This window comes from Lampetra planeri, unplaced genomic scaffold (assembly GCF_965212315.1).
Source record: "Lampetra planeri unplaced genomic scaffold, kcLamPlan1.2.h2 scaffold_345, whole genome shotgun sequence".
In the NCBI taxonomy this organism is placed as follows: Eukaryota; Metazoa; Chordata; class Hyperoartia; order Petromyzontiformes; family Petromyzontidae; genus Lampetra; species Lampetra planeri.
The window spans coordinates 1-71,188 of NW_027615168.1; the positions used below are offsets into that span (position 1 = coordinate 1).

Sequence of the window (71,188 nt, forward strand, 5' to 3'; positions counted from 1 at the left end):
GGTGTGGGGGGGAGTGTGATGGTGGTGTGGGGGGGGAGTATGATGGTTGTGTGGGGGGAGTATGATGGTGGTGTGGGGGAGTATGATGGTGTGGGGGGAGTGTGATGGGGAGGGGGGGTGGGAGTGTGATGGTGTGGGGGGGAGTGTGATGGTGTGGGGGGGGAGTGTGATGGTGGGGAAGGGGAGTGTGATGGTGTGGGGGGGAGTGTGATGGTGTGGAGGGAAGTGTGATGGTGTGGGGGGGGAGTGTGGTGGTGTGGGGGGGGGAGTGTGATGGTGGCGGGGGGGGAAGTGTGATGGTGTGGGGGGGGGAGTGTGATGGTGTGGGGGGGGAGTGTGATGGTGGGGGGGGGGAGTGTGATGGTGTGGGGGGGAGTGTGATGGTGGTGTGGGGGAAGTGTGATGGTGTGGGGGTGGAGTGTGATGGTGTGGGGGGAGTGTGGTGGTGTGGGGGGAGTGTGGTGGTGTGGGGGAAAGTGTGATGGTGTGTGGTGGTGTGGGGGGGAGTGTGATGGTGTGGGGCGAGTGTGATGGTGGTGTGGGGGGAGTGTGGTGGTGTGGGGGGAGTGTGATGGTGGTGTGGGGGGAGTGTGATGGTGTGGGAGGAGTGTGATGGTGTGGGGGAGTGTGATGGTGTGGGGGGAGTGATGGTGTGTGGGGGGAGTGTGATGGTGTGTGGGGGGAGTGTGGTGGTGTGGGGGGGAGTGTGATGGTGGTGTGGGGGGAGTGTGGTGGTGTGGGGGGGGAGTGTGATGTTGGTGTGGGGGGAGTGTGGTGGTGTGGGAGGGAGTGTGATGGTGGTGTGGGGGGGAGTGTGATGGTGTGGGGGGAGTGTGATGGTTTGGGGGGAGTGTCATGGTGGTGTGGGGGGAGTGTGATGGTGTGTGGGGGAGTGTGATGGTGTGGGGGGAGTGTGATGGTGGTATGGGGGGGGGAGTGTGATGGTGTGGGGGGGAGTGTGATGGTGGTGTGGGGGGAGTGTGATGGTGGGGGGGGGAGTGTGATGGTGTGGGGGGGAGTGTGCTGGTGTGAGGGGGAGTCTGATGGTGTGGGGGGGGGGAGTGTGATGGTGTGGGGGGGAGTGTAATGGTGTGGGGGGGAGTGTGATGGTGGTGTGGGGGAGTGTGATGGTGTGGGGGGGGAGTGTGATGGTGGTGTGGGGGGGAGTATGATGGTTGTGTGGGGGGAGTATGATGGTGATGTGGGGGAGTGTGATGGTGTGGGGGGAGTGTGATGGGGAGGGGGGTGGGAGTGTGATGGTGTGGGGGGGAGTGTGATGGTGTGGGGGGAGTGTGATGGTGTGGAGGGGAGTGTGATGGTGTGGGGGGGAGTGTGATGGGGAGGGGGGGGGGTGATGTGTGGGGGGGGGGGAGTGTGATGGTGTGGGGGGGGAGTGTGATGGTGTGGGGGGGGGTGAGTGTGATGGTGGGGGGGGGAGTGTGATGGTGTGGGGGGAAGTGTGATGGTGTGGGGGGGGAGTGTGATGGTGTGGGGGGGAGTGTGATGGTGTGGGGGGAAGTGTGATCGTGTGGGGGGGGGGGAGTGTGGTGGTGTGGGGGAGAGTGTGATGGGGAGGGGGGGAGTGTGATGGTGTGGGGGGGGGGGGTGAGTGTGATGGTGGGGGGGGGAGTGTGATGGTGTGGGGGGAAGTGTGATGGTGTGGGGGGGGAGTGTGATGGTGTGGGGGGAGTGTGATGGTGTGGGGGGATGTGTGATCGTGTGGGGGGGGGGAGTGTGATGGTGGTGTGGGGGGGAGTGTGATGGTGTGGGGGGAGTGTGATGGTGTGGGGGGAGTGTGATGGTGGTGTGGGGGGAGTGTGATGGTGTGTGGGGGAGTGTGATGGTGTGGGGGGAATGTGATGGTGGTATGGGGGGGATTGTGATGGTGTGGGGGGGAGTGTGATGGTGGTGTGGGGGGAGTGTGATGGTGGGGGGGGAGTGTGATGGTGTGGGGGGGAGTGTGCTGGTGTGAGGGGGAGTCTGATGGTGTGGGGGGGGGAGTGTGATGGTGTGGGGGGGAGTGTAATGGTGTGGGGGGGAGTGTGATGGTGGTGTGGGGGAGTGTGATGGTGTGGGGGGGAGTGTGATGGTGGTGTGGGGGGGAGTATGATGGTTGTGTGGGGGGAGTATGATGGTGGTGTGGGGGAGTGTGATGGGGAGGGGGGTGGGAGTGTGATGGTGTGGGGGGGAGTGTGATGGTGTGGGGGGAGTGTGATGGTGTGGAGGGGAGTGTGATGGTGTGGGGGGGAGTGTGATGGGGAGGGGGGGGGTGATGTGTGGGGGGGGGAGTGTGATGGTGTGGGGGGGAGTGTGATGGTGTGGGGGGGGGGTGAGTGTGATGGTGGGGGGGGAGTGTGATGGTGTGGGGGGAAGTGTGATGGTGTGGGGGGGGGAGTGTGATGGTGTGAGGGGGAGTGTGATGGTGTGGGGGGAAGTGTGATCGTGTGGGGGGGGGGAGTGTGGTGGTGTGGGGGAGAGTGTGATGGGGAGGGGGGGAGTGTGATTGTGTGGGGGGGGGGTGAGTGTGATGGTGGGGGGGGGAGTGTGATGGTGGCGGGGGGGGAATTATGATGGTGTGGGGGGGGAGTGTGATGGTGTGGGGGGGAAGTGTGTAAGGATGGGGGGCGGGAGTGTGATGGTGTGGGGGGGGAGTGTGATGGTGGTGTGGGGGAAGTGTGATGGTGTGGGGGTGGAGTGTGATGGTGTGGGGGAGTGTGGTGGTGTGGGGGGAGTGTGGTGGTGTGGGGGAAAGTGTGATGGTGTGGGGGAGTGTGGTGGTGTGGGGGGAGTGTGATGGTGTGTGGGGGGGAGTGTGATGGTGGTGTGGGGGGGAGTGTGGTCGTGTGGGGGGGAGTGTGATGGTGTGGGGAGGAGTGTGATGGTGAGGGGGAGAGTGATGGTGTGTGGGGGGAGTGTGATGGTGGTGTGGGGGGGAGTGTGATGGTTGTGTGGGGCAAGTGTGATGGTGGTGTGGGGGAGTGTGATGGTGTGGGGGGGATTGTGATGGTGGTGTGGGGGGAGGGTGATGGTGTGTGGGGGAGTGTGATGGTGGTGTGGGGGGAGTGTGATGGTGTGGGGGGGAGTGTGATGGTGGTGTAGGGGGGAGTGTGATGGTGTGGGGGGAGTGTGATGGTGTGGGGGGAGTGTGATGGTGGTGTGGGGGGAGTGTGATGGTGTGTGGGGGAGTGTGATGGTGGTGTGGGGGGAGTGTGATGCTGTGGGGGGAGTGTTGATGGTGTGGGAGGGAGTTATGGTGTGTGGGGGGAGTGTGATGGTGTGTGGGGGGAGTGTGATGGTGGTGTGGGGGGGAGTGTGGTGGTGTGGGGGGAGTGTGATGGTGTGGGGGGAGTGTGATGGTGTGGGGGGGAGTGTGATGGTGTGGGGGGGAGTGTGATGGTGTGGGGGGGAGTGTGATGGTGTGGGGGGAGTGTGGTGGTGTGGGGGGGAGTGTGATGGTGTGGGGGGGAGTGTGATGGCGTGGGGGGGAATGTGATGGTGTGGGGGGGAGTGTGATGGTGTGGGTGTGGGGGGAGTGTGATGGTGGGCGGGGAGTGTGATGGTGTGGGGGGAGAGTGATGGTGTGGGGGGGAGTGTGATGGTGGTGTGGGGGGAAGTGTGATGGTGTGGGGGGGGAGTGTGATGGTGGTGTGGGGGGAGTGTGATGGTGGGGGGGGGGAGTGTGATGGTGTGGGGGGAAGTGTGATGGTGTGAGGGGGAGTCTGATGGTGTGGGGGGGGGGGAGTGATGGTGTGGGGGGGAGTGAAATGGTGTGGGGGGGAGTGATGGTGGTGTGGGGGAGTGTGATGGTGTGGGGGGGAGTGTGATGGTGGTGTGGGGGGGGAGTATGATGGTTGTGTGGGGGGAGTATGATGGTGGTGTGGGGGAGTATGATGGTGTGGGGGGAGTGTGATGGGGAGGGGGGGAGTGTGGTGGTGTGGGGGGGAGTGTGATGGGTGGGGGGGAGTGTGATGGCGTGGGGGGGAATGTGATGGTGGTGTGGGGGGGAGTGTGATGGTGTGGGTGTGGGGGGAGTGTGATGGTGGGCGGGGAGTGTGATGGTGTGGGGGGGAGTGTGATGGTGTGGGGGGGAGTGTGATGGTGGTGTGGGGGGGAGTGTGATGGTGTGGGGGGGAGTGTGATGGTGGTGTGGGGGGAGTGTGATGGTGGGGGGGGAGTGTGATGGTGTGGGGGAGTGTGATGGTGTGAGGGGGAGTCTGATGGTGTGGGGGGGGGAGTGTGATGGTGTGGGGGGGAGTGAAATGGTGTGGGGGGGAGTGTGATGGTGGTGTGGGTGAGTGTGATGGTGTGGGGGGGAGTGTGATGGTGGTGTGGGGGGGGAGTATGATGGTTGTGTGGGGGGAGTATGATGGTGGTGTGGGGGAGTATGATGGTGTGGGGGGAGTGTGATGGGGAGGGGGGGTGGGAGTGTGATGGTGTGGGGGGGGAGTGTGATGGTGTGGGGGGGGAGTGTGATGGTGGGGAAGGGGAGTGTGATGGTGTGGGGGGGGAGTGATGGTGTGGAGGGAAGTGTGATGGTGTGGGGGGGGAGTGTGGTGGTGTGGGGGAGAGTGTGATGGGGAGGGGGGGGGGAGTGTGATGGTGGCGGGGGGGGAAGTGTGATGGTGTGGGGGGGGAGTGTGATGGTGTGGGGGGGGAGTGTGATGGTGGGGGGGGGGAGTGTGATGGTGTGGGGGGGAGTGTGATGGTGGTGTGGGGGAAGTGTGATGGTGTGGGGGTGGAGTGTGATGGTGTGGGGGGAGTGTGGTGGTGTGGGGGGAGTGTGGTGGTGTGGGGGAAAGTGTGATGGTGTGTGGTGGTGTGGGGGGGAGTGTGATGGTGTGGGGCGAGTGTGATGGTGGTGTGGGGGGAGTGTGGTGGTGTGGGGGGAGTGTGATGGTGGTGTGGGGGGAGTGTGATGGTGTGGGAGGAGTGTGATGGTGTGGGGGAGTGTGATGGTGTGGGGGGAGTGATGGTGTGTGGGGGGAGTGTGATGGTGTGTGGGGGGAGTGTGGTGGTGTGGGGGGGAGTGTGATGGTGGTGTGGGGGGAGTGTGGTGGTGTGGGGGGGAGTGTGATGTTGGTGTGGGGGGAGTGTGGTGGTGTGGGAGGGAGTGTGATGGTGGTGTGGGGGGGGAGTGTGATGGTGTGGGGGGAGTGTGATGGTTTGGGGGGAGTGTCATGGTGGTGTGGGGGGAGTGTGATGGTGTGTGGGGGAGTGTGATGGTGTGGGGGGAGTGTGATGGTGGTATGGGGGGGGAGTGTGATGGTGTGGGGGGGGAGTGTGATGGTGGTGTGGGGGGAGTGTGATGGTGGGGGGGGAGTGTGATGGTGTGGGGGGGAGTGTGCTGGTGTGAGGGGGAGTCTGATGGTGTGGGGGGGGGGGAGTGTGATGGTGTGGGGGGGAGTGTAATGGTGTGGGGGGGAGTGTGATGGTGGTGTGGGGGAGTGTGATGGTGTGGGGGGGAGTGTGATGGTGGTGTGGGGGGGAGTATGATGGTTGTGTGGGGGGAGTATGATGGTGATGTGGGGGAGTGTGATGGTGTGGGGGGAGTGTGATGGGGAGGGGGGTGGGAGTGTGATGGTGTGGGGGGGAGTGTGATGGTGTGGGGGGAGTGTGATGGTGTGGAGGGGAGTGTGATGGTGTGGGGGGGAGTGTGATGGGGAGGGGGGGGGGTGATGTGTGGGGGGGGGGAGTGTGATGGTGTGGGGGGGAGTGTGATGGGTGTGGGGGGGGGTGAGTGTGATGGTGGGGGGGGGAGTGTGATGGTGTGGGGGGAAGTGTGATGGTGTGGGGGGGGAGTGTGATGGTGTGGGGGGGAGTGTGATGGTGTGGGGGGAAGTGTGATCGTGTGGGGGGGGGGAGTGTGGTGGTGTGGGGGAGAGTGTGATGGGGAGGGGGGGAGTGTGATGGTGTGGGGGGGGGGGGTGAGTGTGATGGTGGGGGGGGGGAGTGTGATGGTGTGGGGGGAAGTGTGATGGTGTGGGGGGGGAGTGTGATGGTGTGGGGGGAGTGTGATGGTGTGGGGGGATGTGTGATCGTGTGGGGGGGGGGAGTGTGATGGTGGTGTGGGGGGGAGTGTGATGGTGTGGGGGGAGTGTGATGGTGTGGGGGGAGTGTGATGGTGGTGTGGGGGGAGTGTGATGGTGTGTGGGGGAGTGTGATGGTGTGGGGGGAATGTGATGGTGGTATGGGGGGGATTGTGATGGTGTGGGGGGGAGTGTGATGGTGGTGTGGGGGGAGTGTGATGGTGGGGGGGGAGTGTGATGGTGTGGGGGGGAGTGTGCTGGTGTGAGGGGGAGTCTGATGGTGTGGGGGGGGGAGTGTGATGGTGTGGGGGGGAGTGTAATGGTGTGGGGGGGAGTGTGATGGTGGTGTGGGGGAGTGTGATGGTGTGGGGGGGAGTGTGATGGTGGTGTGGGGGGGGAGTATGATGGTTGTGTGGGGGGAGTATGATGGTGGTGTGGGGGAGTGTGATGGGGAGGGGGGTGGGAGTGTGATGGTGTGGGGGGGAGTGTGATGGTGTGGGGGGAGTGTGATGGTGTGGAGGGGAGTGTGATGGTGTGGGGGGGAGTGTGATGGGGAGGGGGGGGGGTGATGTGTGGGGGGGGGAGTGTGATGGTGTGGGGGGGAGTGTGATGGTGTGGGGGGGGGGGTGAGTGTGATGGTGGGGGGGGAGTGTGATGGTGTGGGGGGAAGTGTGATGGTGTGGGGGGGGAGTGTGATGGTGTGAGGGGGAGTGTGATGGTGTGGGGGGAAGTGTGATCGTGTGGGGGGGGGGAGTGTGGTGGTGTGGGGGAGAGTGTGATGGGGAGGGGGGGAGTGTGATTGTGTGGGGGGGGGGTGAGTGTGATGGTGGGGGGGGGGAGTGTGATGGTGGCGGGGGGGGAATTATGATGGTGTGGGGGGGGAGTGTGATGGTGTGGGGGGGAAGTGTGTAAGGATGGGGGGCGGGAGTGTGATGGTGTGGGGGGGAGTGTGATGGTGGTGTGGGGGAAGTGTGATGGTGTGGGGGTGGAGTGTGATGGTGTGGGGGAGTGTGGTGGTGTGGGGGGAGTGTGGTGGTGTGGGGGAAAGTGTGATGGTGTGGGGGAGTGTGGTGGTGTGGGGGGAGTGTGATGGTGTGGGGCGAGTGTGATGGTGGTGTGGGGGGAGTGTGGTGGTGTGGGGGGAGTGTGATGGTGGTGTGGGGGGAGTGTGATGGTGTGGGGGGAGTGTGATGGTGTGGGGGGGAGTGATGGTGTGTGGGGGGAGTGTGATGGTGTGTGGGGGGAGTGTGGTGGTGTGGGGGGGAGTGTGATGGTGGTGTGGGGGGAGTGTGGTGGTGTGGGGGGGAGTGTGATGTTGGTGTGGGGGGAGTGTGGTGGTGTGGGAGGGAGTGTGATGGTGGTGTGGGGGGGAGTGTGATGGTGTGGGGGGAGTGTGATGGTGGGGGGGAGTGTGATGGTGGTGTGGGGGAGTGTGATGGTGTGTGGGGGAGTGTGATGGTGTGGGGGGGAGTGTGATGGTGGTATGGGGGGGAGTGTGATGGTGTGGGGGGGAGTGTGATGGTGGTGTGGGGGGAGTGTGATGGTGGGGGGGGAGTGTGATGGTGTGGGGGGGGAGTGTGCTGGTGTGAGGGGGAGTCTGATGGTGTGGGGGGGGGAGTGTGATGGTGTGGGGGGGAGTGTAATGGTGTGGGGGGGAGTGTGATGGTGGTGTGGGGGAGTGTGATGGTGTGGGGGGGAGTGTGATGGTGGTGTGGGGGGGAGTATGATGGTTGTGTGGGGGGAGTATGATGGTGGTGTGGGGGAGTGTGATGGTGTGGGGGGAGTGTGATGGGGAGGGGGGTGGGAGTGTGATGGTGTGGGGCGGAGTGTGATGGTGTGGGGGGAGTGTGATGGTGTGGAGGGGAGTGTGATGGTGTGGGGGGGGAGTGTGATGGGGAGGGGGGGGTGATGTGTGGGGGGGGGAGTGTGATGGTGTGGGGGGGAGTGTGATGGTGTGGGGGGGGGGTGAGTGTGATGGTGGGGGGGGAGTGTGATGGTGTGGGGGGAAGTGTGATGGTGTGGGGGGGGAGTGTGATGGTGTGGGGGGGAGTGTGATGGTGTGGGGGGAAGTGTGATCGTGTGGGGGGGGGGGGGAGTGTGGTGGTGTGGGGGAGAGTGTGATGGGGAGGGGGGGGAGTGTGATGGTGTGGGGCGGAGTGTGATGGTGTGGGGGGGGGAGTGTGATGGTGGGGGGGGGAGTGTGATGGTGTGGGGGGGGGAGTGTGATGGTGTGGGGGGGGGAGTGTGATGGTGTGGGGGGAAGTGTGATGGTGTGGGGGGGGAGTGTGATGGTGTGGGGGGAGTGTGGTTGTGTGGGGGGAGTGTGGTGGTGTGGGGGGGGAGTGTGATGGTGGTGGGGGAGTGTGGTGGTGTGGGGGGAGTGTGATGGTGTGGGGGGAGTGTGATGGTGGTGTGGGGGGAATGTGGTGGTGTGGGGGAGTGTGATGGTGGTGTGGGGGGAGTGTGATGGTGTGGGGGGAGTGTGATGGTGTGGGGGGGGGGAGTGATGGTGTGTGGGGGGAGTGTGATGGTGTGTGGGGGGAGTGTGGTGGTGTGGGGGGGGAGTGTGATGGTGTGGGGGGGGGAGTGTGATGGTGTGGGGGGGAGTGTGATGGTGTGGGGGGAAGTGTGATCATGTGGGGGGGGGGGAGTGTGGTGGTGTGGGGGAGAGTGTGATGGGGAGGGGGGGAGTGTGATGGTGGCGGGGGGGGGGGGGGAGAGTGATGGGGAGGGGGGGCAGTGTGATGGTGTGGGGCGGAGTGTGATGGTGTGGGGGGGGAGTGTGATGGTGGGGGGGGGGAGTGTGATGGTGTGGGGGGGGGGAGTGTGATGGTGTGGGGGGAAGTGTGATGGTGTGGGGGGGGGAGTGTGATGGTGTGGTGGAGTGTGGTTGTGTGGGGGGAGTGTGGTGGTGTGGGGGGGAGTGTGATGGTGTGGGGGAGTGTGGTGGTGTGGGGGGAGTGTGATGGTGTGGGGGGGAGTGTGATGGTGGTGTGGGGGGAATGTGGTGGTGTGGGGGGGGGGAGTGTGATGGTGTGGGGGGGAGTGTAATGGTGTGGGGGGGAGTGTGATGATGGTGTCGGGGAGTGTGATGGTGTTGGCGGGAGTGTTATGGTGGTTTGGGGGGGGAGTTTGATGGTTGTGTGGTTGGAGTGTGATGGTGGTGTGGGGGAGTGTGATGGTGTGGGGGGAGTGTGATGGGGAGGTGGGAGTGTGATGGTGTGGGGGGAAGTCTGATGGTGTGGGGGGAGTGTGATGGTGTGGAGGGGAGTGTGATGGTGTGGGGGGGAGTGTGATGGGGAAGGGGGGGGGTGATGGTGTGGGGGGGGGAGTGTGATGGTGTGGGGGGGAGTGTGATGGTGTGGGGGGGGGAGAGTGTGATGGTGGGGGGGGGAGTGTGATGGTGTGGGGGGAAGTGTGATGGTGTGGGGGGGAGTGTGATGGTGTGGGGGGGAGTGTGATGGTGTGGGGGGAAGTGTGATGGTGTGGGGGGGGGAGTGTGATGGTGTGGAGGAAAGTGTGATGGGGAGGGGGGGGAGTGTGATGGTGGCGGGGGGGGGGGGAGTGTGATGGGGAGGAATGTGATGGTGTGGGGGGGGAGTGTGATGGTGTGGGGGGGAGTGTGATGGTGTGGGGGGGGAGTGTGATGGTGGGGGGGAGTGTGATGGTGTGGGGGGGAGTGTGATGGTGTGGGGGGAAGTGTGATGGTGTGGGGGGGGAGTGTGATGGTGTGGGGGAGAGTGTGATGGGGAGGGGGGGGAGTGTGATGGTGTGGGGGGGAGTGTGATGGTGTGGGGGGGAGTGTGATGGTGTGGGGGGGAGTTGTGATGGTGGTGTGGGGCGAGTGTGATGGTGTGGGGGGGGGGGAGTGTGATGGTGGTGTGGGGGGGGGGGAGTGTGATGGTGTGGGGGGGGAGTTTGATGGTGTGGGGGGGGGGGGAGTGTGATGGGGTGGGGGGGGAGTGTGATGGTGTACGGGGAGTGTGATGGTGTGGGTGGGGGGGAGTGTGATGGTGTAGGGGGGAGTGTGATGGTGTAGGGGGGAGTGTGATGGTGGGGGGGGGGAGTGTGATGGTGGGGGGGGAGTGTGATGGGGGGGGGGAGTGTAATGGTGGGGGGGGAGTGTGATGGTTGTAGGGGGGAGTGTGATGGTGTGGGAGGGAGTGTGATGGTGTAGGTGGGAGTGTGATGGTGTGGGGGGGAGTGTGATGGTGGGGGGGGGGGGGAGTGTGATGGTGGGGGGGGTGTAATGGTGGGGGGGGGAGTGTGATGGTGTAGGGGGGAGTGTGATGGTGGGGGGGGGAGTGTGATGGTGTGGGGGGGGGGGAGTGTAATGGTGGGGGGGGAGTGTAATGGTGGGGGGGGAGTGTGATGGTGTGGGAGGGAGTGTGATGGTGTGGGGGGGGGGGAGTGTAATGGTGGGGGGGGAGTGTGATGGTGTGGGGGGGAGTGTGATGGTGTGGGCGGGGGAGGGTGATGGTGTGGGGGGGAGGGTGATGATGTGGGGGGAGTGTGATGGTGGAGGGGGGGGTGATGGGGAGGGGGGAGTGTGAAGGGGAGGGGGAGGGGGGAGTGTGAAGGGGCAGGGGGATTGTGAAGGGGATGGGAGAGTGTGAAGGGGAGGGGGGAGTGTGATGGGGAGGGGGGAGTGTGAAGGGGAGTGGGGAGTGTGAAGAGGAGGGGGGGAGTGTGAAGGGGGAGCGTGAAGGGGCGGGGGGAGTGTGATGGGGAGGGGGGGAGTGTGAAGGGGAGGGGGGAGTGTGAAGGGGATGGGGGAGTGTGAAGGGGAGGGGGGAGTGTGAAGGGGCGGGGGAGTGTGAAGGCGCGGGGGGAGTGTGAAGGGGGTGGGAGAGGGGGGAGTGTGAAGGGGGAGGGAGGAATGTGAAGGGGCGAGGGGGGGGGGTGTGAAGGGGGAGGGGGGAGAATGAAGGGGGAGGGGGGAGTGTGAAGGGGGAGTGTGAAGGGGGAGGGGGAGAGTGTGAAGGGGGAGGGGGGAGTGTGAAGGGGGAGGGGGGAGTGTGAGGGGGAGGGGGGAGAATGAGGGGGGAGGGGGAGTGTGAGGGGGAGGGGGGAGTGTGAAGGGGGAGGGGGAGTGTGAAGGGGGAGTGTGAAGGGGGAGGGGGGAGTGTGAAGTGGGAGGGGGGAGAATGAAGGGGGAGGGGGGAGTGTGAGGGGGAGGGGGGAGAATGAGGGGGGAGGGGGAGTGTGAGGGGGGGAGTGTGAAGGGGGAGGGGGGAGTGTGAGGGGAAGGGGGGAGAATGAGGGGGGAGGGGGAGTGTGAGGGGGAGGGGGGAGTGTGAAGGGGGAGGGGGAGTGTGAAGGGGGAGGGGGGAGTGTGAAGGGGGAGGGGGGAGTGTGAAGGGGGAGGGGGGAGAATGAAGGGGGAGGGGGGAGTGTGAGGGGGAGAATGCAGTGTGAGGGGGGGCGTGTGAAGGGGGAGAATGAAGGGGAAGGGGGAGTGTGAGGGGGAGGGGGGAGAATGAAGGGGGAGGGGGGGAGTGTGAGGGGGAGGGGGGAGAATGCAGTGTGAGGGGGGAGTGTGAAGGGGGAGGGGGGGAGTGTGAAGGGGGAGGGGGGGGGTGTGAAGGGGGAGGGGGGAGAATGAAGGGGGAGTGTGAGGGGGAGGGGGGGAGAATGAAGGGGGAGGGGGGGAGTGTGAGGGGGAGGGGGGAGAATGAAGGGGGAGGGGGGGAGTGTGAAGGGTGAGGGAGAGGGGGGAGTGTGAAGGGGGAAGGGGGGAGTGTGAAGGGGCGGGGGGGGGGTGTGAAGGGGGAGGGGGGAGAATGAAGGGGGAGGGGGGGAGTGTGAGGGGGATGGGGCAGAATGAAGGGGGAGGGGGGAGTGTGAAGGGGAGGGGGGAGTGACTGGCACTGATTTTGCATTCCCTCACCCTTAATGACGTCACTGCGGGGAAAGTTGTTTTGGGTCGTGACATCACGTGACGGCAAGTTGACGTGCGTGACGTCACACCAACAATCTGGCGCCGTGCCAGGTAACATGACATCATTGAGTCGTTACTCCCCAACCGCGCGAGTGACGTCACTTGGCCGCTCACGCGTACGGCGTCATCAGGAGAGGCGGAGTTTGGGTGAGGTGCGAGTGTGAGGGCTGGGGGAGCGTGAAGCACGCAGAGCGTGGTGAGTGCTGGTTGGGGAGACAGTGGTGAGCGAGTGGTGAGTGAGTGGTGGTGAGTGGTGGGTGGGGAGACAGTGGTGAGCGAGTGGTGAGTGAGTGGTGGTGAGTGGTGGGTGGGGAGACAGTGGTGAGCGAGTGGTGAGTGAGTGGTGGTGAGTGGTGGGTGGGGAGACAGTGGTGAGCGAGTGGTGAGTGAGTGGTGGTGAGTGGTGGGTGGGGAGACAGTGGTGAGCGAGTGGTGAGTGAGTGGTGGTGAGTGGTGGGTGGGGAGACAGTGGTGAGCGAGTGGTGAGTGAGTGGTGGTGAGTGCTGGTTGGGGAGACAGTGGTGAGCGAGTGGTGAGTGAGTGGTGGTGAGTGCTGGTTGGGGAGACAGTGGTGAGCGAGTGGTGAGTGAGTGGTGGTGAGTGGTGGGTGGGGAGACAGTGGTGAGCGAGTGGTGAGTGAGTGGTGGTGAGTGCTGGTTGGGGAGACAGTGGTGAGCGAGTGGTGAGTGAGTGGTGGTGAGTGCTGGGTGGGGAGACAGTGGTGAGCGAGTGGTGAGTGAGTGGTGGTGAGTGCTGGTTGGGGAGACAGTGGTGAGCGAGTGGTGAGTGAGTGGTGGTGAGTGCTGGTTGGGGAGACAGTGGTGAGCGAGTGGTGAGTGAGTGGTGGTGAGTGGTGGGTGGGGAGACAGTGGTGAGCGAGTGGTGAGTGAGTGGTGGTGAGTGCTGGTTGGGGAGACAGTGGTGAGCGAGTGGTGAGTGAGTGGTGGTGAGTGGTGGGTGGGGAGACAGTGGTGAGCGAGTGGTGAGTGAGTGGTGGTGAGTGCTGGTTGGGGAGACAGTGGTGAGCGAGTGGTGAGTGAGTGGTGGTGAGTGGTGGGTGGGGAGACAGTGGTGAGCGAGTGGTGAGTGAGTGGTGGTGAGTGCTGGTTGGGGAGACAGTGGTGAGCGAGTGGTGAGTGAGTGGTGGTGAGTGGTGGGTGGGGAGACAGTGGTGAGCGAGTGGTGAGTGAGTGGTGGTGAGTGCTGGTTGGGGAGACAGTGGTGAGCGAGTGGTGAGTGAGTGGTGGTGAGTGCTGGTTGGGGAGACAGTGGTGAGCGAGTGGTGAGTGAGTGGTGGTGAGTGGTGGGTGGGGAGACAGTGGTGAGCGAGTGGTGAGTGAGTGGTGGTGAGTGCTGGTTGGGGAGACAGTGGTGAGCGAGTGGTGAGTGAGTGGTGGTGAGTGGTGGGTGGGGAGACAGTGGTGAGCGAGTGGTGAGTGAGTGGTGGTGAGTGCTGGTTGGGGAGACAGTGGTGAGCGAGTGGTGAGTGAGTGGTGGTGAGTGGTGGGTGGGGAGACAGTGGTGAGCGAGTGGTGAGTGAGTGGTGGTGAGTGCTGGTTGGGGAGACAGTGGTGAGCGAGTGGTGAGTGAGTGGTGGTGAGTGGTGGGTGGGGAGACAGTGGTGAGCGAGTGGTGAGTGAGTGGTGGTGAGTGCTGGTTGGGGAGACAGTGGTGAGCGAGTGGTGAGTGAGTGGTGGTGAGTGCTGGTTGGGGAGACAGTGGTGAGCGAGTGGTGAGTGAGTGGTGGTGAGTGCTGGTTGGGGAGACAGTGGTGAGCGAGTGGTGAGTGAGTGGTGGTGAGTGGTGGGTGGGGAGACAGTGGTGAGCGAGTGGTGAGTGAGTGGTGGTGAGTGGTGGGTGGGGAGACAGTGGTGAGCGAGTGGTGAGTGAGTGGTGGTGAGTGCTGGTTGGGGAGACAGTGGTGAGCGAGTGGTGAGTGAGTGGTGGTGAGTGGTGGGTGGGGAGACAGTGGTGAGCGAGTGGTGAGTGAGTGGTGGTGAGTTGTGGGTGGGGAGACTGGTGAGCGACTGGTGAGTGAGTGGTGAGTGAGTGGTGGTGGTGGTGAGTGGTGGGTGGGGAGACAGTGGTGAGTGAGTGGTGAGTGGGCGAGTGTTTGTTGAGTGGTAGTGAATGAGTGTTGGTTGACTGGTAGTGGTGGTTGAGTGAGAGGAGGGTGAGTGAGTGGTGGTGGGGAGCGAGTGGTGAGCGAGTGGGTGGTGAGTAGTGAGTGAGTGGTGAGCGAGTGGTGGTGAGTGGTGAGTGAGTGGTGAGTGGTGTTTGGGTCCCACCACTCAGCGCCCATGTCCGTGGTGCTGTTAAGCGGCGCTCGGCCTCTGCGGAGGAAGTTCTTGGTGAGAGGAGGAGACCGAGGTGAGTAGCATCGCACACACAGCACACACACTGCTACACACAGCACACACTACTACACAGCACACACACTGCTACACACAGCACACACACTGCTACACACAGCACACACTACTACACACAGCACACAAACTGCTACACACAGCACACACACTACTACACACAGCACACACTACTACACACAGCACACACACTACTACCCACAGCACACACACTACTACACACAGCACACACACACTACACAGAGCACACACACTGCTACACACTGCTACACACAGCACACAAACTGCTACACACAGCACACAAACTGCTACACACAGCACACACACTACTACACACAGCACACACACTGCTACACACAGCACACATACACTACACACAGCACACACACTACTACACACAGCACACACACTGCTACACACAGCACAGACACTGCTACACACAGCACACACACTGCTACACACAGCACACACACTGCTACACACAGCACATATACTACTACACACAGCACATACACTGCTACACACAGCACACACACTGCTACACACAGCACACACTACTACACACAGCACACACACTTCTACACACAGCACATACACTCCTACACACAGCACATACACTCCTACACACAGCACATACACTACTACACACAGCACACACACTGCTACACACAGCACACACACTACTACACACAGCACACACATTACTACACACAGCACATACACTGCTACACACAGCACACACACTGCTACACACAGCACACACACTGCTACACACATCACACACACTGATACACACAGCACACACACTGCTACATACAGCACACACACTACTACACACAACACACACTGCTACACACAGCACACACACTACTAAACACAGCACACACACTACTACACACAGCACACACACTAGCACACACAGCACACACAGCACACACACACTACCACACACAGCACACTACTACACACAGCACAGACACTACTACACACAGCACACACACTACCACACACAGCACACTACTACACAGCACACACAGCACACACACTACTACACACAGCACACACAGCACACACACTACTACACACAGCACACACACTACTACACACAGCACACACACTACTACACACAGCACACACTACTACACACAGCACACATTACTACACACAGCACACTCTACTACGCACAGCACACACACAGCACACACATTACAACACACAGCAAACACAGCACACACATTACTACACACAGCACACACAGCACACACATTACTACACACAGCACACACAGTACACACACTACTACACAGCACACACACTACTACACACAGCACACACACTACTACACACATTACTACACACAGCACACACAGCACACACTACTACACACAGCACACACACTACTACACACAGCACACACACTACTACACACAGCACACACTACTACACACATTACTACACACAGCACACACAGCACACACTACTACACACAGCACACACACTACTACACACAGCACACACACACTACACACAGCACACACACTAATATACACAGCACACACACTAATATACACAGCACACACTACTACACACAGCACACACACTACTACACACAGGACACACACTACTACACATAGCACACACACTACACACACTACCACACACACTGCTACACCGCTAACACACTACTACACACGGCACACTACTACACACAGCACACACATTACTACACACAGCACACACAGCACACACACTACTACACACAGCACACACACTACTACACACAGCACACACACTACTAAACACAGCACACACACTACACACAGCACACACTACACACAGCACACACACTACACACAGCACACACTACTACACACAGCACACACAGTACACATAGCACACACACTGCTTAGCACACACACTGCTACACACAGCACACTACTTCACACAGCACACACACACTACACACAGCACACACACTGCTACACACAGCACACACACTGCTACACACAACACACACACTACTACACACAGCACACACTACTACACACATTACTACACACAGCACACACACACTACTACACACAGCACACACACACTACACACAGCACACACACTACTATACACAGCACACACTACTACACACATTACTACACACAGCACACACACACTACTACACACAGCACACACACACTACACACAGCACACACACTACTACACACAGCACACACTACTACACACATTACTACACACAGCACACACAGCACACACACTACTACACACAGCACACACACACTACACACAGCACACACACTACTATACACAGCACACACTACTACACACAGCACACACACTACTACACACAGGACACACACTACTACACACAGCACACACACTACACACACTACCACACACACTGCTACACAGCTAACACACTACTACACACGGCACACTACTACACACAGCACACACATTACTACACACAGCACACACAGCACACACACTACTACACACAGCACACACACTACTACACACAGCACACACACTACTACACACAGCACACACACTACTACACACAGCACACACTACTACGCACAGCACACACACTACACACAGCACACACACTACACACAGCACACACACTACACACAGCACACACTACTACACACAGCACACACAGTACACATAGCACACACACTGCTACACAGAAGAACACTACTACACACAGCACACACACACTACACACAGCACACACACTGCTACACACAGCACACACACAGCACACACACTGCTACACACAACACACACACTACTACACACAGCACACACACTACTACACACAGCACACACACTACTACACACAGCACACACACTACTACACAGCACAACAACAACATCCATTCGCCACTAAGTGGCAGTGACGTCATCACGACGCTTGTGCCAGGCTATGTGCACATTGAGGCCACGTGAAGTGTCGAACGCCCACTGGCAGGAGGTCACGGGGCAGATCCAGGTGCCACGGGTCGACTGACTGAGATGACCGAGATGAGTGGCTGATGCACCACCTGTGCCCCCTACTGTGCCAACTTGCTGTGCTTTAGCCACCCGGCGCTCCGCTCGTTGTTGTGAGCGTCGCTCCTCCGCCCTCCGTTGGTGTTGGAGGGCGACTGCCTCCAACTGCCCAGTAGCGTCCTTAATGAGCCTCCTCCACAGAGGCCGATCTTGACACCGCTGGTACCAGTCATCGGCAAGTCCACTCAGCTCCACATCCTCCTGTGCCACATCACTCCATCTCTTTTCTAGCCCGTGCCGCCCCAGGTTAACCCCCTCGATCCGGCCGAACAAAAGCTGTTTAGGCATGCGGTGACTGGGCATGAGGGCTACATGACCCAGCCAACGCAGCCTTGCCTGCCGGAGGAGCTCACCGATGGGACTTTGTCCAGATCTTTGAAAGATTTGTGAGCTCCTCACAGAATCCAGCTTGGTTAAACCCAGGATGGATCGTAGGCAGGCCAGCCTAAATGTTTCCAACCGGCAAAGATGCTCCATTAGGGGGGTCCACGTTTCGCAAGCGTAGAGAAGGGAGGGAATGACCGTGGCCGAGAAGACCTGAACCTTCGTGCGGAGCGACAGACCAGGTAGCTTCCACACAGCGTTACGCAACCGATGAAAATATATTGCCGCTCGACTGATTCGGAGTGAGACCTCTGCTGTTAAACTGGAGCCGGTCATAAGCACACTTCCCAGGTATGGGAAACTCTCCACTCTCTCCACAACTGCCCTATCACCAATTGGGAGTTGTGGGGGTGGAGTGTCCGATGGTACAAAATACCCAGGCAGGTGCTTAGTTTTGGTGGGGCTGATGGTAAGGCCCCACCTCTTAGTGGCAAGCTCCAGGTTCAACAGCAGCGCCTCCAACTCCTCCTCTGAGTGAGCAGCTATTACCAGATCATTGGCATACATAACACGGTTGAGCAATAGGGAGCCATCCCTTGACCGCACCCGGGCATCAATCAGCCTGCCATTGTATCTTTACCAGATGTAAATTCCTCCGGTACAGCTATTGAAGGCTTCACGAACCACGTGGTCAAAATAGATGTTAAATAATGTTGGAGCCAGAGGACATCCTTATCGCACCCCAAGGTGAGCAGGGAATGGCTCCGACTCCCGGCTACGTAGTTTTACCCGGGCCCGCTCACCAAAATGAAGGTCCTTAATGATCGTGAGCAGAGGATCAGGGACTCCGAAAGCACGAAGAACAACCCAGAGCCCAGGCCTGCTTATGGTATCATAGGCCTTGACCAGGTCAATAAAGCAGAGATGTAGGTCTTGTTGGAATTCCCTACACCTCTGCTGTAGCAGACGGACAGAAAATATGGCATCTGTACAGGACCCCCTTTCCTGAAACCGCATTGGGGCTCCGCAAGCCTCTCCTCAGTGTGCCTAGCAAGGCGATGTTGAATAATCCTTGCTAGGACCTTTCCCGGCACGCTGAGGAGTTAGATGCCCCTGTCATTGTTACAGTCTGTGCAGTCCCCCTTAAAGAGGGGACCACCAGGGCATCCTACCAATCCTGTGGAACCTGTCCAGTGGTCCAGACTGTTGTTATGATGTCATGTAGGGCAGTCTGTGAACAAACGCCATCCTCCCTCAGCATTTCGCTTGGGAGATCATCTCTACCTGGTGCCTTTCCTGATCTCAGGTTCTGGATTGCCTTCAGTACTTCCTCAACAGATGGCACCTCAGCCAGCCACTCACAGGAGGCGACTTCTTCCAATATTTGAGGCACCGCAGCCTCGGCAGGGTCATCTCCACTTTGTCCCACGTTTTCCAGGCTGAGGGATTTCCCCTCCCCCAGGACCTCACAGAAATGCTCAGCAAATCTGCAAAGCTGATTTTGGGGGTCAGAAATTGGATCACCGTTCTTTCCCCTAATGTTGGTAAAAGGTGTGGCATTGCAGGTTACTTTTTTGATGGAATTAAAGAGCAATTTGTGATCGCGGGCCATTGAGGCAGACTCCATCTCCTCAGCAACCCGCGACCACCACCCATCCTTGCAGCGCCTCACGACTCTCCGTACCTCCGAGCGAAGGCTGCGGTAAGCCTCCTCATTCTCCGACGTGGGATGCTGTAGCCGATGAGAGTGGGCCTGTCACATTTTCTCATCCAGCCTGAACACCTCCTCTGTCAGTGAGGGTCTCTCTGTCAGCCAGTCCTAAACCTCGTCCATTTCCCCTCGACATCAGGAGGAGTGTGGGATCATGCCAACCCCAGCCGCAAGCGATGATTAAATTCTTGCTTGTAACTTTCATCAGCTAGCTGAGACCAGGCCACCTTATGTTGGAATGGGGTCCTGGGTGTCCACCCACCACCGGAGTGGAAGAATGGCAGACGCATCTTAAAGATGACAAGTCGATGGTCAGTGGGCAGATCAGCTCCACAGTAGGTTCTGGTGTCACACACAGCACACACTACTCCATACACTACACACTCTACACACACAGCACACATTACACACACACTACACACAGCCCACACTACACATGCAATACACACTACACATGCAATACACACTACAAACATACACTAACACAGCACACACTGCAACACACAGCACACACTGCAACACACAGCACACCATGCAAACAAACATCATACATATAGAACACACACTGCACACAGCACACACCACACTATAGACACAGTACACATAACACCATGCATGGAGCATTAATGTCCTTTTCACACACGCAATGCACACTTCAGATACACTACACGCGTGGCACACATACATCACGTACACGCACATCACTGACAACACATACACGCACATCACATAATCACTTAACACATACGTTCATGCACATCAGACATTACTGACACACAAATTACATACAGACACACATCACGTGCATACGGCGGCATGGGCGCACATCGCCTAGAGACGAGACTAGACCGGGCTGTGTTGTGTAGCGAGAGAGATTGTATCAGCCCTGTCATGTGTACTCTTACTAGCATTGAGGGCCCCTTCTTCAGACAGACGCATCGCGTGCCATCCGCTCAGCTGCACTGTCACCGCAGAGTTCAATCAGGAGCCTGTGCTTTACCATCATCCACTGATGGGCGGCTCATTGCCATTGTGAAGTGTTGATCTGTGTGGAGTTAGTTATTGAGTCACAGCACGCTGGGTTGTTGTGATTGGGTACTGTTTAGGATCTGCGCAGATCTCAGGCTGTCTGCCAAGCTGGCCATCTCTCTACATCGTTTATGTGTTAAGGTCTCTGTCCGTTCATCTTTACACGTCATGTCTGTATATTACAAGCTTTGTAGTTCAGTCTGTGTTTCAGTTTGTCTATCTGTCTTCCAATCACTGACTTTTTTGTCATGTCATCTGTCTCTCAATTAGCCTCTATCTATTGTGGCTTTTGCTGGAGGGCGGCTGATGCCAGATACCAATGACATCATTCCTGTCTCTTCTATAGAGGCTTATATTGAAACCGCTGGTATCGGCCACTAGTAACTCCACTCAGCTCTTCATCTTCCTGCACCACATCAGCCCATACCTGTTTGGTCCCCTCTTCCAAACCAGAGTTGGCTGGGTATGCAGAGAAACCTACGAATGCAACTGTGTCCCTATCTTGCAAGTATGTGTGAGCTGCTCACAGAATTCAGAGTATATGAATGCAGGAAGGACTGTAGGCTGGCCAAACTTAATGTTTGCTACAGGCGCTCTTTTAAAATGGCCTACATTTCACGAGTGAAGACAAGAGGGAGGGCATGTTCGTGGCTGAGAAAACCCAGACGTTTATGTGGAGTGACAGGCTAGGAAGATTCTATAGAGTTTAATCGATTGAGGCTTCTGCCACCCAACCAAAGATGACCGTGAGCACATCGCCCGCCCAGGTACAGAAACTCCACCTACTCCACACCTACCCTATTACGTATGGAGAGGGGGAAGGTGGCGTATTTGGTAACACAGAGTACCTGGGTAAATGTGTTGTTTTGGAGTAGTTGCTCGAAAGGCCCTGACTCTACGTGACAAATTACACGTTCAGCAGTAAGGTCTCAGAATGTGAAGCAATTACTCGATGATCAGCATTCACGTCATGGTTGACCAGTGGGGCGCTATCCAAGACTAGAGAATCGGCCCTACTCTGCAGTTGACAGGAGTCGCGGATGACGGGAGTTTCAGTGTAATGGTAGAAACATCGATTGAAAACATTGATACCATATTCTTTGGGTCTTTCGGTAAAGTCACGGAGATGGTTCGAAGAAAATACCCTTTTCAGTGGATGCAACATTAAAAATAATTGAAAGATTTTAACGAATATAATAAAATCGTCAAATCACTTCTCTTGACTTCTCACACAGAGGCAGTTATTTTATTGATTTCTCATGGATGATGAGCTTATTTTACCTTAGACTGTCATTTTAAATCTGATTGAGTCAATCTCTAAACCAGAGTGCTGCTTTGGCCGTGTGATGGTATAATTACCGCTGACTGAATGACACTGAACGTAACGGCGATACTCCCTTGTAGCTCTTGATATTCCGAGTCTTAAACGTTTATCGCTCATCCTTCAATGATCTGTCACCACGTCAAACAGACTTGGGTAGCCGATATGTCCACCGCTTCACATGGATACTCGTGTACACAGAACACCCACGCAGAGGATTGTGGCCCAGTCTGAACCACAGTGGAGAAGAACGCTTATGTAAGGGACTGACGTGTGTGAGATTAAAGGTGAGCGGTGAGCATTATTAACAGTACATTTCTTTCTGTAAGAGCCTAGGAACCTCATTATTTGGTGTTAAATAATGCCCTCAGCAGTAGTTCAGAGGCAGACATTCCTTCAATATGAATTCCTTCAATAGGAATGTCTGTGGCACAGTGTTCCACATTCACGGTTTTACAATTAGCCATTGCACAATAACCAGGTCACAGAGTTCCAGTAATCTAAAGGATTTGAATGTCATTTCTCCCCTGTGGGTTTTTTTGTCGTGTGGCCGTGGTAGCAGTTGCATGCCGACGTTTTGTCATTTATTCAGGGCTGTCCTTGCTGATGGTGAGATGCTGCCCTGCATGTGATCATGTACCCATTTATCTGCAACCATTGTCGTGTAGAGGGCAGCGCGTTTATTGAGACACCGTCGTCATTGCGCACAATGTCCCAGTGATATTTGTCGCCGTGTGCAAGCCACTTGGAATTCACAGCTGTCAAGCAACGGGGCGGCAGTCATATCCGTTGGCGGCCCTGAGCCAGTGGTAGAAATTCTGCATTTTCATGGCAGGGGCCAGTTTCTTCAAAGGAATTGCCCTTTGACAGCCCACAAAGTAGTACCTATTTTATTGACCCTGGAAGCATGATTCGCAAGCTACTACTCATACCGAAATGAGTGAAAATTGATGAATCTAGATTCCCTGGAACCATAATGTGCGCGTTGACAAGGTTGGTTGGTTGAGCTAAGCCCAGTGATGAAGAACCATGTGTGGGAATGCATGGAGTTAAACATCTTCACAGATTACAGCAAAGCTCTTTGCATCTCATTGGATTCCATGTCCAATGAGATTATATGCATGAGTCGATTAGTTCGAAGACAAATGTTTCTTGTTCAGTCTCCGAGCGAGTGAAAATGCGATCAGATCGCTCCATTCGAATTTCAAATGTCACGGGTTCCAATTCGTGGTTGGGTCTGTGGAAGCTACTTAGACTGTCACTTCACACAAAGCTCCAGGTCATCTCGGACACAATGGGCACTTTTCTACGCTGACAATTTGTAGACCCATTTACAAAACACCTGCGTCAGTTTGAAACATTCCGACTGGCCTGCATATAATCCATCCTTGGTCTAGCTAGAGAGGATTGTGTGAGGAGCTTACAGATCCTTAAAATATCTGCATACAGTCCCGTCAGTGATCTTCTCCGGCATGTCTGGCTGCCCAAGGAGCTTCTGTCTTTTTTCTAAACTATTTTATTTACAAGGTGAAGCAGTGGATTATATCATCATTGTGGGCATTTACAGTAGCCAGATAATCTAAACGCATGTTTCTAAATATGGAGGGCAAGATTGGAAGACCCAGAGAAAATTTTACGCAATCACGGGGAGAGGGAACACGTAAACTCCAAATATATAGGCATCGCCAGGGTCGAACCCACAACCCCTTGCATACCAGGCGAGGGAGATAACATCTCGCCACCACGATGCCTCGGACAGATGTGGTCTAACAGCCATGGCTCGGGCTCGAGAAGAGATAGAGTGATGTGGTACAGGAGGATGCGGAACTGAGTGGACTTGCCGATGACTGGTACCAGTGGTGTCAAGATCGGCCTCTGTGAATTAGGCTCGTGAAGGACGATGCTGTTGGGCAGTTGGAGGCAACCATGCAGAATTCCAGGGATCTAAAGTACAGCAAGTAGGGAGAGTGGGGAGCACAGGTGGTTCATCTGCCAGTCATCTCGGTTAATCCAAAACACCTGCGCTTGCTCCGTGACCTGTCAGCGAGCTAACACTTCACGTGGACTCAGTGCACCTAGCCTGGCACAAATTATGATGACTCCACTGCCACTTTGCAAATGGATTTTGGTGTCATATACAGTACTCATGCATGTGGAATTATATGTTTGCATGTTCACCCCAGGGTCGTGTTGATTTTTCTCCGGGCCCTCCGGTTTTTCTCTCCACATTTAGAAACATGCATTTCGAGTATTTGGCTGCTGTAAATTTCCACATGATAAGCCACTTCGTCGAGCTATCATTTGTGGTGAGGTTGCTTCTGAAAAAGAGCTGTATTGCTCAGTGGTGTCTACGTGTGCGTGTGGCAGTGAGTGGCGTGCATCTGTTCACACGTGCATGCGTGGACACGAGAGGCGGCGGCTGAGTGCGTGCTGGGCGGCCGTGTGCCCCCCCCCCCCAGGGCTCCTGCCGTGGGATGGCTGTGCCGGCTGCGCCTCCTTGAGGATGTCATCCAGGTTGGTTGTTTTGCTCGCTCTGTCGATCAAATGAAAACATGGCTCAGTCAAGTGCACAGCAGTGCCGATTGCCTAAAGACTGTCCACTGCTGACCAGCAGCATGCTGCTCATGCAGATTGTGTGTGTGACCGACATGTGTATTGGCGACGTCAACGTGTGAGTGATGTGAATGTGTGCATGTGTTTATATGGGAGTGTGAATGATGTGCGTGTGTACGCGTGTGAATGTGTGCACGCATGTGAGTGTGATGTAAGTGTGTGTGTGCATGCATGTGAGTTTGAGAGATGAACGGGTACTGGACCTCCCCTAGGTTGACTCAGCCTCAATTGAGTACCTAGTGCAGTGTGTAAACATTGCCACAGACAAAGGCGGCCAGGCGTGGTGCTGGCCACCCACCTGGTCTTGTGCCAGACCGGTCTTTATAGGTGCTCGCTAACAGCACTTGGCCCGACATTTTGTTAAGGCTACATGGGGGTCTTTGTCTGTTGATGAGTGCGTGTGTGCACGCATGTGAGAGTGTGAGCGATGAGTGTGTGCGCACGCGTGTCGGCGAAGTAAACGTGCGGATGCTGCATGTGACGTGCAGGAGCTCGAGCCGCGTGAGCAGTGCCGCACTGCGCAAGGCCTCGCCGCTGCCGGCCATGGCTGTCTTCTGCGTGTCGGACGTGCGGTGGAGCGGCCCTGGGGGAGGCGGCCCTGCGATATGCGGCCTCGCTTCGGCGTGGGGCAGCCCCGGGACGATGCTCACCCTGGCACTGCCAAGCCAGGCTGGGGTCTATCAGGTGAGCGGCTTTTGTGGGTAGATGCCCCTGTGAGTGGCCAGTGGTGATGGCTTGCGGTTGAACAGGCTATAAACTCCGCCTTGGGTTTTCCAGTATCAGGTGATGTGTGCCATGTAGATGGATAGGTTAGTGACTGGAATGTGATGGCGGTGGCTTCATGAGCACTTGCTTCATCCACCAAACGAGAGCATATTCAGCCTGTGCAGCTTCCCAGGAGACTGGCTTGGTGGAAGCCCAGCACTGGTGCATTTTGATCGCATGTTGCTCACACTTTCCAGTTGCTACCGCAACTGAGACTGGAAACCCAAGACGAACTCTATTCCCTTCTCAGCATGAAGCCCTGAGCCGCGATTGGTTTTGATGGGTATATCGAAACCAATAGAATTTGAAACGCAAATACATTTCCATTAACCCTTCATCTGTCAGGACAGAAACAGGACAATGTAGACCAGGCCTCGTAGCATGCACATGATGTCTGTATTAGCCGCAAAACCTGTAGAATCTGTAATGTTTGAAAAACATGTAATACTTTTAGGATCTGTAATGTTCAGAACATCTGCATTGACATAATCTGTAATGAATGTGTAATATGAGGATGCACCCGGGGGTAACTGGGCGATGGTGATAGGCTCTACCGGCCTCAGCCCACAGCCAATGGGACGTTGAGCCAAGGGTGTAGCCCCGGGGCTGTATAGCAACATCTAGAAGGTTTCAGGGGAGAGGCTTATGATTGGCTGCGTGGCATCACGTGAGCCAGGTGATATAAGGGGCGGAGAGAGACAGTTTGTGGTCAGTGTGAAGAGCTTGGAGGAGAGACCACGTCTGGTGCCTCTGGCACACCAGCGGCCACGTGGCAGGCCGGAGGCTGTCTCCCGAACGCCGTTAGCCAGCGGTGTGAGGGAGCGAGGAAAGCGAGCGACGCCACGCACGAGAGGGAGTCACGGGAGTAACGGGAAAAAGGAACCCAGCGGTGTGAGAGAGAGAGAGAGAGCTGTGAACAAGGAAGAACGAATGAAGACAAGACAAGAAAATATGATATCGTCTGGAGTGGGTTTATTACAAATGTAATGTATGTAACTCCTGGAACGACTGATGTCTCTAACAGCTGTAATGCCCGGCAACATCAATGGCAATTGTCTTTGATGCCTGTCATGGCTTTAACAACCGAAATGCGTGTCACTTTAATGACTGTTACACTAACATCTGCAATGCACGTTACGCTTCAGACGTTCATGATGCCTGTAATGCCAGTTCTGTTTTTTTTTTAGCTCTGATTTTTATTTGGTTTATTTTGGTCTGATTTGTATTCATGTAATTGTTGTACAAGTTTTCATGTTATTGCTTGCAAATGAGAATCATCCTGGTCTGTTAATCTCTCACCGGTTAAACAAAATAAACTTGAAACTCAGCAAACTAAACTAACATACTATTGTTTATTTACCAGCTAAAGCCCACTGAGCTCTACAGTTCTTTTTAAATCCTTTATATTAAGTTCACTTGCTTGCTTGCTTGCGCGCTTACGACCGTGCAAATCTTTCAGTCGTTTTTTAACCCACTTCCCGTGATCCAATCGAGCTGACATTTTGCACACAGACTCGTTGTGAGTGACAATTTATTTTCGTGAAAAAAAATTCGAAAATTTTACACTTTTTAGGAAAAAATAAATGATATTTAATTACCAATTGCTTAATGGTGGCAGGCAATCATCTGACCCATAGGTGGCAGTCATCTCAAGCCAGAGGACGAGAGGACTCTAGCCGCCACGCATATAAAGGATTTATAGTGAAAAACTTTGTTTTTACGGGTTAATTTTTTCAGAGGTGACCAAGCTCGACAACATTTCTAGCAGCCAAATACTCTCAATAAATGTAGATTATAAATGTGGGGGGAAAAACCGGAGGACCTGGAGAAAAATCCACGCAACCATGGGGAGAACATGCAAACTCCAAATATACAGGTATCGTCAAGGTTGGGGTCGAACCCGCAACCTCCTGTATACCAGGCAAGGTAGTTAACGTCTCACCACCTTGGCGTTCCAACAGGCGTTGGTGCGAGGCGTGCACACCGCTCCGCCACGCCTGCTGCCGGAGCCGCCGGGCACCAAGGCCGGCCCAGGCGAGCAGAAGGCCGAAGCGCCGGCCGCGCCCGTGGCGCCTCCGCGGCAGCCGGGCCCGGCCGCGCTGACGAAGCTGCGCCACCTTGGGGCCCTCGTGGTTGCCGAGCTGCGGCACTACTACCACGGCTTCCGCCTGCTCGGCATCGACACGCGCGTCGCCGCACGCATGGTCTGGCAGATCCTGCACGGCAGCCAGCTCAACCGCAGGGAGCGCCGGCAGGTGGGACCTCCGCCAGCGCCTCCCTCCCTCGCACGCACGCTGCCGCGTGATGGGTGCAAGCGCCCAGCCGAGTGCCGCGGCGTTCCTGAATTTCCAATAGCGTCTTGGGTGTGCGCACAATTGGATGCATGTACCAATCTATTTTAGTTCATGGCTGGTCAAGACAAGCCCCGTGTTCTCACTATGTTCTGCCTGGCAGCTGCTGCGGACGTGTGCAGACCTCTTCCGCTTGCTGCCCTTCCTCGTGTTCATCATCGTGCCCTTCATGGAGTTCCTGCTACCCGTCTTCCTCAAGCTCTTCCCCAACATGCTGCCCTCCACGTTCGAGACCTTCTCCAAGAAGGTGGCACCCACACCCAGCTCCCCCCACTCACAGCTTTGACCCCCTCTCCCCCTGCTGCTGCTGTGGCCGCTGATCTGATAGCGTCCGCGCAGTAGGCCCTGTTAGGCCCCCTGAGATGACATTTAGCAAAACCACTTTATTTGGAGAGCCTGCTCACTAGACAGACATCGATGCCAGAACCTTCACCACTCACTTGTTTTTCTCAGATTTGTCGAACTTTCATGCTGTGGGAATCATGCTCGCATGAGATTAAGACATTTCTATTCGCAGATCTTATAACCAACAGCGTGATGTGGGCCTATGTCCTGCCCAAGATGCCACTAAACTCTTCTGTCCCTTCAGTAGCCTCAGTATGCCAAATAACTTTTTAAAACCAAATGCATCTTAGTGATTTTTCTGTTCAGTGATTCGTCAGGCAGGTGAACGTGGATGTTTACCCCGCTGTCTTTGCCGTGCCGGCTTGGCGAGCTTTCTACGTGGCAGCCATCTGGCCTCTGCCAGCCACTTTTACTTTTATCAGTTGAGAAATGATTAACATGTATTTTCATTGCGTCACATTCTTACACATCACAACATTGTTGTCTCTGTTTTTGTTGATTATGGTGGCATTGACCCTGACACTACTGGGTTAATGTTGGAGATGCTATCTGTTTTCTGAATCTCTTTTAATGATAACCATAATTGCAAACACTTCGGCAGGTTCCAATGAAAGTGAGAGGAGATTATCAGCGGCCCGATACCTCAGAGGCTCAGAACGCTGGGCTGGCACTACTAAGAATCTGGATATAAATCTGATCAACCGTGTGGGCTCTCAGGTGTCGGGAGTTGATTGACTCAGCTTTGTCACCAGTGACTTGGTACATTTGTGTGTTTTGTGTGTGCTTTGTGTGGCTTGGCGTGTAATGTGTGTCGTTGTTCCGTGCAGGAGGAGCGTCTGCAGCAGCAGCTGCGGGTGAAGCTGGAGATGGCGCGGTTCCTGCAGGACACAGTCGGGGAGATCGCCCTGCGCAACAAGGCCACCTCCTCCACCCAAGAGTTCTCCTCGTTCTTCCAGCGGGTAGGGAGTGAGAGAGTGAGCGTGTCCGTGAGAGTGCGAGGTTTTGACGCTATGGGCTCACGTGACACACGAGAACCCGTGGTAGAACGCTCCCTGTTGAAGTGAAACCCTTCAAGTGCCGAATCTTATTTTGTTAAGCCAGATGAGAACTCCAGAGACAAAAATATTCTCACTTGCAAGAGTGACTTGGAAGTTTACTCGCCAATTTGAACCCAGGTCGCCAGCTCCAAGGGCACCCATGTTATCCATTACACCACAAAGACTAATACATTCGTTAATTAATTAGCCCCCTCCTCTCACCTCATCTCACATCACCTCTGACCGCTCTGCTTCAGTAACCACTGCCTTCCAATCCCCCACACGTCCTGCTCATTGGGAGGGTCCATTTTTTTTAGTTGCTCGTGTTGTCTGAAACTAACATCTGGTTGTCCACACGGCTTCCTTCTCTCCCTGTTTCAGCCTCAACTCAAGGTCCAGTAAAAATTTTACTTAACTTTCGTGACTGAAGGAATTCATATTCTTGGTTCTTTCGGTAAAGTTACGTAGATAGAAAATAAAATAAAAATTACAATTAAAAAAATAAAAGCAAAAAAACCCACAACGTTTCGATCGCAACACAAGTGGTCTTCATCAGGCGGAGAGAAAAGAGGGGGCAAGCCTCCAAATGCAACTGCTTAAAAGGGCATCCAAGCGAGTGGGTGGGGGACGAGAGTTGCGAGGCAGCAGCAAGGAAAGCTGTGCTGCGTAACCAGCATGGGCGGGGCAACCAGTGCTGATGTCGGAGTAAAGCGCGAGAAGAAGGAGTAAAGCACGAGAAGTAGGAGTAAAGCGTGAGATAGAGGTGGAGCTGGAGGCGAGGACGACGATATCTTACCTCTTTTTTAATTGAGATAACTCAAAACGCACCTCCTTACTGATGTTGCCGACGGTACCTTCGCGCTTTTGAGGGTTGCAGCGATTTCAGATCTTGTCACGTCTGCAGCGATGTGTCCCAAACCCTTAAGAGCTACATCGACCTGGGCAATAATGTCATCCACTGGTATGTGTTTGGGAGTGACTGCGAAGTTCAAGCCTTTAGCCAAAACCGACTTTAGACCGTCGGAAATTGGGATATTACTCCGATTCATAACAACCTTGTCAACTTTTGATTGAAAGCTTTCGTGATTGCAGGGATTCATATTCTTGCTTCTTTCAGTAAAGTCACGTAGAAGGGAAACAATACAATAATTAAAATATAAAACCTTGTCAACGCCTAACTTTTAACGTGTGTATCTGATTTCTTCTTGGAAAGGAGGTTGAACTTAACGATTGCGCTTGGTGTCTGGATCGATCGTTCGGGGCTAGAGTATGGTTGACATTGTGTGTATGTGTATGTATGTGTCTGTGGCAGCTGTTGTATGTGTGCTGGCACTGCATGTATGCATGTTTGTGCCTGTGGAGTGGTAGTCTAGCGGTTTGCTCACTGCACTATGTACTCGGCCACTCGAGTTTGATTCCCCCTGGCAGTCAACACCACTATTATCTGAACCATTTCTGGGCTTCCCCTAGATCGACTCAGCCTCAAATTAATGCTTGGTGTGATGTGTAAACATCAGCACCAGGAAGACAAAGGGGCCGGGGGGGTGTGGTGCTGGCCACCCGCCCGTTCGTGCACCGTACCGGCCTTCATGTATTCTCGCTAACAGCCTGTTTGAGGCTATACGGACGGAATCGTTTGTCTTTATGGCAGATGCATGTGTGTTAATGGGTTTGTGTGTGTGCGTACTGGCCTGTTCTCGTGCTGCCAGGTGCGCAGCTCGGGTGCGCGCCCCAGCAACGCGGAGTTGGTTCACTTCTCACAGCTCTTTGAGGACGAGCTGACGCTGGACAGCCTGACGCGGCCCCAGCTCTCTGCGCTCTGCCGCCTCCTCGAGCTCAGGCCGATGGGCACCAACAACTTCCTGCGCTTCGAGCTGCGAATGAAGCTGCGCGCGGTCAAGGCTGACGACAGGGTACAGCAGCTACAGCAGCAGCAGCTCCGTTGGTGGTGGTGGTTGTTGTTTTTCCTACGGTACTGGCCACTACCATGCAGAAAGGCTGAGGCTGTTTTGAACAGGATCCTGCTAGGAGAGTTCCTGGATGTATGTTGAACTTCTTTCTCACCGTACGTAGCCAACTGATAATCGGAGGTGCGGGGGAAGGACAACTAACCAAACACAAAAAGCAGCTCGAAAGAAATGAGTTTTCAATCTAGATGATTTAAAAGTGCATAGCTCCAGTGGCTTCATAATATCGGAAGGAAAAGCGTTCCAGACGGCCGCAGAAGTGCATCTGAAAGCGTGCAATGCAGTGACCGTCTTGCAACAACGTGTTGATACATATGTTGGCCCCCTCCGTGTGACGTTGCTCGTGTTCTCTGCAGCGTAGTTGCGTGGAGGGTGTCATAGAGCTCCTTTTTCCGAAGCCCTAGATGTCGCATGTGAGGTGGTGCGATTTATTGGGTGCGATCCCATCCTATCAAGGACTCGCGATTGTATCGCTACCAATTGCACCATGCAGTTCCTCACGATGCGGATGCACACTTTGCACCTTGTTGAGCCCGGGCTTAAGTTTTGCAATGAGGTGTATTCCTCGTAAAACATTCATCTAATCAGTGAGCGAGTTAGACTCACGACCACATACTATGTATATGTGTGTGTAGGTGTCTGAGAGTGTAGGTGACCCTTCACGTGGCCTTAAAGTGTACATAGCCTGGCACAATCACCATGGTCACGTTACCGCCACTTACGGGCGAATAGTGGTTGTTGCGTGTGGGTGGGCGTGGTACTGGCCACCCACCCCCTCGTGTGCTGTGCCGGCCTTCATAGGTGCTCACTAACAGCCCTTGTCCAAGCAGTCTGTTAAGGCTATATAGGGGATATTTGTCTCTTGTCTTTGTATATGTCAACATCACCACCACAATCACCACCATCACTACCACCACCATCACTACCACCACCATCACTGCGATGGTAGTGTTGGTGGTTGTTGGTGTGTGTAGATGGGATGGTAGTATTGGTGTTTTTTGTTATAGTTGTTGGTGTGTGGGGATGTGGTGGTGGTATTATTGTTGGTTGTTGGTGTGTGTAGATGTTTTGGCGGTTGTTGGTAGTTGTTGGTACGTGTAGATGTGGTTGTACTGTTGGCGGTTGTTGGTGGCGATTGCTGAGTGTAGATGATCGCGCAGGAGGGAGTGGAGACCATGACTGTGGCCGAGCTCCAGGCCGCGTGCCGCACGCGCGGCATGAGGGCCCTGGGCGTCACCGAGCAGAGACTACGGGAACAGCTCAAGCAGGTGCCTCCGTCAACGCCTCCTTCACCATCAACAGTAGTGTCGATATAATCATTGTTATCATCGCTATCATCAATACCCTGTGATCAACGTTTTCTGTAAGTGGCTGGCACTAGGACTTTCAACGTGGACATCTGTGAGAAAGAGCTTTATAGCTCATGGGATTTCTCTCTCAGTTAGTAAACTCCAGGATATTGTATGTCAGGAATGACATCCTTCCCTTGGCTCGCTCCGCTGCTGGCCTACCACTACACTCTCTGATAGCTTCCCACCATACACTCTGCTAGCCTCTCCACTGCTAGCCTATTACTATACATTCTCGTAGCTTCCCACCGTACACTCTGCTAGCCTCTCCACTGCTAGCCTACCTATTACTATACACTCGGGTAGCTTCTCCACTGCTAGCTTCTCACGATATCTTCTGCTAGCTTCTCCACTGCTAGCCTTCCGCTATATAGTCTGCTAGCTTCTCTACTGCTAGCCTTCCGCCAGAACCGGCCCTAGACCTTTGGGGGCCCTAAGCAAAATTTGGTTGGAGGCCCCTTTGATGTATGATTTTTTTTCACCCACTAGCTAGCAGTGACTCTAGGGGGCCCTCTGCTGGCCACGGGGCCCTTTGCAATTGCAAGGGTCGCTTAGTGGCTGGGCCGGCTCTGCCTTCCGCTATATACTCTGCTAGCTTCTCTACTGCTAGCCTTCCGCTATATACTATGCTAGCTTCTCCACTGCTAGCCTTCCGCTATATACTCTGCTAGCTTCTCTACTGCTAGCCTTCCGCTATATACTCTGCTAGCTTCTCTACTGCTAGCCTTCCGCTATACTCTTTGCTAGCTTCTCTACTGCTAGCCTTCCGCTATACTCTCTGGTAGCTTCTCTACTGCTAGCCTTCTCACACTTAGGATCCCGCTAGCTTCTCTACTGCTAGCCTTTCTACCCTCGCCTTTCCAACCTCGCCCTTGCCTCCAGTCGAGGGTATTAGCCATCACCGCTGGAGAGGGCGAGGTGTGGAGAGCGGGGCCTTGGACTTCTCTTGTCTTTCCTCTTGTCTTCACTCCGACCAACTCCCCTACCTCTTTCCCATGCTCCCGTTTATATCCCCCTCCTTATTAACTCCTCATTAATTAAGCCGACGACCTCCCATCGCCTCAAGCCCGTGGCTTCCACCGCTATCGCCTCAACTCCCGTCAACCTGGCGCCTGTTCCGTGCCTGCATTTGCAGCCAGCCAATCACTGCTATGCATCTTAATTGGCCGTCTCCTTTCCGTTGCTCTCTCTCGCCACACATGTTCGCCCCATGCGACCTCACTGTTTGTACCTCGCACATGCGTGCACACCGGTTGCAAACCCCCGTGCGCGTTACTGCACTACATAAATATTCTGATTCGGATAGAGTGTGAGGTGCCCACACCCAAAAATCTGGAAAAAAAACCCGCAACGAGTGGTTACGCGGCCCAGTGGCACCGCGCGGGGTCGCCGCTTGTTGCAGAGGTTCATGGTTCCAATCTAGCGGCCTCCCTGATTAATACTGCTGCTGCGGGTGTATTCACTATGATATATTTACATGCCATCTGCTTCACAGTGGACGTTAAAGATCCCGTGATATCATTCGCAAGAGTAGGCTGTTGTGGGCCGGCGTCGGGGTGCAAATTTACCATCTTCGAAAATTACACCGCAAATTACTCAATTGGGATTATACACACAGCAATCATCACCCCCTACTGAAGACGAATGCCCCAGGGTCACTCCTGCAAATTAGACTCCTATCCTGGTCTCTTGAGTTCTTAGAGTTGGTTAAACAAAATAAACTTGAAACTCCTCCAGGGCTGCATTACATCACACAACAGCCCTGTCACATGACCCAATGCTACCATCTTCAATATCCCGAGATATCTGGACCTTTGCCCAGTAATGTGCGTGGGGCTCCTGTGGTGATGGTGGTGGTATTTCCCACGAGCGTACAGGTGGCTGCTGTCCGCAGCTTTGCATGGCCTGGCTGGCTGAATAAATGTTCCCTCTCACTATCTCGAAGGGTCGAAAACATGTAAGGATAACTTTGTGGGAAGTCAAAAGTGGCCATTATGTCCGAATATTGATTGTGAAGTTAATAAAAATTAATGACAGTGATGCTACTGATGAGAATGATGGTGACGACGCTGTAATGATGGGGATGATAGAGTGGTGTTAATTATGGTGATGGTGCTGCGGGTTGATATTTATAATGATAAAATGTTAAATAAGTTCGTTATAATGTTGTTGGCAGCATGCTGATGTTATTGTCAATGATGCTGGTGGTGCTGTGATGCTATTGATAGCGATGATGGCGATGATGGAGTTGTTTGTGATGCCATGTTACCATAACTGGATGGTCCTAATGACGATGTCGTTGGTGATGGTTTCGCTGCTGTGATGCATCCTGTGTGTAGTGGCTGGAGCTGCACCTCAACGATCAGATCCCATCTTCTCTGCTGCTCTTGTCACGCGCCATGTACCTGCCAGACACGCCAAGTGAGCTGCCCTGGAGCATCGCGCCTGCCCCCACCCCCATCCCTGGCATTGCGGTGAGCGCTGGAATCTTAATGCGATTTGACTCTTTGCCAGGCCTCAGCCTAGCTCTGTTGGTCACCGATATTATTTTTCTAACAGGCTGCATTCAAAAAGTCTGCGGAGAGAGACTGGGAACGGTGTCGGTATGAACGGCTTAGTGACTCAGATAATCACCAAACTGGACTGATTTAGAGTTGGCCGTGCATGGATTAAAGTCCTGAGATTGGTAAACAGGAGGGGGCACAAGAAAAGACAATGGATCAATGCAAGGGATTAGTATCGGATTGAAATGAGGGCTGGGCCATTTTTCATGGTAACTCGAGACAGGAGAGGTATTTGGAGGGATTAATTTTTAGTGAAAAGAGAGGTATGGCCAAAGAGAAAGCTGGGGAATGTGAGGAGATTGGAATTTGAGTTGCAGGGAAGTGTGAGGTTACATCATTAGCAACACTACTATGACTGCTACTACATTGTCGGATTTGATGAGAGATTGGGAGCAGTATGGAGCTGGTCATACCTGGAAAGGGATGACGGTGGTAGAGAGTGAGGGGAAGGGTCGACGTGCTGCATGCCCCGTTGTCGGCTGTGCCACGAGGTAAAGTAAACGAACCGCACCTCCGTTAAGTCTCTCCTCATAAACACAGCACTCGTTAATCCATCATGAGGTGGAATTAGAGTCAGGATTGCTAAGCACATAGCTGGCTTGCCAGATGTTGGCAAGAGCACTCCCATCTATAGAGTGGCGTTATGTTCAATGCATAAATATTGCATCTGAACTCAATGTGAATTGTCGTTTACTTTAACAATTTTATTGATATAGTTCTTTTTCAGAAACGACCTGGCTATCACAAATGATAGCTCAACAAAGTTGCTTATCATGTGGACATTTATTGCAGCAGCAAATACTCTCAACGCATGTTTCTAAATGTGGTGGGAACAACCAGAGGATTCGGAGAAAAATCCATGCTACTGCGGGGAGAACATGCAAACTCCAAATATACAGCAGGTGTCAGGGTTGCGGTTGAACCCTCGACCTCCTGTCTACCAGGCAAAGTTATTAACATATTACCACCCCGGTGCCCCTTAACTAGCATCCCTTCGCAGGGTGATGTCTCGATGATGGTTTGCAACTCCAAAATGTTAAATGTAGATGGCACTTTTGATTGAGTACAAGAATCATGGCACCATGTAATCTCGGGTGAGTGACAGTGGAGATACTCGTCACACTCAGAAGCGCAGCGGGACAGGTGGATGGCGGGCGAGAGACCAATACCAGCTCACTCAGTGGGTGCCTCCAGTCGTAGAGGCACAAAGCGCCAGCAGCCACAATGACGATGAACATCAGCAGGTGGTAACCAGTACTAGCAAGCAGCAAGCAGAGCTGCTGGCGACGCGGCTGTCTCAGCTCTGCAGAGGTCGTGTTCATTCCGACTCATCTCATGTGCAGCGAGCGGCAGGAGCAGTCCTAGCGGTACTGCGGAATCTGTGTTCACCAAGGCGTAACTCTTCCACCCTCCATCCTTACAGGGTTGCAAGTAAATGACTTGACTCGAGGGTTAATCCCTTGGAATTAAAAGCTTTTGTATTGCTTTTTCTGTTTTCCAAGTAAAGTGCCGTTCTGGTCATTTAATCTTACAAGAGGTGATTTAACACGTAGGCTTTCGCGACCAATATTCATAATATAGGTTTTTGGGTCAATCCATTGAAATTTAGAGAAACAGAAATAACTTCAATCGCTCTGACAGCTACAGGCTTAGTGCGGCCTGGAAGCGTATTATCAAATAAATACAATTACAATTCCTTATAAGGGAAACAAATACCAATGAATAACAATTGAATGATTACCAATCTATATAATGACAATACCCCCCCCCTCCTTGCCTCGAATCACTGCACCAGATTGAATTGAAGTAAATGATGACGTCACCCTGAGGCTGCTCTATTTAAGACCGGAAGCAACAGGAGAGCTTCACCATTCTTGCCCGATGAAGCTGATTGTAATTATCAGCGAAACGTCGTTCCCAAATTTAAATTGCTGTTGATACTCTCTTCAGCACACCGGTGGGCTAAAGAAGTGAATTATTTTGTCCTTTGAAAACGTGACACATTTTTTACTGTTTGGCCGTGTCGGGGGGTGGAGGGTTACGACACATTTATAAATAACGCGATCTGACCCAAAAACCTTTATTATGAAGAGGTGATTTCACCGTAGCTGCTTCCGGAGGCACTGCGTCTCTTGGCTCTTACCTCGCCTGAAGTGCAAGTGTGCCGCTTCTTCTATCTATCTCTCTCTTCCTCGTCTGTAAATTACCAGACTCTTGAGCTGGCTCGCTCGAGCCATTATCCCACGGACTCTAGCGAGATGACATATGCGGGTGACATGCACGGGTGACTTGTACGGGTGACTTGCGTGGGTGACTTGCGGGGGTGACTTGCTTGGGGGAAATGCGCGGGGGAAATGCAGGGGTAGCAGGTGTGCGGGTGATATGCTGCTCTCCCCAATACCGTGTTGGAGTTGATCGCTCACAACCGTGTGTGCGTCCTTAATAAACACAATTTCCCCATTGGACACTATTGGGATGCCATAATTGGCAATCCACGTTCTGTTTTCTCAGCTGTGTCGCTCGCTGAGTGGCGCGAGGAAATATTTAAATAATAAGTTGCACAAATACTTATTTAACTACTTTAAAGTTGACGGATGGGAAAACGGAATAGCGCTGGCTCACCGTGGGGCTTACGGCGTGGTACCTGGCTACTTTTTTAAAATCTTAAACCCCACAGTTTGCAAGCCAAATCCTTCACCAGTGTGCGTCCACACAGAGACAGACAAACAGACGGACAGACAGACAAAAAATGACGTTTATAGGTAAGATGATCTCCTCACAGCCAATATGAATACGCTAACTCTTCATTGTTACTGTTGCCTTGTTGGAAATGCATACAGTGGCAAAGCCACATTCAAGACATGATGCTCAGATTTGGATTATTTCCCCTAAATTGACCTTGAGATTTCTTCTGTTTGGGTTGGTAATAGGCTGCATATTGATTGAGGCTCATGCCTCTGCCCAATTCCAATCAGGTCACATATTCGTGTGTCCTGGTCACGGAAAGTCTTCACCAGTTTTGACTCATCGCCTTAAAGATACCCACTTGACATTAGCCTGTGAATGTTGAAATCATATGTACTGTTGTCACCTTTCGTGACGATGCGTGTTCCCGTGTGTTGCCGTGTGTGTGTGCAGTGAAGCTCCTCTGATCCCAGAATCTGCTGCTCATAATCAGCCCCAATCGATACTCAGAAAGCCCTGTTTCATACAGATGGCTTCTTTTTATTCGTGGATAATGGGAGCCATCTGCATGTGGTGATAAATTTAGCCCATTATTTACGGAGATGAGTCACTCAGATGGAGTCTCCTGGAAGAGCTAAATTCACCCTATAATCTGGAAGTAGCAACTAATCGACTCAATTTGCATTGATCTGCATGGTGTTGCTGTGTGTGTGTCCGTCACTGTTACTGCTTGTGTCTCACTGCATCACTGCTTGTCTGTCACTGTCTGTGACAGACACTCAGTCGTGAGCGGGAGTGTAGCGGTTAGCGCGCTGCGCTATGAACCCGGTGGCCCGAGTGACGATTATCTGAACCGATCCTGGGCCTCCCCTAGGTCGACTCAGCTTACAATCAATACCTGGTGCAATGTCTAAACATCGCCACTAGGGAGACAAAGGCGACCGGGCATGGTGTTGGCCACCCACCCATTCGTGTGTTGTTCCGGCCTTCATAGGTGCCCGCTAACAGTACTTGCCCTAAATTGACCAACAGTCTGTTAAGGCTGTAAGGGGCATCTTTGCCTTTGTGTTCTTCTCCCTGTCGCTATGTGCGATACTACTACTGTATGCCTTTGTGTGACACTGTGCATCACAGTATGTCACTTTGTTTATGTATTTGCGTGCGTCACTTAGATTTAACAACACACAAAGGCGTACATTACAAAAGCTCTCAGCCTTATTCGGACCATCAGCTCAAGATAACTGAATGAGTGTGTCACTGTTGTTGATTTCTCTCCCCTTGTCTCTCTGTCCATGCTACTCATCGCGCTCCATATTCAGGGAGGCCAGGGGGCCATACTGTCAGCCTCCCAGCCCGGGAAGGCCCCGCCGGACCGTCAGGCCGGGCCGGAGGGGTCGCCGAGCCCATGCGCCACACCACCCGACCCGGCCGACCCGGCTGACCCGGTCACCCTACACACAGTGAGGGAACCCCCCCCCCCACCACCACCCGCTCACCTCATCACAGTGAGCAGTGTGCATCAGCAGCGTGTCTGCTCCATGCCTCTCCACTGTACATTTCTGCTTGCATGCCTTTCTGCATTAAGTTACTGCCACAAAAGTGTGTACCACATTTTTCTCTGCTATGCATTTATTGTGCATGGCTCTGCCGCATGTCTCTCTGTTGCACATCTGCTGTGTGGCAGCTGCATTACCCTTACATTTATTGGCACCCACATGCCTATTGTCACTGGATCTGATCCCTGGCACTGGCCACTGCAGAGAAATCTTAATGGGTCTCAAATGGGCATCTCCACTCTGGCTGTAGTGTGTGTGACTCCTCCAGGAGATTATCCTTTTTTTCATCTTCGTGCCACAAACAGAGAAATCTGAACGATCCTCCACAAAATGTTTTTATTTACAGATGTTTCAACATAGTGGGTTCGGCTGAATTTCTAACAGCATGCGTTGCATCTTTTGACAGTTTATTTGGCCGCAAGTTCTGTATACTTTGGCGCATGCCAATAAATTATCGCATGTGCTCACGCTGACCACATATACGCCGCATCGAGGGTCTAATTGTTGGGAGAAAATCTCCCCCCTGAGGACGTTTCTCTTCTGGAGAGCACTTCGCAGGAGCCAGCTCAAGCACCCAGTCAGTGCTCCTGCTTCGACACTACTCTAGGAAGCGCCCTCCGAGCAGCCCCCAACATCAGCTTCAGTGGGATAACATGCAGCACACAAGCATGTGGTTCCCTGTGCGGGGAACCTGCTGTGCGAGGGGGGGAGGGGCGCAGCCGCAAAACGATTCCTCCCCGAGCAGAATCGGAATCAAAATCTTTATTAAGACTGGAGGAATCCGATAAGCTATGAAGCTCTTTTTCACAGATGTCCAGTGGGGGCAGAGAGCTAAGAGCACGCGATCTCCTTTGCGCACCACGGTGTCGGCAGCGTTGACAGGCGAGTCGATGGCGAGCGGTGAGAACGGCTCGGGCAGCTGATGTGCATGACATCCAACGCTCCGTGGAGAAGGAGAGATGACAGTACGGGGGATGTGTGTGTGTATGCTTGCTTGTCTTGTCAGGAGGAGCTACATGATGCCAATCCGCAGGGTAAGGGCAGCCCGTGCTCTGCGCTCCAGACGATGCAACCGGACGCAGAAAAGGGGGATGTGGAGGTGCCACAGCAGGTGGGCCAGACGGAGGGCATCGACACGCCCTGCACAGCACCTCAGCAGGTTTCCATGGTCGTGTGGAGCCGAGGGCCTATCTTGTTGTGGGAGCAAGGAGGGCATCTTCACCCTGCTTTTGGGGGCCGGGTCACAATGGGAGCAGCTGGGGGCAGTGCGAGCTGCGTAGCATCTGCGGGGTTGACCTCTCCAGCCTGCTTGCGCCATCTCCTGGGCGACCTGCAGAACAAAAATGTCTTTGCTTCCTGATGCGATACCGTTGATGTCGGTGAAATGCGAATGGGAGAAATGAACATTGCGAAACACGGGGCTGGGACGAGCTGGCCCAGAGAGGCCCACGCGGTGAAGACGTGCCCTCATGACCCCTGTGACCCCTCCCCGTGTTGAGCCACCCTGTCCCTTTCCTCTCATTATTCAGGCCAAACCCACACACAAGGTGGAGCAGAACGGATCGTAGTCACCTGGCCCGAGTTCAACCCCAGCTTTACTCGGACTCATCACATCAACTGCGACTTCTCTCCATGCAGCGCCCCACACTCACTCCACCCCCAGGTCTACCCCCAGGCCCACTTCCAGCTCCACTCCCAGCTCCACTCCACCCTCTCCATGAACTCAAACATTTCCATTCTGTTTCACTTGCTCAGCCGCACAATCTCCTCCCCTCCCGCTGCCCACCCTCGTTATTGCTATTTATGCTGCCGTGAAGGCACTTGTAGCATCTGAATGTCGACTGTAGAGTACTTAAGAAATTTCCTCAAGCTATGGACTTTTTCCTAAGTCACCCTACTCCAATCAGCATGTGTGTAGATTCATCAGCTGCTGCTGCAGCGTTTCTCTCGTCATTTGTGGAGTTCTAACACGGTCAAGCCGACACCAAGGCTGGGGCCGCTTGTGATTGGGTCCAGAGTTGGAGCAAGTGCAGCTCGGACAGCAGCTAGTGTGGAGTCACAGCAGCTGCTGCTGCTGCTGCAGAGTCACTGCAGCTGCGCTCATGCACGGTTGGGGTGCAGGGACAAAGACGCGAGCGTCTCGTGCCCTGGGCGTGTGCTGGGTCAGCCTGGGTGGGGCAGGTGCTGGTGCCCTCCTTGGGAGCTTGGCTTCCTCCTGTCGACCGAGGCATCGCGCTGATGAGCAGAGCCAGCTCAGCACACGTCACCCGCGTCGAGCGGTCAGTGGAAGGGTGGTCTGGACAATCCTTGCTTGACAACTGGTCAAATTGCCGCTATTTGCTGCAGATTTGCAAATTTTTATTGTGGAAATTGCATTTTTGCTAACAAGAATTCGAGGCTGACCTCCTGCAGAGTTCTTAGAAGGTATAAAAAAAATCTGGGATCTTTCTTTAAATAATACAAAAAAACTCAAGCAAGTCGGGGTGGAAATAGATATGGCAGCTATTTGGAAAATATTTAACAGTTTTATTTAAATGAGAATTTCTTTAAATACTAAAAAAACTTTCTTTTATCAGGTAAGGTGCACTGAGCTGTCTATCTTCAGATGCGACCTGGCCACAAATGATAAGTCAACGAAGTGGTTTATGTGGAAATTTATAGCAGCCAAATACTGTAAATGCGTGTTTCTCAATGTGGAGGGAAAAACCAGAGGACCTGGAGAAAAACACACGCAAACTTCAAATATACAGGCGTCAGGGTCGGTATCAAACCCACAACCTCCTGCATACCAGGCGAGAGAGTTAACATCTCGCCACCATGGCGCCCCATAAAATACATTAGGTAAACGTAGAGAGCACGGCGCTGTACGTAGCCAACCGTGCGAATTGGAGGTGCGGGAAAGGGCGATGGCACGGACGAGAGGAGTCTGGGAGTGCATCCAGGCCAGACTAGGCCTGTGCCACAGGTCTTTCTCCCTCCCACGCGCCGTGCGCTCCGGAACTCCAGTTTGGCCGGTAACCCACCGCCCCGGCTATCGCGTGAACGCGCTTTACTTGCACAGGTCGTCATCAGGACTGGCTCTCCTGGGAATTTCAATTCAAAGTTACCGTCTGGTGGTGGGCACAGCTCTGACGAAGCCACTGCCATCATATCCCACGTGTTAAATAGAAATAACCTGCGTGTTGACACCTGAACCTGCGAAAGCCGAGGGGGAGTGTGCCGGAGGCTTGAGGCACCCCGGGCTGCACCGGTGGCATTTATGATGCTGCTCGCGTTCACACGCGCGCTCTCTATGTATGAATGTTGTGTAGGCTTAATGTAAGAGTGTTTACATGTACATATGTATACTAATATTTACTGCAAAATGTGACGACTAATCAAAGCTTTGAGTATAGATTCGACTATATTTGGGTTTGGATTATGAATATTGGAGCCCATTCAGATTCATGTTGGATTACACTAGTCAATTCCTGGTCAATCCCAATAGTACAACTTGTATCCAGGAGTTTAATTTGACGTTTGCATCGTATTGCTCGATACGCACGACCAAGGCCATGTGAGGTGTGGAAGAACACATCCTAGACAGCGCATGGCAGCATCCACCCCTGGCACGGTGCCCCAAGCTCCCTTGCCCCCACCTTCGACTGTGAGAAGCCGGTGAATACGCACTTGGCCTCCTCCACCCAGCAGAGAATCTGACGGACAGGACTGACCAAAGGGAAATTGTGACTTTCTCAAAATGCAGCACTTTATTGCACCCTCTATGGTACAGGTATCTGAGCCCAGTGTCCTGGAGTAGTCGCTGATTAGACAGAGACGTCTTGTTTTATTGGTCCAGCCTGCAGGTGATCATCCCAGGGTACTATATTATAAGCCAGAGGCGATCGCTGGAGTGAAATGTATTTTTTTTTTTAGCATCGCACCAGGGAGAGTTGAGACTCCTCATTGCGTAACACAGGGTTACCCTGCCCTGCGCTTAGACACTTCACTGCCACCATAACCATATCATAAAGAATATTTTATTCTCGGCAAATCATTGTGTTCCACGAAGAACACATTTGCGATTTTCCTTGCTGCTACAGACAGGAGGACTTGCAGATGAGGTCAGTTTCTATTTTATGCAGTACATGTGTAGTGAGAACACATGTGTAGTGAGTCCAACTGAGTCGCAGACATTGTCTTGGGAGCAACACTTTATTTCACCAACTCAACACAACACAACTTACACTCGGGTGTTGAATCCCCATCTAGCCACGCTTCGGCAGAACTAGACACGGTTCGCTATCTCGGCCCGGACCACAAGTTGGTCCCGGACCGCGTGGCTAGAGGCTTCTTTAGCACGACGTGGATCTTCATCACCAGCAACACGAAGAAACTCGAGCTCCTCACGGGGCCCCGTGATATCGGCCTGGGCTGGGGCTGGCTCCGCCCCTCGCCCCGCCCACCTTCTAGATCTCTCGAACTCTTTCCCGAAGGCTCCTGAGAGCTCTTTTAGACCACGTGACCGCCCAGCGGCCCCCGTCCACCGGTGACCCCCCTCCAATATCATCCGGTCGCGTGTCGGCAGGTCAACCAGCGTATCATGCCCCAACGTAACCCTGGCTGGCTGACACTCCCTCACCGGGAGCCCGCACCGCACACTGTACGTGGTGCTTCCGCGCTGACCAGCGCTCACCCAAGTCCCGCTAGGGCTGGTGGTACTACGCCCAGTAAGCGGGCTACACATAATGCCAACACATTATCCGCCGTGACTTCGTAAGCCCGGCACCACACAGTGACAATCACAGTCACTACACATGTGTTAATAAATATACGTTTCTATTAAAATGTCAGCTTACAGGGATCTCTTAATGGTATAAACTAGTTTTGCATGTGTAACAAAGTGTGTTATTAACATTGATTGGGACATGGGAATGCGGCAAAGTCCCATGGAGGCTCTCCAGGCTGTTGTAAGGTTTTCCGCACAATGTGGCACTGAAATTGGTGCCATGAGCTGTCGATGTTATTTTCTACATCTTAAATCCTTTTTATTATGCTCACCTCTGTTCACTTGTAGTACTGTATTTAATTTCATACTTGTGCACCCAGTAAAACTAAATATCCATTTATTCAAGTACATTGTCTGTTCCCTTGAGTAAAATTGTTTCCTAAGGCTGCATTTTATACGTTTGTATTTTTCACTAATCAATCCTGCTTGTGCTGCTGCTGCTGCATAGGTTTTCATGGTTGCGCTGCAGAGCTTCCCGATGGGTTTTGCTATTGGGATGAAGACTCAGTGAAGAGGTCCTCTGAGGAACTCCTTCCCACAGTAGGGCCAACCACAGGGAATGATCTGGAATTGGCATGAGCTGGCTTCCTGACTGGGGTGCCACGGTGGCGAGATGTTAACTACCTCGCCTGGTATGCAGGAGGTCGCGCGTTCGATCCCGACCATGACGCCTGTGTATTTGGAGTTTGCATGTTCTCCCCGTGGCCGTGTGGATTTTTCTTCGGGTCCTCCGGTGATTCCCTCCACACTTAGAAACATGCGTTTAGAGTATTTGGCTGCTATAAATGTCCACATGATAAGCCACTTGGTTGAGCCATAATTTGTGGCCAGCTTGCTTCTGAAAAAGAGCTAAATAGCTCAGTGGGCATTACCTGGTAAAGTAAAAAATAGGTTTGGAGAGGTCTATCCTTGACACTGAGAACAAATCCATTCCTACTAAAACAAACCCGCTCAAAGATCTTCACTTGTTGCAGTTAATGTGAGAGCCGGCTTAGGATTTTACGTGGACCTTACAGATCAGATGGTGACATTTGAGACTGGATGTTTTCCCCTGCCGTACCAGCCTGTATAAAGTGCTGAAAGCAGGGGGAAGGGGAAATATTGAGAGACAAATCATATTCTTTGGGTCTTTTGGTAAAGTCACATAGATAGGTTCAAATAAAATAAACAAAAAGGTTTAAAATAGGCGAAGCCCAACTTGGGCAACGCCCATTTTAAATCTTTATAAACAGTTGCAGTTAGAGGCTTTACCCCCTTTTCTCTCCGCCTGATGACGACTGCTTGTTTTGCAATCGAAATGTCGTTTTTTGTTTATTTTATTTTTATTAATTTGAGCCTATCTACGTGACTTTACTGAAAGACCCAAGGAATGTGACTTCCTGCAGTCACGAAAGCTTTAAGTAAAGAAGAGACATCGATTGCAATCCATAGTCCAGATAGTGCAGATTCATCACATGGATGTAATAATCACCAATGAAGACGTGAAGGGAGGATTGGTTGATAATGTAGGTGCACCATTGGAACCTCATTTGCCAGTAGCAAAATATGATCATTGGTTTTTTACCCTTTTATCTGGCAACAAAACTGACACCTTTTTTTTTACGAGGAGTCATGTTTGCATAGACCACAATACCTACAGTCATAATGCAAACAAAAAACATAACTCTGATAATGTATGCGCTGTCCTTGAAATGTATTGGTCCACACCCGAGACAGCTTTCCTAGAGCCTAGTCTCACATGGTGTTGGACCAGATGACGCCAAAAGGCGCACAACTCAAAGACAATGCACCATCAGAGTATGAGAGCTCGGGGTAAGCATTTACACCATTGGAACCTCATTTGCCAGTAGCAAAATATGATAATTGTTTTTTTACCCTTTTATCTGGCAACAAAAAAAGGTGTCAGTTTTGTTGCCAGATAAAAGGGTAAAAAACCAATTATCAATGGAGGTGCAGTTTGTTAAATTAGACAGGGAGTTTGGATTCTTGAGAGGGTGGTCGTGGATGATGCAAGGAGAGACGACTGGGGGTGGTGGTGCCATCACATCCCAACACTCCGCCAGCGCAGCGAAAACCTAACTTTGTATATTTCTTTATCATTTATTATTGGGTGATGGGACCAGTATTCATGGGTGGGTGAAACTCGGAATCGGACCCGTAACTTTCATTTAGCTTTTATCGATTTAGCAGGATTATGATTTTAATGTCATGCAATTACTGTCTAGCAGGGCCTGTGAAGAGGTACAGGCCACCACTCGTTGTTAACAAAGGGAGTTAAGGGCTTTTATAACAACCTGGCGCTGCATTTCACAAACAGCGGAGTCGTATTACCAAGGGATGCATCCTCACTGTGATGCCAATCCACGGTGACGTCACACGACGCGTGACGTCAGGCGCCTGATGACGTCACGCCGCGGGAGCCGTCTGTCGCAGGCCGGTCACGCCGCGGTCGCATTTTAATGACGTCATGGCGGCTGTGTGGACTCGCACGTCACGTCCGCTTCCCGTCACGTGGTTTGTGTGCGGCGGCGGCGAGCGGAGAGAGCGGAGGGAGCGAGGCTGTCCAGGTGACCCGCGACTCCGCGGCCCCTTGACCTGGTGACCCCGTGTGACCCCGTGACCTGGTGACCCAGCGCTCTGGTGAGGTCGCCATGGGGAAGCGCAAGGAGATGAGCGCGGAGCTGGGAGGACTCGAGAGCGGCGGTGGGAGACCACACCGAGCCCAAAACACTCCACACTCACCCCACACTCACCCCGCACTCACCCCACACTCACCACTCACTCACCCCTCGCTCACCTCACACTCACCCCACACTCACACTCACCTCACACTCACTCCACGCTCACCCCCCACTCACCCACACTGAGCTCACACTCACCACGCACTCACCCCGCACTCACCCCACACTCACCCCCACGCTCACCCCCACGCTCACCCCACGCTCACCCCACGCTCACCCCTCACTCACCTCACACTCACCCTCCACTCACCCCACACTCACCCCACACTCATCCCACGCTCACCCTCCACTCACCCCACACTCAACCCACACTCACCTCACACTCACCTCACTCACTCCACACTCACCCCACTCACCCCGCACACTCACCTCACACTCACCCCGCACTCACCCCACACTCACCCCACACACTCACCCCGCACTCACCCCCCACTCACCCTCTACTCACCCCGCACTCACCCTCCACTCATCCTCCACTCATCACACACTCACCCTCCACTCACCCCACACTCACCCCACGCTCACCCCACGCTCACCCCTCACTCACCTCACACTCACCCTCCACTCACCACACACTCACCCTCCACTCACCCCACGCTCACCCCACGCTCACCCCACACTCACCCCACACTCACCCCACTAACCCCACACTCACCCCCCACTCACCCCCACTCACCTCACCCCACACTCACCCCCCACTCACCCCTCACTCACCCCTCACTCACCCCACACCCACCCACACACCCACCCACACACTCACCCACACACTCACCCACACATTCACCCATACACTCACCCATACACTCACCCACACACTCGCCACGCACTCACCCCACACTCACCCCGCACTCACCCCTCACTCACCTCACACTCACCCTCCACTCACCTCACACTCACCCCCCACTCACCCCCCACTCACCCCACACTCACCCCACACTCACCCCACACACTCACCCCGCACTCACCCCGCACTCACCCTCTACTCACCCCGCACTCACCCTCCACTCACCACACACTCACCCTCCACTCACCCCACGCTCACCCCACGCTCACCCCACGCTCACCCCTCACTCACCTCACACTCACCCTCCACTCACCACACACTCACCCTCCACTCACCCCACGCTCACCCCACGCTCACCCCACGCTCACCTCACACTCACCACTCGCTCACCCCTCGCTCACCTCACACTCACCCCACACTCACACTCACCTCACACTCACTCCACGCTCACCCCACGCTCACCCCACGCTCACCCCTCACTCACCTCACACTCACCCTCCACTCACCACACACTCACCCTCCACTCACCCCACGCTCACCCCACGCTCACCCCACGCTCACCTCACACTCACCCCACACTCACCCCACACTCACCCCCCACTCACCTCACCCCACACTCACCCCCCACTCACCCCTCACTCACCCCACACCCACCCACACACCCACCCACACACTCACCCACACACTCACCCACACATTCACCCACACATTCACCCATACACTCACCCATACACTCACCCACACACTCACCCCGCACTCACCCTACACTCACCCTCACACTCACCCTCACACTCACCTCACACTCACTCCCCACTCACCCCCCACTCACCCCCCACTCACCCACACTGAGCCCACACTCACCACGCACTCACCCCACACTCACCCCGCACTCACCCTCCACTCACCCCGCATTCACCCCCCCCTCACCCCGCACTCACCCCGAACTCACCCCACATTCACCCCACACTCACCCCCACGCTCACCCCACGCTCACCCCTCACTCACCTCACACTCACCCTCCACTCACCACACACTCACCCTCCACTCACCCCACACTCACCCCACACTCACCTCACACTCACCCTCACACTCACCTCACACTCACTCCACACTCACCCCACTCACCCCGCACACTCACCCACACTCACCTCACACTCACCCCCCACTCACCCCCCACTCACCTCACGCTCACCTCACACTCACTCCACACTCACCCACACACTCACCCACACACTCACCTCGCACTCACCTCGCACTCACACTCACCCCCCACTCACCCCTCACTCACCCACACACTCACCCACACTCACCCCACACTGAGCTCACACTCACCCCACACTCACCCCACACTCACCCCACACTCACCCACACTCACCCCACACTGAGCTCACTTTCACCCCACACTCCACACTCACTCCACACTGAGCTCACACGCACCCAAAACTGAGTTCCCACTCACCCACACTCACCCTAAACTGAGTTCCCACTCACCCACACTCACCCACACTCACCCTAAACTGAGCTCACACTCACTTCCTACTCACCCCACGCTGAGCTTACACTCCCCCACTGTGTTTCACTCACTGTGTCCTGTAAGTGCGTGTTCTTTACGAATCGTGCACTGTGCCGTGCATTGTAATGTTCATAACAGGACTAGGTGGCTTCGTGTCACGATGGATACAAGCACCACATTTATTTTTTGGTCTTTTACATCCTTAGAATAGAAACATAGGTTAGGGACCCTTTTGAATGTTTGATCATATCTAAGATGACCACAATTGGAGTGCAAACAATCCCACGCTGTGTTTAAAGGAGGATGGATATGCCCTAGATGGTTTAACACGTCGGCTTTCGCGACCAATATGGGTTAGATCGCGTAAATATAAGCCACAACATTTACAATCTGAGTACGACGTTTCGCCAGTAATTACAACCAGCTTCATCAGGCGACAGCCAGATTTGTGGAGAAGTCCACCTGTTTCGTCACTTATATAGAGGCGTAGATCATTGGTGGCAAGGCGAGGTTTAAAAAATGAGGTTTGATAAGGTTTAAAGAAAAAAACCTCAATATCCCGAAGGGCCCGTTCGGGTGAGGTTTTGAGGTTTATTATGAAAAGACGCCATTTGGGAGCAGCAGGAGAAGGATGCCGGCGGGTTGACATTCATTAAGCTGATCAAGGGACGTGAGACACCTTTGCAGTATTGGCAGTCTGACGGCCTGGCCCAATCTTCAGAAGATCGGCGTCAAGCTGTTCACGATGGCGACATCCTTTGCAGCCTCGGAGCGCAACTTCTCAACTATGGGCTTCATACACAGCAAGCTCAGGAACAGCCTGGCGCCCAGTTCGGTGGAGGAGTTGGTCTACCTCAAGAGCAACTCTGCGGCGTTCGCCGAATGCAGTTCTATGTCCGAGGGCGACGACATGGACTCGTCGGAGGACTAGTACTGATCTGGGAGTATTGCGAATAAAACCACGAGGTGTTTTAGGTTTATTAAGGTTTGAACCTTTTAACCTCAAATTCGGATCTGAAAAAATTAGGGTTTTTCCACCCCTGGCGTAGATGTGGTGACCACACTTCTGCGCTCTTGCGCAATGTAGGGGGGGGATTGATTAACAAATGTACATTATGCATGTGCATTATGCGAGCCCTTTGATCCTGTCCTTCCTGTCTATTGTGTGTATAAAATAGCCGTACCAACGGTAATCCCCATTGAAGCATGGTGGCCTGTATAAGCATGCATTTAAACAATGTGTTATTTGATGATTCGCTTCCACGCAGCACTAAGTCGGTAGTTATCCGAACAATTCCAAGTATTTTATTTATTGCAATTTTCAATGATTCTCTAATTAGTCTTGGCCAGTAGTAGCTAGTTTTGCACAGAACTTCAACATTATCAAAACCAATTGAGTATCCTTGTTGGCACGCGTTTTCTGCTACTGCTGACAGTTGTTTTGGGGGGAGTATTTTATATTTCTCTTAGTCTCGTGCTGATGATTTATCCTGTTTGCCCAACATAGCATTTGCCACAAGTGCAGTTAATCTTGTGCACACCTTCTGTTGATGGCTTCGTGAATAATCTTTTGTACCAGATATTAATTTCTGTATTTTATGTACCGTGCCAAATCTGACAGGTGGACTTCTCCACAAATCTGGCTGTCGCTAATTGTAATTACCGTATTTTCCCCGCATATAGCCCCCATACGCATATAACCCGCAGACGCATATACCCCGCAAAAATAGCGTTTTGTGTAAAACAAATTTCAGATAGTCCGCATCGTCATATGCCCCGCATGCATTCATATATTTAACGTCATTACCGCAGCTTAATTCCATCATATTAATACAAAGTTTACATTTGTAATACATTCCACTATCAATTGTTAACATTAAAATAATAACCTGCACAAAGAAAACAAACTTACCGGAAACGAGTGAACTTAAAACAGTAAATAAGAAACAAAAGTAAATATCCAATTAATAAGTAACACATAACTGGTAGATAAGTAAGTAAGCGTACTGTTATAATTACCAGCATTCGACCTCATCTTATTACAGCTACTGGACCGGTAGTTACCCCTGTACAGTTTTAGCACTGGTAGATTGCGCACTGCGCAGACAATAGCGGCACTACGGTAACACCATTGCCTCCTGGCAACAAAGCCATTGGAAGTTTGAAACACAGCTCATGGTGGCGACTGTATAGTGCTCAGCCAATGGCAGCGGCCTAAGGGACTCAGCAATTATGATTCCGCGTATGGTAGACGCTTGTCCATTGCGCAATGTAAAAATTGTACTAACAATGCGAATCATTTAAAACGTGATAACATGTGCAATTTTAGTGTTAGTGGTTTATTCAGCAGTGCTTTAGTCAAAGGTAAGTGTTGCATAGTGGATAGTCCTGCCATGAAAAATTAAACGAGTTAAATATTTGTGGGATAGCCCGCACCTCCATATACCCCGCAGGGTCTTGTTTTGTTTGTAAAAAGTGAAGTGGTAAACCCCGCGGGTTATATGCGGGAAAATACGATACTGTCGTACTCAGATTGTAAATGTTGTGGCTTGGCTTTCCAACACACTGGTGTGCTGCACTAGTGACGAATTGGCATATTCTGTTTACGTGACAACCCTTACTAGTTGGCTGTGTCGGGTGGTGGCGGGTTTTAACTACACATTTATATATTTACGTGTTCTAACCCAAAAAACCTATGGATGCTCTAAATGGTTACAGAAAATTGATTCTGACATCCAGAAATTTGTAAACTATCACAAACTTTAACATTTGCATTCATAGTTTACATCCTCGTGAAATTTGCACGTGAAAAGTTTTCTAAAGCTCTCTTTTTCTCAGTGTTTTTTCATAGATTCCATACATTTGCATCTAGAAAGTAGTGAGCAATCCATCTTGCCTTTCCCACACAGTTGAAACTATTTCCTTAGCAAGAATACTTGGTCAGATCATTGCACGCCCAGGACACCTCTGCAATTTGACCCAACCAAAGCCCTCTGGAGAAGGAGCCAGCCGCTGGGACTCGGTGCTTGTGACCCAGATTCCATCCTGGTAGACAGCCCCGTCAAGCGTGTATGGGTCGAGCATCCTGAGTAGGTGGTAACTTGTCCACAGCTCGATTCTTCTGACAGAATAAATTCATTCCTCATTCCTCAATGAGAGTCTCATTCACAGGGGTGAGAGGACTTGCTTCGTCATACGTGACAACAGGAAGGCTTGCGAACTTTTTGACGTGATGAGAGTGTAAGTGTCGCTGTTCAAAGGGGTGACAAGGCCATGTGCACAAATGTCTCTGTAATCTATACATACGACTGCCAGGCTGGCCTTTTGCCCTTCAAAGAGGATGTTGTGTATCAACCAGAACATGTGTGGTACATAAGCAAGTCTCTGATCTTTGTTCTGTAACCCTGGAAGATATTCTCTTGGTGTTGTAAAAGCAGAAATTCCTAGCCATTCCAGAGGGGCCACGCGGATGGCTTCCAGTGGTTGGATTACAGTCAGGTCATGACATTTTCTTTCTAATGAGAATGGTTGGCGCATCTATGTCCACGATGCGTATTTGGACAGTTTCAGCTCCGTGCTCAAAAGCATGATATATGTGAACCACAATCCTCGTATGAGCTGCATGATTGACATCTCACATGGGGTTTGTTGTATATATTAGGTCTTGAAAAATACTAAAAATAAGAAAATTCAATGAAAATTAAAAATGTGTAATTTTACGAAATCATGCTAATTTACGTAATTATACAAATTATGCATTATGCTAATTAGGCTCTGCTTTGTCTAGGGTTGTATTATCAATCGGGATAATACAATGATTCTCGCTTTAACTTTTACTGATTATGCTTTAGTGTGTTTATTTCAGGTCGCAAAATTCAGATCTCACCGCAGGAAACAATTCTTATAATTAAGATTATTATGCATGAACTTAGGAAGGCACCACTCAGACTTCCGTGTTAAGCAACTTTAATATCTACAAACACTCTAACATGCGAACACTTATGCTCGGAATTGTCAACACGGTCCCCTTCGAGATGTCCTACTCATTGATCCGTACATTTAACCCTCAATTGTTACATTTGTTAAACTGGGTAACAGATCAATTGGCTAATTCCTCAGAGTCGAGTGAGCATACACGGTGATAGGAAAAAGTCCTTAATATTAATGTGACAATATTCATACGAACAGTAATAAAGAAACATGTGCCTAAAGCAAAAATAGTTTTGAATTAATGCATTGGTAAGATTATGCAATTAATGAAAACGAATGACTAAAATACTTCTAAACAATCGTATTCATGTAACTCGAAGGGCAGCAATGCTTTCCACGATCAGCTAATATTTAACGCACCACCTTGGAATGGCAACCCTTCTTGAAACACAATGATAACTCTTTGGAACAATCTTATTAGTCCCGATATGCGTGTTATGTGTGTGTGTCTTCTTTGCCACTGAATTAGCGGCTTACGCGGTACAGCATTCCTTGTACTGAAAATACCTTGGGTTCCCAGCAGGGCCGCTGGGACGGCGTGTGCGTGTGTGTGTATTGTACACACGGCGCTCTTGCCTGTGCCAACACTCTTCATCTTGGCGTTGCAGCTCTCTCCACTGCTGGTTGGTTGAGTTGGCGCGATGCTCGCCGTCGACGGTGTGCGATGATTCCGTCGTCAGATAGCGCTCGCAGCTCGTCCGCTGATCACCGTTCCTCACTCTTGTCTTGGTTCCCAGCTGGTGCTTGTCGGTGTGTGTGTGGGTCGAACCCACGGCGCTCTCGCCGGCACTCTTCTCTTCCTCACGAGCGGCTGGTCAGGCTCTTTCCACTGCTCCGTGCTCTCTCCGTGCTCTCTCCCTTTGCATGCAGCTGCCAGCTTCGCGCAGACACCCGGTGGTGCCTCTCCCACCCTTACTTCAGGGCTGCGCCTTGTCGTTGCTCAACTTTCGTGCTCTCTGCCCTTCTTCCAAGAGGGCTCCTGCTGTGAGCTGCTCATCGCTGGCTGGATCACTCACTCTCAAAACTTGTAAATTGTATTAGCACACCTCTTAAACAATTCTGATAGCTTCGTACAATACAACTTATCGCAATCCTTGATTCTGCAAGCAACTCAAAACATCAGGATAAATGTAGAATAAAACTTTCAGCGATACTCTGTCGGTCCATGCCGAACTCAGCTCTTAACAACACATTGTCCCTTCTCTCTGCGAGACACGACACCCATTGTTGATCTCGAGGCCATGCCCCGGAGCCTGCCCCCTGCAGACTGAGTTGCATTATCTGTGTCCTTGCTTATATGTGAAATTCTCCCACCTCGGCTCGCCTTCTCACAACGGACCGGAATTGCTTTGATTTCGCTCTCAGCCTGTGAGAACAGCTGTTTGTCCGGTGTATGTGTGTGTTCTAATTGTATTGAAGTAATCTAAGTCTCATCAAGGCCTGGTTCCTGTCCAGAGGCGTAGCTAGGATATTTTGCGCCCGGGGACGAACTATAAAATTGAAGCCCCCCCCCGTTTAATCACATTTTTCTATTACATCGAATAAGGAATAACAATTTAAATTTTAATGAAACATTGTATTTAAAGAAGCAAATTTATAGAAATTATATTACATGGCTCACTCAGTCACTGTCGTAGACTGGTTGACATAGTCTACAAAAGATGAATTTTTCTTGATTTCACTGTCGCAAACTGGTCAATCACGTAATCAAAATCAGTTTTTTCCAATGTTTCTCTTTCAACGCTAAGAAGAGCAAGATCGCTGAGACGATCTTGTCCCATTGAAGCACGCAAATACGACAAAATAAGTTTCAATTTGCTGAACGACCGCTCAGCTTGCAATTGAAACTGCTATTGTTAATACAATTTGCAGTGAAATTCGCAAATTCGGAAATGTCGTCTCCATAAAACACAATAAAACTAAGAAGATCTAAAAAAGTTTCTGGTAGGACTTCATTCCGGTTACTGAGCAGCATTTTGCAATCTCCAATTTCTGTGAAAAGTTCGTGGCCATTGATGTCGGTGTCATAGAAATTTCCAAAATCTGCAATTTCGGCGAATTGCATCGACATCTGTGTCGGATAGAAGAGTTTTGACGTCCAGCAGAAATCCATATTTTGTGTTCAGGTCTTTTAGTCGTAAAAACCGTGTTGACATCTCCTGTTGAAGTCGATAAAGTACGCTCTTCAGAACGCGCACAATTTCTTCTTCTGCTGAAAGTCCTGCATCTCTTGCCAGTTTTCCTGGCATCTTCTTCTGTCCACATCTATCCCCCAGGCTGTGCATCTTGTTTTGGCGTTTTCTACAGCAACTTGGCTCAAATCATCACGAAGCTTGACAAATTCATGCTCCAAAGATTCAAGATCAGTTGCTGCTTCCTTGAAGTTCATAGTAGGATCCTGTTGTATCTATGCCCCGTTTTCCAAAAATTTCTGTAAGCGCTTCTGAACACGATACATTTTTCCAAGAATGACATTCTAGAAATGTAATAAAACTATGAAGTTAAAATTTAATACGCATGCCTGTAACTGTTCTGCATCGCTTCTGGTTTCAGGCGTCTAGTTACGTCCTCCGATAATTTGTCTAGCAGCCATACTAGTTCATCCAGTCCTTCATAGATAGCTTTAACAGCTTCTGATCGTGCACTCCAGCATGTTTCAGACTCCCGCTTTACTGTGATGGGCACAGCTTTTTTTTAACTCTTCCCAACGAATTGTTGAACGAGAGAAAAACTAATATATACTTTTAACTGTTCCAAAAAATATGACGAAATGTGGATCCTGTTTAGCTGAGTGTACTCCTGCTAAGTTTAAGCTGTGGTTGTCACAGTTGACAAACAATGCTTTGTGATTTTTGTCACATTCGTTGTTGAAGGTCGGATATATGCCCAGTCATCACAGCAGCATTGTCATAACATTGTGCCCGACAGTCGGCTAGAGGTATGTTGTCAGATTTCAGTCTTTCGACGATGACTCTATCTAGGCTTGCTGCATCTTTTGCATGTATATCGATATAACCTAAAAAAAATTATTTGATAGTTACTTTTTTAGTTTGAAAATCCACATCCACAAATCTTATGACCTGAGAAAGCTGTTCCCGATGTCCTAGATCAGGAGTTGAGTCAAGTAAGATACTGTAGTACTTGTTTTTCCTGATATCACTCAACAATTGGTTCTTTACAGTCGACGCAAGTATGTGGATAAATTCATTCTGGATTTCCGGTGACAAATAAGAAACTGATCCCGGATTTTCTCCTGCGTGCTGTACGTGTTTTGCTAACAATGGGTCATACTGCGCAACGAGTTTGATCAGCGCGATCATTTTTCCAACATTTTTATCCTCATCCGCATTCAAATTTTCCTCATGGCCACGTAGTGCCAAATTTTGTGAAACCAGAAACTTAATACAGGTGAGTATTCTTTGCAATATATCTCGCCAACGTTGTTTTTCCAAATGAATCTGAGCTTGAACCACTGCGTCAATTCCAGTACCATCAATTATCCTTCGTTCGGCTTCCTTCCATGCAGTAAAAGCTGTGCGGTGGCTAGGATTGTTTTCATGAGAATTTAGTTTTTCTGGCTTTTTCCACTTGTTGAAACCGTTTGTTAACTCAAACGAAGCTCGTGAGTTTGAACTCGATGATGTAAATAATAGACAACAATAACAGTAAGCAGCTCTATTGTTTGGTGAATATAATAGCCACGAACGATTCACTTCCTCTCCGTTCGCTAGTCGGCGTTTAAACCATGATGATGTAATTGAACGTGCGTGGGCTGCTCCGGCTGCTGCAGCCGCTTGGAGCGTGGTGTCACTAATAAGAACTAAACATAGGCCGTCGTAGTTTTTGCCACCAAAAAACAGGCCAGTGACTAAGGCTGAAAGACTGCGCCTGTCTGTTGTTTGGGACGTTCTTCCATGTAAGTTCTTAATAGGCGTGCGTACCAAAATGTAATTACATGAAATGTAGGCTGTGTGTATCGGCATATATAAACTTTTAGGTTGAGGTGTAGATTTGTGCAGTAGTTTCAGGCTGCCGCGCCCGCCGCAATAAGTTATAATGTAACGTTGTAAGCCTCATTTTGGCGCCCTTTTACCTTGGCGCCCGGGGACATATGTACCCCCCTGCCCCCCCTGGCTACGCCTCTGTTCCTGTCCCCTTCAACTGGGTTCCACCAATCCCTTTAGCCGAATCCCTGTTGACCAAGCTATAGAAGAAACGGTGAACAAAGACACCCAGACAGCTGGAGGGACAAAGGGATTCAGCTTGAAGCCAGGAGCTGTGACCAAATATTACCTAACAGCTGAGTACAGAATCATGTACCTCCGACAGCTGAGAGACCTGATAGGTCAAGGCAGGTCCAAACGGTCCCATCCAGATCTACAGGGTCCAAGGATCAGTCTCTCATTAACCTTCTAGAGAATAACTGGATCAATCCTATGTCCCCTGATGAGACAGATCTGGTTAGCCTCTCCACTGGCACCATGGCTCCACCTGATGTGACCAGGGATATCTTGAGAGCTCTTGAGATAGGAGAAGAGGCCTACCAGGTATTCAAGCAAACAAGGTTAGCTGAGGACCCACCATCTGTGAAATTCCACGACAAGATGACCAAGCAATGTCTGAAGACATTCTCCAATTTTGGCACAAAAACAGCACATGGAAAGAAAGCACAGAATGTGGTTCTGAAGGCAGATAGAAACCTGTTCAGCCACATGATTCTGGTGGCTGAAAGCAGGAAGGTGAATATGAAGGATGTCCTTGCCCACCTACTGGGCCCACTGCCATGGGCACTGGCAAATGCTGATGGGTCCCTACTTAAATCAAACAAGGCTGCACTTGCCAGAGAGCTTGAAAAGAATGTGTCTCCTGCAGAAGACATCCCAACCCCATCTACTTCCATCATTGATGGGATGAGCCTGGTCCAAAAAATGAATGACAACAACAAAACCTTTGCACAGGTGGCAGAGTCAGCCTTGACCCAGGTCAACCACGAGGGGGCACAGAGTGAGAGGATTGATGTTGTTTTTGATGTCTACCGACAGACTTCAATCAAAGATGCTGAACGACTGAACCAGGGTGCACACACCACTCTCCAGTACAAGAACCTTGCAGGGGAACACCACGTCCAGCAGTGGAGAAAATTCCTGTGCAGTCCCTCCAACAAGACCAGTCTCATCAAGTTTATGGTGGAAGAGTGAAAACTCCCATGATACAGAGAGATGCTGCATGGCAAGGTGTTGTACATGACCTGTGAGGTAACCTGCTACAAGTGGACAGAAGATGTGTGAGGAAGTAGCAGAGCTGCACTCCACGCATGATGAAGCTGACACCCGTCTGCTCCTGCATGCATTTCATGCAGCAAATGTGAGCTCAAATGCAGTTATCACTGCTGAGGACACTGATGTCATGGTGCTTTGTCTTGGCTTCCAGAAGGACATCACTTGTCCCATCTACCAGAAGTATGAGACACGATATTAGCAAACTGGCAAGGGCACTTGGAGACAGCATCTGTGTCAGCCTAATTGGCTTACACGCCTTCACAGGCTGTGACACTGTCAGTGCATTTGCTGGTCGAGGGAAGCTGAATGCCCTGAAGATGGTGAGAGAGGACACTTCCTGCCAAGAGACTTTTGGTCGACTGAGGCAGTTCTGGAATGTGAGTGATGAGATGTTCCAGAAAATTGAGCAGTTCACCTGTCGCATGTTTGTTGCTAATAGCAGCACTGGTGAGGTGAACGAACTGCGCTACCAGCTCTTCTGCACCAAAAGGGGAGAAGTCGAGTCCAGCCAGCTGCCACCATGTAGAACTCTCTTCATGCATGTTCAACGAACCAACTATCAGGCAGCAATCTGGAAGTGCTGTCTGCAGGCTAACCCTGTGGTGCCAAGCCCTACTGAGTATGGATGGACAGACGATGATGGCAAGCTGGCCATTTACTGGATGCGCTCCCCACCCGCACCAGATGTGGTCTTGGAACTGCGAGCATGCAAGTGTGTGGGTTCATGCAAAATGCCAAGCTCCACGTGCCTGTCAAATGGACTGACATGCACAGACATGTACAGGTTACAGACCTGCAGTAACCAAAAACTGCAGGATGATCCAGAACCTGACTTTGAACTCGGGGAGTCAGATGACGAGATAGATGAGCAATTTGATGAGTGACACAGGGTGGTGATTCTGATTGTATTAGTGTGGTAGTGGTTGTATACATTGATGCACAGTGTGGTCATTCTGGACTTGGTTACCCTTGTTAACACCATCTAAGTACACACAGAGCTTGATAACAATAACCTTAACATATATCCATCACTAACGATATTTATGGGATTACATGTATTATTGACTAAGTATGTGCAAATGTCAATGTTTATAATATTCAGGTAGTTCTTTACCTCACTATGGTATTCCTTATTACCCTGTGTTTTCATTGTGTATTGAAACCAATGAAGACCAGTTTGTGACCTAACTGGCTTTGGTCGAGGTAGTTTTTCAGTAATAATGCCCATTTCATCGTTCCGTACGCCTGTCATAGGGCGTGGGTATAAAAGTCACGGTAACTACAACTAAGCTGCCACTCCGCAAAGGTTATCATATCAGAATATGTCCCACACACATGGAGGATTACAAAAATCATGACTAGACTTTGCCACCTCAGGTGGTACCAATAAGTGATTTTATTTTTGTCTGGGCCCATGGACTCGCTGTTTGTACTTTTTATGGCATTTCCTACAGAATTTCATTAGCCCCCCCTGCACCGGGGTTTTTTATAATTAAATTTTATGACTACTTCCTCCAGCTGCCTTTTGTGTGGCGAAGCAAGAGGCAGCGGGGGTGTGAGGGGTGACCCGCCCTTTCGTGCCCCAGCTCTACATGCAGATCAAACTTAGAAAAAAAAATAGGCAGAATCATTCTTAATGTAATTTCTTGGAAAAAGGCATATATACAACAGGTTTATAGAACAAATGCATTTTACAGACTCCCCTTCTGTGATATACTGTATATGGCGTTGTCTGGTTATGTGGCAGCTGCATCCTTAGTTAGCCAATAACAGTAAATATACTCGTTCCATGGCAGTTTTGTTTCACCCGACACTTTCCTACACACACCTTTCCCCTATTTTATTTTATTATTTGGGTGAACTCTTTTAAACTGCCTGAAATATATAAGTATTCCACATGACGTCCACACTCTTGGCTTGCAGTAATTCCATCCCACATAAGGTACGAAAAACCTTATCTGCATAGTCATTGAATGGAAATGTGATTAACAATAACTGCACCATCCAACACTTAAGAATCAGAGGTGGTTCAGGATTTTTAATATTAGCCTTTCTCCTACACCAGTCTGATATTTAGTGTTGCGCCTTGAAACTCACGAAAGATCTCACTTTCCTTTATTTCAAAAGAGAACAGCTAATACGTTAATGGCAACAATGTGTTGAAGCATAAGCGTCCCTGGGAGAAAAATGTGCACAATCGTCAAGAAGGCCATGGCCTTAAAAAGAAAAAAATATTTAGCAGGCAACGTTTTGGGCAATGGTCCTTCACAGCATATAGAGAGGTCGGAGAGGTAGAGTGGATACGAGCTTTAGACAGCACTTTATATACCATCGGGTAGAATATACATTAAATTCTAAACATATTTCCTGATTTTGACATCATGCACTTTGTGTGCTCAATTCTCGTTTGGGTAGGATTCCAATTAGCATCATGCACTGAAAGGGAAGCTGGGACACGGATCCTGGAGGAGTGTCATGTTGGCATGTTAACATGTGGAAAATAAATCGCCACTTATCTGCTTTGTCCAGGGCCTTGCACGGGTGTCAATGCATCCCGACAACAGGCATGTGTTTCAAAACCGTCCAGCATTCTATTGTAGCCTCTATACATGAATATTAACATCTACATACAAAACCGCTTAATACGCACTCTTTAAATTACACATTACCTCTCAAAGCTGATCTACTTGGAGGGAGAGCCTTTCCATTATGGCGAAAGGTAAATGCTCAGCCCTGAATGTGCTTTCTTGCACCACTGCTGGTGAAAGGGGCCTCCACAGAGGGAGCTCCTAAGAGCCACTCTCCAGGATATTTCGCCTACTCTTCCATGCTGGCCGAGACATCTTGAAAGAGGCAGGAGTAACCACCGCTTTACCCCAGCACACTACTAACTCTGGCGAACCCATTTTTTGGGGTTTATTTTGTTTATCCAAAATTCCAGCTTCGTTGAGTCTGACTTTGAGAGGGGTAATCTAATATAGGCACCCCTACTTCAGTGTGCGACGTGCGTTTGGCATGCGTGCATTCGGCATCTGTATTGCAGTTTGTTGGGTTTAAACAAAACTAAAACTAAACTTTTGATTTTATCAGGTAAGGCCCCACAGAGCTATATAGCTCTTTTTCAGAAGCAACCTGGCCACAAATTATATCTCAATGAAGTGCCTTATGTGGAAATGTATAGCAGCCAAAATATGAAAAATGCATGTTTCTAAATGTGGAGGAAAAAATCGGAAGACCAGGAGAAAAATCCATGCAACCACAGGGAGAGAGACACGCACACTTCCAAATACAGGAGACCCGTGAATATCGCAGCAGTTACTTACTTGGAAGTGCCGCTAAAGCCAAAACCGCGATATTTAATACTTAAGCCTTACCTAAATAATGGGGTGGGGTACACGGCAACCTACATCGACACAGCACAATTTAAACAAGTACTGTATGCCAAATAAACAAAAAAACCAGAAAAACTCCACACAAGAAACATTCCCAGACAATAAATAGTAGTAAATACTGAATAATTACTGTACTTACCAATGATGATGAACCAACACAGATGTGTGTTTGTCCGCGAGTGCAACGGTTAGCGCTCTGCATGACGAACCTGGCGAACCGAGTTCGATTCCAGCTCACACCCAAAACCAGTGACAATTATCTGAATCGGTCCTGATAATTGTCATCCATAGGTCGACTCAGCCTCACATGAGTACCTGGTGCCATGTGTAAACATCACCACTGTGGAGACAAAGGCACCCGGGCTTCTTCTTAGCCCAGATTCAGTACAAGGTACAGTTAAATGGTGAGTGAGTGTAAAGTTAATGTCCCATCTTCTGTCTTCTTTCTTATCCGAAAAATACTTACAGTCCCACAAGGATGTGTTGAATAATAGGCTTGGTCCACTGCTGGAGCATGCTCACGGCCAGACTGCTCGCTGCTCGTTCACAGCTTTGTCTGTGCATCATACTCGATCCACAGCTAGAGTGCGTAAGTGGGCTGAGCAATGCCACCCCGCTGTAAGTGGTTCGCCTATGTTCCATCTTAGACCAGGAAAAGCGTTGGGCAGAGATGATCTCCCGGACTACCCTACATAATATCATCACAACAGTCTGGAACACAGGACAGGTTCCTTAGGATTGGAAGGATGCCCTGGTATTCTCCACCTTTAAGAAGGTAAACAACACAGATTGTACCAACTACAGGGGCATTTGCCTCCTCACTGTGCCAGGAAAGGTCCTGGCAAGGATTATTCAACATTGCCTTTCCAAGCACACTGAAGAGAGGCTTGCAGAGCCCCAATGTGATTTCAGACCAAGGCAGTCCTGCCTGGATACCATATTCTAGATCTGTCTGCTACAGCAGAGGTATAGGGAATTCTAACAAGACCTACATTTTTGCTTTATTGAGCTGGTCAAGACCTATAATACTATCAATAAGCCTGGGCTCTGGGATGTTTTAAGACCAGTGCTGACTCTCTGCTCACGATCATTAAGGACCTTCGTGATGGTGGGCAGGCCCAGGTGAAGCCACGTGGCCAGGATTCAGAGCCTTTTTCTGTTCACCTTGGGGTACGATAGGGATGGCCTCTGGCTCCTATATTATTTAACATTAAATTTAATCACGTAGTTCGAGAAGTTTTTCATGGCTGTTCTGGAGTAAAATCCATCTAGTACAGATACAATGGGAGGCTGATTGATGCCCGGGTGCGGTCGAGGGTTGGCTCCCTTTTGGTTAACTATGTTATGTATACTGATGATCTGGTGATTGCTTCTCACTCAGAGGAGGAGTTGGGGGCACTGCTGCTGAACCTGAAGCATGCAACTAAGAGGTGGAGTCTTACCATCAGCCCCACTAAGCACCTGCCTGGGTATTTTGTGCCAGCAAACACTCCACCCACTCAACCCATCATTGGTGATGGAGCAGTTGTGAAGAGAGTGGAGAGTTTTCAATACCTGGGCAGTGTGCTTATAACTAGTTCTGGTTTGACAGAAGAGGTCTCACTCCAAATCAGTTTGGCAGCATAATATTTTAATCGGCTGTTGTCATGCTGTGTGGAAGCTATCTGGTCTGTCACTCCACACAAAGCTTTGGGTTTACTCGGCCACGGTCATGCCGTCAATTCTCTGTGCTTGCGAAATGTGGACCCCTTTGATGGAACATCTTTGTTGGTTAGAAACATTCATGCTGGCCTGCCTACAATCCATCCTGGTTTAAACAGGCTGTATTGTGTGAAGAGCTCACAAATCCTTCTAAGATCTGGATGCATTCCCATCAGTGAGCTCCTCCGACGGACAAGGCTACAATGCCTAGGTCATGTAGCCTACATGCCCAGCCACGGCGTGCCCAAACGGCTTCTGTTTGGCCAGATAGAGGGGGCTAAACGGGCTCGATACATGCTAGAATAGAGATGGACTGAGGCGATTCAGGAGGAAGTCATGCTGAGTGGACTTGCTGAAGACTGGTACCAGCAGTGTTAAGATCGGCCTCTATAGAGGAGGCTCGTGAAGGACGCTAGTGGGCAGTTGGAAGCAGTTGCCCTCTAACAACAATGGATGGCAGAGGAGCGATGCTCATAACGAGTGTAGCACCGGGTGGCTAAAGTGCACAGTAGGGGACACGGTGGGTTGCAGGGGTGGTGCATCTGCCAGTCATCTCAGTCAACCCATGGCACCTGGGTCTGTCTCGTGACCTGTCAGCGAGCCTTCAACACTTCACATGGCCTCAAAGTGCACCTGGCCTGGCACAAGCGCTGTGGTGATGTCACCACCACTTAGTGGCGAATCGCGGCCGTTGTTGTTGGGAACTTGTTTTACGTGCTTCTGATTTGTACGGTGCATGTGCGGTCTGCGCGTGTGCAGGGCAGGCAGGCGGCAGCATTCATTTGTTGCACAAGAAAAAACACAAGAAGCACAAGAAGCACAAGCGCCGGCGAGACGGGGTCGGCGCCGAAGGGGAGGTGAGCTTCTCCTCGGAGACGCTTGAGTCAGACTCCACCACTGGGAAGCCCCAGCTGAAGCTGAAGATCAAGATCGGAGGCCACATGCTCAGTACCACCAGGTGTGCGGCTCAGGGCCACAACGCTCACTGGGGCACACTGCTCGTCCTCCCGACTCGGGGCGCTCCGGTTCGTGGCTGGTGGGCCACCCAGTGCTGGCCACTGCCAGTTCTTGTGATGCCATGGGGCAACACAAACAGCTGATGCAGTAGAACTACTGTCATCCTTTTGCAGGAAAACTCCTCTTATTCGTAACCCTATCTCGATTGAATACTCATTTCTTTCGAACTGCCTTTTGTGTTTAGTTTGTTGTCCTTCCCCCACATATCCAATTAGCACGGTTGGCTACGTACGGTGTGAAAGAGGTTCAACATACCTACATTACCTGTGGCTCTTTTTTATGAATAGCAGCTGCCGAGTTCATGAAAATTAATATTATCTGTGGCCCTATTTTTTCTTATCCGTGATTATCTGTGATTTTACCCATCATGCTTAGCGAAGCTGGTTTCTCATACAAAATGTTACGCAACTTGAGTTTTAACGTGAGCTTGGGAAAGGGGTCTTGAACCGGGGCGAGTAGGGACAGGCGCAGGCTCCTCGCTCGTGTCTCCGCCGCAGTGTACAGAACGCGGCTGGACGTGGCGTGATCCGGACACGCCACGACCCCATTGGGTGACTAGCAGCTTAGCCCCGCGTCCTTCCTTGCGTAGGTCGACGGCGCTAGCTGAGAGCACACGCACCGCTTTACAGTACAGTAGTTCCTCGGTTAACGTTTTTAATCCGTTCCACTAAGACTACTGTTAACCGAAATAGCTGTTAATTAAATTTACTTACTTTGAAAAAAAAGTCACTGAGTCTGCAAGAGAGCTGTTTCCACTGCCAAAACAGAAAACAATGTAAACACAGCCAGTCGAGGTCTAAATGCTCATTAATGGACGTCACTGATTGTCTGAGGGCATTGCTCAGCCCACTTACGAGCGCTCAGATTGGCCGAAATTGGCACCCACGTGCATCACGTAAACGTACCGTTAATATACATTTTTATATTCTTGATTCTTTCGGTAAAGTCATGTAGAAGGGAGATAATTATCATCACACCTGATGATGATTGCTTGTGTTGCAGTCAAAACGTCGTGAGAATTTATATTGTTTTATATTATTTTATTATCTCCCTTCTACGTGACTTTACCGAAAGAACCAAGAATATGAATCCCTGCAGTCACGAAAGCTTTAAATCAAAACATTTTTACGTTAGTCGAAACCATGGGGTCCGATGGGAGGCGAAACATGAACCAAAAAAACGTCAACCGATGTCACTGTTAACCGAGGGACTACTGTATGGGCAAGGTCGTGGGCTTTATTAGGCGGGGAAACCCAGAAGGGCCGGCTTGGTTAGGGGGATAGGAAGTAACTCTCACCCAAACTTGAGTTGAAGCTTTCGTGACTGCAGGAATTACTCTTTGGTTCTTTTGGTAAAGTCACGTAGAAAGAAAATAAATTAAATTAAATAATAGTATTCTATTATTTAAAATGAACCAAAGAGTAACTCTCACCCAGTTTAACATGACCAATAGGTTCGGATTTCAGGACACTGGTCTGTTCAAGAATAAGTCCACAACATTTACAATTTGAGTACGGTGTTTGCTGGTGAGTACAACCAGCTTCAGCAGCCGATTTGCCAGAATAGTGAAGGGGTCCTCCCGTTTCAGTCTTAAATAGAGTAAAGGTGATGTCATCATTTTGCACCTATCAGGTGCAGTTAGTCACAGTAAATAAACAAACAGTCGATTATGCATTTTCTCATATTAACATAATTCATTTTCATGTATGTGCCTACATTAACCCCCTGTGGTTTTCGCACGTGATAGGCTCAAAGTGATGACATCACCTTTACTCTATTTAACACCGAAACAGAAAGACTTGCGGAGCCAAGGACTGCTGCACCTGTGGCGTTGTGATAAGTTACGTGGTCGTGGAAAATTGTTGACGAGAGCGCCCCTAGTGGCGAAGTCGTCTTATGCAGCTTTTCCACAAGAAATGTATGTTCTTTAGACTGACCGAAACAGGAGGATTTCTACACAAATCTGGCAAATCGCTTTATATAGCCGGATGTAATTACCAGCGAAACGTCGTACTCAAATTGTATATGTTGGTTTACTCTCTAACACACCGCTGTGCTGAGGTAGTAACTCACGTTTTGTTAACATGACAAACCTTAATAATTGGCTGTGTCAGGTGGTGGTGAGTTAACGACATTTATATTGACGCGATCTAACCCACAAACCCTTTACTATGAATAACTCTCACCCAGTGTGCGCTACGCTTCACCCAACATTCCGCAGCACATTGCGCACACCACCCCTCCTCACTGCACCCACCGCGTAGTGCGTTGCCCACGTCACAAAACGCGTGCTGCAACCGCACGCTTGTCACCGTCGTGGAAGATTATGAGCCTTTGCGATGATGGATTCGTTACTCCGAGTCTGAGCTTATGCTTTCATGAAGATATGCGGCCCTTAACTCGGATGGCGGAGCCAGCATCCTAATCTGGCCTAATTATGCGTGAAACACACGATGGGCATAGGAGCACTGCCGAGTTAATCATTGTGCAGTTTGAGGCCATTGTGATCAAAGGAGTTTCGGAGCATCGGAGCTTGGCTCTCTCACCCACGTAAATTTTATGTGCAAATAATTTCACGGAATTTTCTGCCGATAATCCCGAAACAACAGGCTGACTGTGATGATCACACAAAGGCTTGCATCTCACAGATCTCCTCTGCACATCCATCCACTTCTGAGGCATGATTACCATATGAATAGGTGTGCCTTTGAATGGGATAATTAGCATACGTGTGTACCGTCCCTTAAAATGGGAAGAATTAACATATAAATAGACATGACATACACAGGACGCCCAAGCATTAATTTCTCATGGTCACCCAATAATGGAATGCACACCAGCAGAACCCTTTTACACAGACAGGAGCCCAACATATTCTTGGTTCTTTGGGTAAAGTCACTTTACCATACGTGACTTTACCAAAAGAACCAAGAATATGAATCCCTGCAGTCACGAAAGCTTTAAATAAAAATTTAGGAGCCCAACAGTTGCATCAAATTCAGACTAAACTGCTTGTTTACCACGCTAATGTGTGATTAACATGGAACACGCCACTATTTCGTATCGATACTTGTTTACTGTGAACGCAATGCAATTGTACATCGAGACATTATTTTTCACCAATACAGCCACACTCTTAATATTTAATCACACAATTGATGTCCAATCACGACAGAACACAGCACTTTTAAACATTTTTATGCTCAGACTCACGGAAAGTCTTCTCCTCTTGTCTTACAATGGCAGCAATATGGTTCAGGAGTAAAATGACAATGTTGAGGTCTGCTCACCAAGACAAAATGGCTTCACGAGATAATCTGGACCTTCTCGTTAAGTGTTCCTGTCTGACTTTAAACACGACTAACATCGTCATCTTGGCAAAATGGACATCGTCAATTTGAATCACAGAAACTCGGGCGAACGCAAATTCTCGATGCCTTACCAACCCGAGTGAGCTCTGTCAGCTTTGACCCTGAGGGCTCGGCCAACTCCATGCTAATGCCACGCAAACCACGGCAGCCGTGGTGACCTTCACCCAGCATCTAGCAGCCATCGACCACCACGCAAACCATTCCTCTTAGTACCTTTCACGCGACGGTCAATCAGATGGTGTATAGCAGATTGTATAATAATAAATAGTATAACAGTGTAATGTCTAATATCATGTATAAGGTAATATATAGTATCGTAATTGTATAGTGAATATACAGCAGTGTGGTATACAGTAGGGTGTGTAGAATAATACATAGTGTAATATTACAATGTTTAGTCTAAGGTATAGGGTAGTGTATAGTAACGCAGTGTATAATTCAATGTTGGGTTTGTCTATGGCAGTGTATAGTACGGGGTATATCCGTGTGATGTAAGAAAAAATAGGAAAAAAAAGTTTAGCTGGAGGCATATTATATTTTTTGTGACATAGAAGTGTAATGTATGACTTACTGTTAGTAGCTCAGCTTATTGGAGAGTATATTGAGTATATTGATTACATTGATGTATTTTATATTTTAGTTTTTTATCGGTTCACTATATGGTAGTCATTATATAGTGTAGCGTATACCCAGTTACTTAATGTTAATAGCTCAGCTTATTGGAGAGTATATTATGCACATTGATTATATTGATGTAGTTTATATTTTGGGTTTTTTCACATCGGTTTATTATATGGTAGTTGGGTAGTTGCAATTCTTTAGAAACTTATTTTTTGTTGCCCACACAATACACGAGCTTGATACGCGGTGGTTTGGCTGCTGCAGCTCCTTACGATTAAAATTTCCCTCCCTTTATCACTGCTAATCCTACATAATACACTGGCATAATATGACTTTGAGACCCCCCCACCCCCTACACATTCCACAAGGAGTGACTAATCCCATTTCTGCATTTTCCATCAATATGCTTAATTCCGCTGTTAATATGCAAATTCCTTTGTCAAGGCGCCCTTCCTCCCCTAACCCAGCTTAAATATACGCTGCCAAGCTTGGTGGTGTTCATTCAGACGCTGTCTTTCCGACAGCCCTGTTCTTCACCTGAGGACGGCTGCTTGCGTTGTGGCCGAAACGTCGTGAGAATTTTAATTTTATTATGTTTTATTTTTATTAATTTATTATTTCCCTTCTACTTGACTTTACCGAAAGAACCAATAAGAAAAAAATCAAACCATTCTAGTTTGTCCGTCCACCTAACGTGGCTCTTTATAACACACGGGTGATCGTCGGCGTCTTCAACAATGTCGACTGCGCAGCTTATCTCACTCTGTTGGCTCGTGAAGGAGCTGTGCAATCTGGAGGTCCTTGCCAGGGCTACAGACCAGGCCACATCATCGCTGTCATCATCATTATGAGCCATGGTCTCTCAACTGCTGGCCACTTCTTCATCACTAGTCATGGTCTGCCCACTACTGGCAACATGTTATCATCACGTGCACGATACTGGATAAACAGATGATTGTAGTGGCAGCACTCTAGAAAATAAAGCTCGTGATATTTCCACTGCACATAAATTTGTCCAGTTACCTGCAGGGTTATTTGCGGGTAACAGGCATTATGTTTTTACTCTTTGCGTTGCAATTTATTTTCGCGGATGAGTGGAGTCCGATAAATTAATCCTGTTACTCGTGAATAACCCCAGATATACAATAATGGTTGCCCATATCACCGTAGATGTGGGGGCAATAGTCTTGTAGTTGATAAATTGTCATTAGAAGAGGGTAGCATTCTCACTTTACTTCCAGTGTTTAGTGGGTAATGGATCACAAGCGATGGGAGTTGAGCTGCTGTGATGTTTAAACTGCTGTGTAGTGGTGCTAATGTGGTGTTGATGCTGTGTGTGTTGATGGAGCTGTGTGTGTTGATGCTGTGTGTGTTGATGATGCTGTGTGTGTTGATGTTGTGTGTGTTGATGCTGTGTGTGTTGATGCTGTGTGTGTTGATGGAGCTGTGTGTGTTGATGCTTTGTGTGTTGATGCTGTGTGTGATGATGCTGTGTGTGTTGACGGAGCTGTGTGTTGTTGATGCTGTGTGCGTTGATGATGCTGTGTGCGTTGATGATGCTGTGTGTTGATGCTGTGTGTTGATGCTGTGTGTGATGATGCTGTGTGTGTTGATGCTGTGTGTGTTGATGGAGCTGTGTGTGTTGATGCTGTGTGTGATGATGCTGTGTGTGTTGATGCTGTGTGTGTTGATGGAGCTGTGTGTGTTGATGCTTTGTGTGTTGATGCTGTGTGTGTTGATGATGCTGTGTGTGTTGATGCTGTGTGTGTTGATGCTGTGTGTGTTGATGCTGTGTGTGTTGATGCTGTGTGTGTTGATGCTGTGTGTGTTGATGCTGTGTGTGTTGATGATGCTGTGTGTGTTGATGATGCTGTGTGTGTTGATGGAGCTGTGTGTCCGTGCCAGTGTGCCTCAGTACGTTGTGGCTGCAGGAGCACCCACAGCTGCTGTCGGCACGGAAGATGAGGAAGAGGAGTCCTTCAACCCCTGGATTGGTGAGCAGGGCGTGGGTGGTTAGAATACTCAGGGTGCAAAGTGGGTTGCTTTCAGATGCACTTCTGCGGCCGTCTGGGACACTCTCCCTTCCGATATTAGAAAGCCACTGGAGCTTTGCACTTTTAAATGTAGATTGAAAACTCATTTCTTTAGAACTGCCTTTTGTCTTTAGTTTGTCCTTCCCCGCACCTCCGATTAGTGCAGTTGGCTATGTACGGTGCGAAAGAAATCATAAATAGATGATTGTGTACCTTAAAATCGTGTTTGTAATTTGGCGCCTTGTTGACAAATTGACACCGAGCCGGGTGACTGGGTGGTGGCTCGGGGGGCTGTTGTATCTAGATTGTGTTGCGATAAATAAATAAAGAATGTGGAAATTATGAAAAAACTTTTTATGAAATTATGCTAATTAGGCTAACATTCATAAAATAATCAAATGTGTGTGTAATGTTAATTGAGTGTAAGTGTAATGTGATTAATCGTATGTGTGATTAAATGTGTGTAATATGTTACGTGAAACACCTTATGCCAGAAAAAGTGTGTTGACCAGTGTTATTCATATGTTTGTGTTTTATTACCTATATAGGTAATTTTTTTGTCTGTCTGTGTGTCTGTCTGCGCGGGTACTTTGTGACGTTTTTAACCGACAAACTGTGGAGTTTAAACAGTTTAAAGTAGTTAAATTAGCAATTTGTTCCTTTTATAAACACAGGGCGGCGCCAGAGCACGCATCTGCGCATGCGCGAGCACGCATCTGCGCATGCGCGAGCACGCATCTGCGCATGCGCGAGCACGCATCTGCGCATGCGCGAGCACGCATCTGCGCATGCGCGAGCACGCATCTGCGCATGCGCGAGCACGCATCTGCGCATGCGCGAGCACGCATCTGCGCATGCGCGAGCACGCATCTGCGCATGCGCGAGCACGCATCTGCGCATGCGCGAGCACGCATCTGCGCATGCGCGAGCACGCATCTGCGCATGCGCGAGCACCC

The 71,188-nt window shown here is 51.3% G+C and overlaps 2 protein-coding genes across 7 annotated transcripts; both read left to right on the forward strand.

The window, feature by feature from the left end:
- The first annotated feature begins 12,016 nt into the window (after positions 1 to 12,016).
- Positions 12,017 to 44,178, forward strand: LOC144740908 (mitochondrial proton/calcium exchanger protein-like). 6 transcript variants are annotated; one of them, XM_078623610.1, is made up of 12 exons: positions 12,047 to 14,337; positions 24,250 to 24,304; positions 24,892 to 25,087; positions 27,130 to 27,423; positions 27,623 to 27,766; positions 28,692 to 28,823; positions 30,611 to 30,814; positions 32,017 to 32,136; positions 34,557 to 34,691; positions 38,786 to 38,971; positions 40,029 to 40,181; positions 40,552 to 44,178. In XM_078623610.1, the coding sequence occupies exons 1-12, from the start codon at positions 14,268 to 14,270 to the stop codon at positions 40,588 to 40,590; spliced, it is 1,728 nt and encodes a 575-aa protein (XP_078479736.1). In that variant the 5' UTR covers positions 12,047 to 14,267; the 3' UTR covers positions 40,591 to 44,178. The 6 variants fall into 6 exon arrangements, with proteins under 6 accessions (XP_078479734.1, XP_078479737.1, XP_078479736.1 ...); XM_078623612.1 differs by having other exon boundaries at positions 12,059 to 14,337; positions 40,029 to 40,133; XM_078623613.1 differs by having other exon boundaries at positions 12,067 to 14,337; positions 38,786 to 38,926; positions 40,029 to 40,133.
- A 2,097-nt stretch (positions 44,179 to 46,275) lies between these two features.
- On the forward strand, positions 46,276 to 70,304 carry LOC144740907 (INO80 complex subunit B-like). The gene is made up of 3 exons (XM_078623606.1): positions 46,276 to 46,493; positions 63,950 to 64,148; positions 70,105 to 70,304. Exons 1-3 carry the CDS (start codon positions 46,442 to 46,444, stop codon positions 70,214 to 70,216), a joined length of 363 nt encoding a protein of 120 aa, XP_078479732.1. The 5' UTR covers positions 46,276 to 46,441; the 3' UTR covers positions 70,217 to 70,304.
- The last annotated feature ends 884 nt before the right edge of the window (positions 70,305 to 71,188 follow it).

Bases quoted from the DNA above. Each gene is read 5' to 3' on its own strand.
- LOC144740908 (XM_078623608.1), top strand. From the start codon at position 14,268: ATGTCCGTGGTGCTGTTAAGCGGCGCTCGGCCTCTGCGGAGGAAGTTC. The intron at 27,424-27,622 runs GTGGGACCTCCG...TCTGCCTGGCAG, and splicing joins ACCGCAGGGAGCGCCGGCAG to CTGCTGCGGACGTGTGCAGA. The intron at 27,767-28,691 runs GTGGCACCCACA...TGTTCCGTGCAG, and splicing joins TCGAGACCTTCTCCAAGAAG to GAGGAGCGTCTGCAGCAGCA.
- LOC144740907 (XM_078623606.1), top strand. From the start codon at position 46,442: ATGGGGAAGCGCAAGGAGATGAGCGCGGAGCTGGGAGGACTCGAGAGC. The intron at 46,494-63,949 runs GTGGGAGACCAC...GCGCGTGTGCAG, and splicing joins GGGAGGACTCGAGAGCGGCG to GGCAGGCAGGCGGCAGCATT. The intron at 64,149-70,104 runs GTGTGCGGCTCA...TGTCCGTGCCAG, and splicing joins CACATGCTCAGTACCACCAG to TGTGCCTCAGTACGTTGTGG.